The sequence below is a fragment of the Thamnophis elegans genome, chromosome 10 (assembly GCF_009769535.1).
Source record: "Thamnophis elegans isolate rThaEle1 chromosome 10, rThaEle1.pri, whole genome shotgun sequence".
Lineage (NCBI taxonomy): Eukaryota > Metazoa > Chordata > Lepidosauria > Squamata > Colubridae > Thamnophis > Thamnophis elegans.
In genome coordinates, this window is record NC_045550.1 from 26671164 (window position 1) to 26739526 (window position 68363).

Genomic DNA, 68363 nt, shown 5'->3' on the forward strand with positions numbered 1-68363 from the left:
AGGGAAAGTTATGGGCAAGCTTCACTTTCTAATCCCATGGAAGTTGGAGATTTGTCTCTCTTCTTCTACTCTCCCTGTCTTTTCTGCCACCCATGGGTTGGCAAGAGATGTTGGAGGGATGGCTCTTTGGCACAATGACAGAGCTCTGATCAAAAGGCAGTTCCTAAAATCAGTGGCTAAGGCCTGTGACATTCTTCAGACTCACCAAATGATTTGTACAAACTGACCATCTGCCATTGTTTGTAATAACAGAGGTGATAAAAACACACTTTTTGAAGGGCAGTGAAAAATAACAAAGTGAAGGTCACTTTGAAGTGGACAATGGGAAGCCTGAGGATGTCATTATGAATATATTCCTCAAAAAAAAAGATTAATGTGTTTCTTTTACTGGACTAGCAAGACATGCAAATGATTCCTCAGTTGTACAAAGCAAATTACAATAGAATGAACAGATTGCATTTTCTCTTTAATATTGCCAACATTATTTCAATGTACATTGACATTGTGGCTGGCATTGATCTATCTATCTATCTATCTATCTATCTATCTATCTATCTATCTATCTATCTATCTATCTATCTATCTCTATTGCTATCGCTATCGCTATCGCTATCGCTATCGCTATCGCTATCTCTATCTCTATCTCTATCTCTATCTCTATCTCTATCTCTATATCTCTATATCTCTATATCTATATCATCTTAGTGGTGGGTTTCAATTTTTTTTAGAACCTCATCTGTAGGTGTGGCTTTGTGGGAGTGGCTTGCTGGCCATGTGACCGGGTAGGAGTGGCTTGCCAGCCATGTGACCGGGTGGGAGTGGTCAAATGTTGGCTCAGAAACTCTGGCATTTGAAGCATGCAAGTCTTAAAGCTGTTAAGTTACAAGACCCTTGTACCCCTAACCCTTTAGGAAAAAAAAACCCCAGGGGTGTTCAAACTTGACAACTTTAAGACTTGTGGACTTCAGCTCCCAGAATTCCTCCTCCAGTCATGTTGGCTCAGGAACTCTGAGCTGGAACCGGTTATAAACGGCACTGTAGATTTGTGGAACCTCATATATATATATATATATATATATATATATATATATATATATATATATATATATATATATAATATATATATATATATATATGTATATATATATATATATATATATATATATATATATATATATATATATATATATATATATATATATATTTAAAGTCACAACCCCTGGTATGCTCAAATATGGGAGGAAGGTCACACTTCCATTCTCTGCCTTCGGCTCATCACAAGAGACCATCCAGACAGAAACCCAATATTTTTTACTGTCGCCTTTTTGTTATATTTGTTATATTTGTGCTGATAAATAAATAAAGGGAGACTAGTATAGATCTATTTCAAGCTATTTAGCTCTCATCAGCTAGCCATACCCTTGCTGGGAATCGAACCTGTGCTCTATTGCCTCTTAGGCAGATGTGTTAACCATTGAGCTACAGAGCTCGACTCCTTATCAGCCAGGCCAGGGTGAAAGGTATATATATGGGAGGAAGATCACACTTCCAGCACAAATAAAACATCTATCTATCTATCTATCTATCTATCTATCTATCTATCTATCTATCTATCTATCTATCTATCTATCTATCTTCTAACCTGACCAACCACTACCTACCCACCCATCATCACAAACTTATACATGGAACATTTTGAAACTAACGCCTTAGATAAATCTGAACACAAACACAAACTCTGGCTTAGATATGTTGATGACACTTTTGTGATTTGGCCACACAGGAACGAAAAACTGGACAACTTCCTCACACATCTCAACAACCTACACCCCAAAATACAATTCACTGTGGAAATAGAAGCAAACAACCAACTTCCTTTTCTGGATGTCCTAATCTACAAAAAACCCAATGGCTCCCTAGGACACCCCATCTACTGGAAAAAACACACACCAACCGCTACTTAAACGCACAATCCCATCACCACCCTGCAGAGATCAACTCCGTAGCCAAGACCCTCATCTCCAGAACCAAATGCCTGGTGGACAAAGACCACCTGAAAACTGAATTACACTCTCTCACAAATGTATTAATCTCCAACGGATTCCAAAGAAAAACAATTACCAACCTAATCCAAAGGTATGAAGTGAAGATACTCCCGCCTACCAGATATCTGGAAACCAGCCAATCTACCAATCATGATACAACCACACAACCAATCATTCCCCAAAAACCGAGACACAGAACAGGACAATGGCATCGCTCTCTTCCCTTACATCAAAGGCACCACAGATAAAATCAGCAAAATTGTCCACAAACAGAATATCAAGACAGCCTTCAACACTGACCCAAAAATAGCCAACATCTTAAGAAACCCCAAAGATAAAATCCAGCTAGAAAACCAAGGAGTCTATGAAGTACCATGCAAAATCTGCCCTGCAACATTCATAGGACAAACGAACAGGAGAATAAATGCATGCATCACAGAACACAAGAATGCAGTAAGAAAAAAAGAAAAAACTTCCTCCTTTTTCTAGCACCTTAAAGTTACAGGACATGAAATTAATTTTGAAGGAATCAGGTTAATCTCCAAAACTGAACACTTCAACAAGAGAATAATTATGAAAGCTATCGAAATAGAGAAACACCCCCACAACATGAATAAATGTGAAGATGCTCCCACCTACCAGATATCTGGAAACCAGCCAATCTACCAATCATGATACAACCACACAACCAATCATTCCACTTACTGAAACAAAGCCAGCACCCCACCCCCACCAAGATTTATAGAAAGACGGCACCTCCGACCACACTTTAAGCCCAAAACCCAGCCTGAAGATAGTGAGTGAGACCTCGCCAAAACGTTGCCAAGACAATCTCAATCTCACATGGGAAAAGACCCGAATATACAACAAGACCAGCATATATATATATATAATATATATATATATATATATATATATATATATATATATATATATATGATTTTTTTTGTATGTATATGTGTGTGTGTGTACACACACACACACACACACACACACACACACACACACATACATACGCACACACACACATTAATTACTAGGATGATCATTACTTTAAATTAAAAATGACTTTAGATGATTACCAATATATAAAATAAGTATGTATTGAAAAATCCAACTAATTAATATATATATAGATACACTTTTTATACTCTTATTAAAATTACAATTGAAAGATAGAAACTAATACAAACTAAAATATATATAAAAAGAAAATGCAGAAAAGAAAAAATAGGAAAGAATATAGTATAAAAAGAAAAAAAAGAAATGACTTCCCTTTTATTATTTTTTAAAGTAATTTATCAACCAACTTAAAAGTTAATATATAGATCTCCTGATTATGATACTGTTGACATTCATATGCTAATGAGAAACACCATCTCATTTCCGGTTATGTGAATTTAAAACACTGGTAAATACAAAGTTTACATTTCGTTATACATGTGGTCAAGTTTGATGTTTAAAAGGTTTAATATAGTATATCTGGACAATAAGTTTCAATCAACTGCAAAAAAATGTGAAAACAATTTTAATACTATTTGGTATAAATTATAGTCTTCTCATATTCAAAAGGCATATGAAAGCCATCTTTAGATGCATGAAAGTATACTTGTGGTATATAAGATTTAGAAAACAACTGACTTTGTTTGTGTTAACAGGATGAGAAAGTGCAAGGCTTCCTGTTATGTGAGTGTGACAGCTGTAGATAAGTGGGGAGGCCCTCACAGGAAATCCGTCTTACATCTGCAGCATGACTTGTCTAAGGCTGAGAGACTATCTCTAATTGAAGTATCAATGGCATGACATGGTGCTAAGTGATCAAACATGGGGGACATGGTGAAGAAGGACTTGGAGGATCAAACTGTATTGCCGTTGGAAAATGAATGTACCAGAAACATGGGAGAATTTGTGGACGTTTCTATGAATGAAAGGGTTAAATTTAATGACACAGGCTTATCCATGGTCCTACAGAATGGCTTGGAGAATCTCCGTCTAGAAAACTCTCTCACAGACGTTACCCTGCGTGTTGGCAGCATGCATTTTTCGTGCCACCGTGTGGTACTTGCAGCAGCAAGCAATTATTTTAGGTAAGGTAGATATTTAAAATAAGATCTCTTTACTGGATTTTACAAATCTCTATCAATTTAGCAAATAGGATGATAAAACTAAGTTTCCCCATCCTTGATTTAAATCTACCTGTATTCTGTATGTTTCCCAAAATTTTGTATTTGGGATGGTGCTAGAATACATTTATAGCAAATGTTCTATTGTATTTTTGCAACCCAGATTTGTGTGTGTTTGTGCCTTTGAATCAAACTCCTGGTGAGTGCCTGGACTAGTCTCTGTAGTTTAAATCTTTGGCCAGATATTTCAGAAGTGGTTTCCCATTGCCTCTTTCCTAGGGTTGAAAGAAAGTGATTGACACAAGTTATCCTGCTGACTTTGTACCTAAAATGGGACTAGAACACATAGTCTCCTGATTCGTACTCTGATCTCTTTAACTACAACATTAAACTAGCTCAGTATTAGATCTAACAAACAGAGGGTAAAGCCCTACGCGAGATTCAAATAGGAAAAGGAAATTAAAATTTTACAAGCTTTTCCAATATATAGAGTCATTATTATCCCTTTCCTAGTGATGAAATTATCTGTGGAGTTTTTATTTGTGTTAGGTGTAGTTACTCATTTTTATCATTTTAAAGCAGCAGTTACCAACTGGTGGTCCGTGAGATAATTTTGATGGTCCGCAGAAAAATTATTTCCATTTTTTATATTGCACTAAATACTATTATCTTTAAAAAAAATCATATTAGTGTTTTGTGGGATTTAAAATTATGAATTTAGTAGTCCCTGAGTTCCAAAAGTTTGATGACCTTTGTTTTAAAGCCTACCCTAATAAATATGCAGGCTGCAAATCCCTAGTGTATAATCACTGAGAGGAATGAATTGGCTGACTTTGTATTAGATGCTAACAATAATTATTCTCTGTTAATAAGTAAAGAGTTTCTAAGTATACATTCAATGAAATTCCGCTCAGAAAATTTGCTGGATTTCCCCCCCCCTCCTTATTTTATTTTTTAATCTAGAGAAAATAGCTCTGGTGTTATAGAGTCATGAAAATTTAAAGTGCTCTTGGAAATCATCTATGTATTCCAATTCCTTGTACTGTTTAGGGAAAAACTTCATTTGTGAATAAAAGATGTAATATTTTTGACATAACAAACATGAGAAAAACTGAAAAGTCTTGTATCATGTTCAATAAAATGCCAATAAAATGCAGAGTTAGACCGTAAAAAGATCTAAAAGCTGTAAAATGCAATCTGGGGAAGACTTATCCAAGGACTGCCTGTAAATATTTTCACTTTTCTTTTTTAAATTGAATTTCTCTGCTACAAAAGATAGATCACAAGTCAGCTTGGAAAGTAGGTATCTCTTCCTCCCAGACATTTTATAATTTCTCAAAATAACTTTTAAATCTTTGGACATGAACAAAAACAGGAACTCAATGTACTCAGTCATTTCTGCTTGAATATTTCTTGACTTCCATATAGAAATACTTTGGGGTGGGGGGGAAATCTTATCCAAATTTCACATTAAAGAATCTAGCATTCTTAGTTGACCTACCTGGATCCTTGAACATAAAGCTCTTGCTCCTTTTCATTGGAATAATATTTATTGGAATAATATTTATAATAAGAAACCTATTTTAAACTTGGTGTTAAAGTATAGCGTTGGGGTGTATTGCCATAAAACATTATTGTTAATATTATTATATAGTTATGGCATAGTGGCCCAAAAAGCAAGTTATGAATGTAATCTAAAATTTGGGCATTAGATAAAACTGTTTAACAAATAAAATAGTTGATATTACATGAAACAGTTATAATTCCACTGAAGTGTGGTTTAAAACCTTGTTTTTGTATACTTGATTAAAAAGTAGATAATTGCCTCTGTAATTTTAGGATTTTTATCTGCAGGTAACATTTTATCATACTAGTATTCCTGGGCTTAATTTTATAAATAGGTCAGATATCCTGGAAAAGATTCTCATGCAATTCACAGTACAATAACATATGTTTCACTGTTTCAAAATCAATCCATTACAGAGGCAAAATGGTTGAGAGTGGGGATTTTTTGAAATCTAACATGTAGCATATTCGATGGCAACACATATAATCTGGCTTTTGAAAAGACAATTCTGTATTTACCTAAATATAAATTAAGATATATAAGGAGCTGAATCTATATGTAATTAATTCCAAAAGTTACAGGTGAATATGGAAGTTTGTTTAGTCATTAATTTATGTATTTAATTATTCCATAATTTTTTGTTTAATATAATTATATGCTGATGGACCCCTGGAAAATAAATCATCAGGATCAGTGCCAATCTGACTCATCTTGTGGTCACCTGTTTAAACCACTATCTAATCATTTGGGATTTCATGAAGCAATCTTCCTTGTTTTTAAAAATATGTCTGTAATCAAAACTTAATGCTATAGGCTTAGCACAGGCTTTGTTCAATTGACACTACCCAGTTTCCAGAGAACAACAGAATCTCTAGAATTCTACTAGGAACAATTAAAGGAGATCTTAAAAGTTTTACTTGCTGTTGGGCTGTGTTATTATTGGTAAATGTAACTTAAACCACATAAAATTTGAGATATAATATTTTGCATTTCAGGAACAAATGTCCCACTTTTTGAATAAAACATTTAAGTAAGGCCATCACAGTAGATTTTGCTTTCAGAATATTTTTTCTTCCTAATGTTTCCTGCAGGTTCAGTTCCCCTTTTTTCAGATCTATTAGTTGCAACAGGTGAGCCTAAACTTGTGAGCTGAAAGAGAGTGACTGGCCCAATGTCGCCTAGTCAGCTTTCATTCGTACAATGGGACTAGAACTCACAGTCTCCTGGCTTTTAGCCTGGTGCCTTAACCACAAAACCAACCTGCCTCTGTATTTTGTTTTGCTATTTTGAAATAATGCCTTTCAATGATGTTGCTAGGATAGCGCATGATTAAATAAAATGTCCAAATGATTAAAATTCTCTATTATCATCTCATGATCTTGAATTTTCCATCTGTAGGTTTTTTTAAAAAATTAAACCCAAAGCGTTAATTTTATCGTGGTTAATTTAAATTGATTTTTCTGGCAAAATTTAATGAATGCCTCAAGTAGGCATTTCAGACCCAACGTGGTATGTGAAAGAACAGAATTATCTATTTATATAACAAAGCACAAACTTTCTTTTGACTAATAATGGGCATTGACCACCAACCCAAAGTAACATAGTTTCCAGATTATTGACAGAGATACAGTATTAAAAAAGAAACCTGTCTCATACACTTGTTCCTATTCTTTTAAGAAGAAATTGGATGACCATTTGCCTGAAATGGCATAGGGTTTTCTAACGGAGCAGAGATTTTGACTAGAAGATCTTCAAGATACCCTCCACCTCTCTTATTCTGTTATTCTGTTATTAATATATTGTTTATAATATAATTATTTTGTCAAACCAAAATGAAAAACCTCCTTACTCTGCTGTTGTAATGCTGTCTCCTTTGGGAACGTCATTATGAAAATCAAAATAAAATTACCTAGATTGATATAATTACTACTTTTTTGTTCAATCAAAATAAAATCATCTAGATTGATATAATTATTAATTTTTTGTTCAATCAAAATAAAAGCACAATCTCTTTGATCTAAGATATTAGAGAACCATTGCTTTGGTGAATTATTGGAATATTTGTTTGGACACACTGAAATTAAAATTCAATGTGTTCCACTGTAATATTGATGTCCTGCTCCAGTATAATAAGTGAAACAATTTAAGCAGCATTGCACACTTATTTCCAGAACTTTTTGCAGACCAACTGGATTTTCCAGATTTACTGAACTGTCTATTTTTATCCTTTAGGGCAATGTTTTGCAATGACTTAAAAGAAAAGTATGAAGAAAAAATCGTTATTAAGGGAGTTGATGCAGAAATAATGCAGATTCTTTTGGATTATACATATACCAGTAAAGTGCTGATTACCAAGGAAAATGTGCAGAAAGTTCTTGAAGCTGCCAGCCTTTTTCAGGTTAGTGAATGCGTGCAGTTAATGGAAAATATATATAGGGACAAAGCACATATTAAGATTAAGCTATGAGTTAATTTTATTTAACTGTTGCATTTAATCTGTAACCTTTATAAGCATAGCCAACTAATGGCTGTTTACTATATATTCTTTAAAATATTGCTACATGGGTAGTTGTTTATTGAATAAAACAGGGATTAACAATGTGTGAACCGGTTGTTGAATGAAACTGTGACTATGCTTATCAAAGGTATCATGGCTGCAGATAAGAACCAGGAGGAGCATGCATCAAGGCCATAAATGGCAAGCTGTCAGACTCCAAAACCAAGAAAGCCATGCAGAGTTATATATAAGCTATTTCCTTTATTGTTCTTCACCTATAGACAGAAATAGTTCACCTAAAGTAACTTGACCTCTTCCATCCAACCAAACTATCTAAATTCCACTATCTGTTATTCCTCTGCATTGCACTTCCTCCTCTTGGGAATTCGGTCTATATTCCGTCACATAAGGTCATACCAGAACACATTCTAAACTCTGATCAATAGATCAAAAATCATCCTAAATAACAGTCAAATTATTCCTAGGAAGAGTCACTTCTCTGTTGGATCAGAATAGCTTAGACAACAAAATGCTAAACACAATGATCTTAGCGCCTCCCTGTAAGGAACCTGTCACCTTGAACATATTATTAATTAACATGATACTCAGGCTGCTTTCACAAGTAAGGCAAATATATTTATAGAACCCTTGAGTGTTCACTGTCTAGTAACTATGTATAATATTGTATTTCTAAACTCTATTTTGCATTTCTAGTAGTCAATTTCAATTTTGAGATACTAGGGGTGGGGGAGGGTGAGATTCTCTGGAAAAAGTCCCTGGAAGCTGTCCTGTATACCTTTCCATTCCAGTTTCTTCCTGTGGTTTACTAGCTGGATTGCAGACTGGATGGTGACCTATGGTGAAGCTGACTAAAGTTTTCTCCTCTCAAACAGAATTAATTAGCACTAGTATTCTATTAATTTTACCTTTGGGATTAATACAAGTAAATCAGGGGTGGGTTGCTGCCTGTTTGGTGCGCACGTAGTTTTGTAAATTAACAAAAGCCTGGTAGAAGAGAGATGTTTTTACCAACTTCTCAAATACTGGGAATATTATTTTGAATATAAAATGCAGAGAAGAGCAATCAAGATGATTAGGAGGCTGGAGGCTAAAATGTATGATGAACGGATGCAGGAACTGGGCATGGCTTGTCTAGTGTAGAGAAGGATCAAGGGAGACATGATAGCAGTGCTCTAATATTTGAGGGAGTGCCACAGAGAGGAGGGGGTCAAGCTATTTTCCAAAGTACCTAAAAGTCAGACAAGGAATAATGGGAGGAATCTCAACAAGGAGAGATTCAATCTGGCGATAAGGAGAAATATTTCTGACAGAGCAATCAACCAATGAAACAGCTTGCCTTCAGAAGTTGTGGGAGCCTCATCACTGGAAGCTTTCAAGAAAGGACTGGACTGCCATCTGTCATAAATGATGTAGGGTCTCCTGCTTGGGTGGGAGGGGTTGGACTAGATCAAAGGTCACCAATCAGTGGTCCACAGACCACTGGTGGTCCACGAGAAAATTTTGGTGGTCCACAGGAAAAAATTTTTTGGACTTTTTATATTGCACTAAATACTATTTATCTTTTTAAAAATCATATTGGTGGTTTGTGGGATTTAAAATTATGAATTTAGTTGGCGACCCCCGGACTAGATGACCTAGAAGGTCCTCTCCAACTCTGTTAATCTGTTAATCTGTCATTTGGCATGTACTTATATCTGAGTGTAGTAGAAGATCTAGTTTTCCTCATAACAAATTGACCTATGGCAAAATAATTTACTCCAAATCATCCAGTGAACTTTTGAGTCTGATGCTGGACTTAAACCTGAAACTTTTAACTCCTAGTCCAACCCCTTAATGTCTCTCACCATATCAGAAAGTAAACACCAAGGATATCTCCTGGGAGTGGAGAATGGAACAGCCTTATGGAAAACCGCAAGCTGTGGAATCTCCCCGGGAAGTTCATTTTGTAGCCTTGGATCATGCAGAAATCTTCAAAAGGGGCCCTCCTGTTGATTTGAGTAACTGGGCACATTCATAGTGAGAGAGACATTCCTGTCCTAAGTCCTTTGGGGCTTTAAAGATCAGTACCAATTGTGTGATTTCTATACCTTGCATAGGTCATCAGCTTAACTGTTGAATTGTGTATTGTGCAATTGCATTGCACTTTCTGGAAGCTTTTCAAGCACATTGAAATGATGTTACAAGTTGCAATCCAAGTATAATTAAATGTTTCTAAGTCTGGATTACTGAGGAAGGGTCACAATAAACTCAGTAGCCATAATTGGGAGAACATTTTCATCATGCCTGAAAATCTAGTGATAGTGATAGATCAAAAAATATTTTTAATTGTGAAACTGTTCCTTCTGGAGGATGGGGATGGATCTCTTTATCTGCATATTATGTTCCAGTGTATAATTAGGGAAATTGTGGATAATGAGCCTGTGAGTCAGTGAATGGGGTGGGGGTAGTGGTAGGGGTGGGGGTTAGAGTTTGCAGAAATTTTGAAAATAATCCCCAAATAACTTTCTCCAAATAACCAAAATAGTAAAAATATAAGAAATAAGGGTACAGTATCTCCCACCTCAGATTTAACACTTTATACTGTATATTTCTTAGTTTATTTTCATTGTGGAAGAAACAACATGCAGGGACACAATAACATAAAAGACCAGAATGCTACTAATTTCTCGGATGGCTAGGAAATATTAGGGTGGAATCTGGATATGAATTGTGCATATGAAAAACGGGGGGATAGAACTGAACTTTGTTCCAAAATAAGTGAAACTGTTTATATAATGTATAAACAAATTATCCCCTTGCTGTATTTATTACCTGCGACTACATGAGATAACAGCAGATAGCAAGACCACAGGTAACATAGTCTGTTGTCATGATCATACCCAAACCAACAGTATCTAAATTCCAGTATCCACCTTTTTCTTTCCCAGTAGGACTTCTGCTTTGTTTGGGATGAATGTCAATTCTTCTCTCAGCCTATTAAGGCCTATTAAGCTTAGGCGTGTTCAAAGTCACTGATTGTTTCATAGAGTCAGCAGAGTACTAAACGGTACAGCTGAATGTTATCAGCATACTGAAAACACACTCCTCTGGAAATAGATTATAAGTGGTAGGTGTAAATGTTATAACGCATAGAAGACAGGCTAGAACCTTGTGAGGAAATAGATCAATGCCTTGTGGTGTGTGTGTGTGTGTGTGTGTGTGTGTGTGTGTGGCGTCTCAAGCATTAGATTCGAACCATTAACTTTTGTAGGTGCTCTGACTGGAAATCCATTCTCAGTCAGGGAAACTCATGACTGATTTTGGATCAGTCACATTCTCTGACCACAGTGTCTGGGCTTGTTGGGAGGAAAATTGGTGGAAAAAGTAATGTATGTACTATCTGGGAAGGAAGATATAAATTGAAGAATAAAAAGTGCATGAACTCTGTTTTGGCCTTCAACACACAAAACTAGCCAAACTAGGGAGAGACTCTTTGTATCACAGTACATATGAGGGCAGCCCTTCAAGTAGCAGGAGACACATACAGTATAACATTTTTATGGGAATAGTAAATGATGCCATAATGTAATATGGGCTGAGGCTACAGATTTTTCTGTTTTGGAGAACCACTTTGGGAAAGACATTTACACTTTTACTTGTTTTCAGATGCCAAATCTCTTTTAATAGGTCTCTTTCAGATTTTTAAAAATTCCCTAACTCACAATAGAAGAAAGTGCATCAGTAGTTTCTCTTGCAGTATTGAACAGAACAATTATCTGTAATTCTTGTCTCATTAAGTAACAGTCTAACTAAAATCATTACTATTTGTTTGAGAAATATATCTAATATGATGAATTATACAACATCAGATGGATAGTGATTAAATAAGCTTCATTGGAAATACTAAGTTAAATATTTCCATACATGTACCTAAAAAAACAGGAAACAAGTGGTTTATAGATCAGATCTGTTAATTTTCAGTTTTTGTAAGCAACATAAATGTGTCAACAGGACATGGTTCAGAACATAAGATTCTCCTGTGAATAATTTTAAAAATCTACATACACTATTAAACTGTGTCTGGTTTTTCACTTCTCTCTTTTACTTTTAATTACTTTTTAAAACCACGCTGGTTTTAAACATGTAATCAGTTTACGTACAGCAAACCAAAAACTATTTTGAGGTTTCATCAGCTGTTAGGGAGAAACTGATGTGGTATTACGAGGACTTGCTTAACATGTTTTGATGCCTAAAGCAAAGACAAGATGACACATTTTTTATTAAGCAGAATTAAACAGTTGCTTTATGAAGCACAACCTGAGAAAGAGGGGAAGTGGGAAGATATAACAGCTCTCTCCTTAATGGGCCACTGAAGGTAACTGTCCTCTCACCAGTTTTGCTTGCATGAAATGTGGAGAGCATCATCAACCACTTCAAAACCACTTGAACCACCACTAGACTCATTCTTTGCATACACGTTTACTACACTGATGGTTAATCTTACTATAATATTAGGAAGAAAACAGAATCATTCCTGATATCTGAGGTCTTGTCAATCAGAAAGGTCAGCAGTTTGGTAGTTCGAATCTAGGTTTATTCTAACCTCTTAAATGTGCATTTCAGTGTGTGAATGTTACTGAGGATTATCAGCAGAATATTTATTTGGAAAATAATTAAAGTAAATTACTCTCACTTTCTTAATTTCGGGAGTACAATAGAATGAGTGTCTTTTATAGCAACATAATTGTTGCCCTCATTAAACAACTGGGAGTCAAAACACTTGATGATCCACTTTTTCTAATTCAGAGGACTGTCAGTAGATCTTCATTTACCTTCAGCACAGTCATTTCTTGGAAAATCTTGTCTGTTGTGGTATTTTACTGAGATTAATTTGCATAATCATGCATTATAATATTAATATAAAATATTTTTTGTTGAAAAGTAGCAATTATCATTGAATACAAAAGTAGCAATTACCATTGAATACAAACGGGCATGCTATATATTACCTCAAAACGGTTAACACTTGCATATCACTCTGCTATGCAAGCGTTAACCATTTTGAGGTACTATATAACATGCCCAGAATCAAAGGTGCATCTAGGGAATAACTGTGGAAGAAGACCCTTGTCCTCTAGTGCTTGTTCATTAGAACTTGTGAAGTTCTAGGATACAGTATATCTAGTTGGCCATTACTTTACAAAGAATACCGTATATACTCGAGTATAAGCCGACCTGAATATAAGCCGAGGCACCTAATTTTACCCCAAAAAGCTGGAAAAGTTATTGACTCGAGTATAAGCCTAGGGTGGGAAATGCAGCAGCTACGGTAAATTTCAAAAATAAAAAATCAGTGTTATTTGAAACTCAAAGTTATGTTTATTCAAGGGACCCGCTTAATTAAAGTGTTCTATAATATCAGTATGACTTATAATACTGCAAGTCTGCAATATTAAAATACTTGTATAGGGGATCCCCGGGATCCCCCGAAGAGATCAAATCACAACCAGTATGCCACCTTCTTGGTATATTGTTTTTATTTTCACTGAGTTTTTAAAAATGAGCATTATTTCATCCTTTTTTTCTTTATGTTTGATTGGTATCTGCAATTTGTGTTAATTCTGTTCATACATATAATATAAATGAAAAACCCAGCTCTCTTAAAAAATATTTTAAGTTCTTTCTGGTGCTCCTTTTTAGAATTGGCCAACTAATATTTCTGTTCGCCCAACTAATGTCAGGCAGAGTTAACTGAAAAAGTAATTTTTCATGAAAGGACATTTTCCTAGGATTTTAATTGTTCTTACTGTCAGATTTCTCGTTATTTCCAGCTTGAGTCTCCTTCTGACAAGTTTCCATTGCTTCTTGTCCTGTCCTCAGGTGCTATTGCTGCCGCCGCCTCCTCCTCCTCCAACAGCACCAGCACATTTGCTGCCCAGCGCTGCGGCTGAGGTGAAGCCGCCAAAGCTCCCGCTGGCGCCCCCGCAGCGTTGGGCGGATATCCGGCAGTGCTGTTGGAGGAGGAGGAGGCGAACCAGCCTGCCATCGCCGGCCACCGCTAGCCCCGCCGCTCTTCCCACCCCCTTCCAAGCCCCACAGTCCAGCGGATGGAGCAGAAGCAGCTACGGGGCTTCGCTGCTGCTCCCCGCATTTTCTGCATGGGGATCCCTTGGAGAGGGGATTCCAGCCTGCCATCGCCGGCCACCGCTAGCCCCGCCGCTCTTCCCACCCCCTTCCAAGCCCCACAGTCCAGCGGACGGAGCAGAAGCAGCTCCGGGGCTTCGCTGCTCCGTCCGCTGGACTGTGGGGCTTGGAAGGGGTCGGGAAGAGCAGCGGGGCTAGCGGTGGCCGGCGATGGCAGGCTGGCTCGCCTCCTCCTCCTCCAACAGGCAACAGCACTGCCGGATCCAGTTGTAGACTCGAGTATAAGCCGAGGCGGCTTTTTTCAGCCCAAAAAGTGGGCTGAAAAACTCGGCTTATACTCGAGTATATACGGTAAGCTTTTGGCCTGATCCATGGGCACTCTTCATACATTCTGAGATATTCTGGACTCTGCTTCAGTGCTTCCAGATGGTTGTGAAGACTTGCCTGGCTGTTGATTTTCCTGTTCCCCTTGACTGTATCAAAATATTGTCAAGGTCAGCAGTGAGAAGAAAATGTTTCAGTCAGGGATTGCTACCACATAACTGAAACATGCACAAACTTGAACTACTGTACCTAACAAGAAACAATGGGCAGAAATTGTAAGATACGAATTTGGGCATTTTGTACATCAACCCATGTTGTTCCTCATGTTATTAGAGTTTTTCAAGAGCAGTGAAAAAAGACAGGAAAATAGGTCTATATGATGTTTTTCTCCTATGCTTTCAGTTTTTGCGCATGGTAGAAGCTTGTTCCAGTTTCCTTAAAGAAGCTTTACACCCAGAAAACTGTGTTGGGATTCTCAGGCTGGCCGATGCTCATTCCCTTGATACATTGAAGCAGCAAGTCGAGAATTATATTGTGCAGAATTTTACACAAGTGGTGAATTACGATGAGGTCTGTGAGTTGCCTGCAGACATTTTGAATAGCATGCTAAAAAGTGATGACCTCTGTGTCACTGAAGAAGCTCAAGTATTTCAGATAGTTATGAAGTGGGTGCGTTACAAAATAGCGGACAGGCTCCCACTCCTCCCATTTATCCTGGAGAGTGTGCGTTTACCTCTTCTGGATCCTTGGTATTTTGTAGACACTGTTGAAGCAGATCCACTCATCAGACAATGTCCTGATGTCTTTCCTCTGCTTCAGGAAGCCAGAATGTATCATCTATCAGGAAATGAGGTGAGTAATAATATTAAAGGAACTACAATACAAAGATTATCTAGATCTTATCTGTGGTAAGAAAGTTGACTGCTAAATGCAACTTTGAACAATTCCATGGATAATGGCTTCATGGCCTTCAACAACCTTTTTTGTTTGAAATCAGAGATATATTTATATATTCAGAAGCTCATAGCTCCTGGAACACAAAAATATTTTTGTGTAAACTTTTATAGACACACAATTTTATATTTCCCCTTAAAATTGTGCAACTGCCGACAGTAATCTGTTATTAAATTGTCGTAGGATTTTTTTGTTATTATTTGCAATTCTACCTGAAAAATCTGTTATTAATTATATTTATGAATTAATTCCTTATCACCTCTTTGATGTATGATGTGTGTAAAGCCTAGAATAATAGTGCCAGTCTGAGTGCTCCGAACATCCTCAAAAATTGCTACTGAGTTATATTTATTATACATCATAAAAGGGAAATTGTAAGTAAATTAACCCCACCCAGTTCTGCTACATTTGACTTCAGGACCAAATGTCACTTCTAGTCCCTACAAACATGTGCATCCATGACCTAATTACACATTTGTAGATGGAGAAAGTGATTGTTGGTTGCTAGATTTTAACAACAACAACAATAGTTACTTTTGTTTTCATTTAGATGATTTCAGGAAGAACAAAGCCCAGAATGCATGAATTCCAGTCCGAGGTTTTTATGATCATAGGTGGTTGCACAAAGGATGAAAAATTTGTATCAGAAGTAACTTGCCTTGATCCTTTGAGACGCAGTCGTTTGGAAGTGGCAAAACTGCCAAACACAGAACAAGAATTAGAAAGTGAGAATAAAAAGTGGGTGGAATTTGCTTGTATTACACTAGGAAATGAAGTCTACATATCAGGTAAGGAATGAAATAATTCGTTCTCTGTCCTCCTCCCCTGCCTTTTTTTCTGAAAAGAAGAGTAATAGAGCTAAATAGTGAACTAGCAAGTAAGCAAGCAAACAGATGCAAGGTGAACTCTCTGAATCACTTCCCCAGGGTAGAATCTCTAGGGAAGCCATCCGTGATTCCAAAGCAGTGTTTCTCAACCTTGGCAACTTGAAGATGTCCAGGACTTCAACTCCCAGAATTCCCCAGCCAGCGAATGCATTCGCTGGCTGGGGAATTCTGGGAGTTGAAGTCCTGGACATCTTCAAGTTGCCAAGGTTGAGAAACACTGTTCCAAAGGCTTTACTTCCGGAAGAAATCATGCTGTTTAATAGGAGTGCTGCTGACCTGTAAGGTGTCTTTTTGTAAATATTTTTGCTTTCAGTGTGTCAAGTCATGCCACATGGCAGCTGCAGTTTTCTGGTGCTTCATTCTCCTATATTCACAGTTGCATGAAGTTGTAACTGGAAGGGCTTCTTCCCACAACTTGGTGCCCTGTAACAGGCATTGGGCTGTCACCATTGTCATTTGGTGCAACTTTGTGCAATATATAACTGACATATCTGCTTGCAGAGGCTCTGCTGCTGAAGCAAGGCTGATTTTAAGCAGTTGGGGAGGACGTTGCAGCAGTTTTGGTGGCACCTCTCTCCTGCCTCCCTCCCTCCCTCTCTTCTTTGGTTCCTATTCAGACCTCCACATTTATTCAGGTTTATTAAAATGTGAGATGAAGAGTAAATAGCTAGGAGTCTTATTGATGACCTGGATCTATGTGGCATAGCTGTTGCCCTCCCTGTTTTTATTAAGTTTAGGCCAAAGGAAGGAAGGAAGGTAGGAAGGTAGATAGATAGATAGGTAGATAGATTAGATTGATAAATTAGATAGATTTAGATAGATAGAAAGATAAATAGATTAGATAGATAGATTAGATTGATAGATTAGATAGATTAGATAGATTTAGATAGATTTAGATAGATTAGATAGATAGAAAGATAAATAGATTAGATAGATAGATAGATAGATAGATAGATTAGATTGATAGATTAGATAGATTAGATAGATTTAGATAGATTAGATAGATTTAGATAGATTAGATAGATAGAAAGATAAATAGATTAGATAGATAGATAGATTAGATTGATAGATTAGATAGATTAGATAGATTTAGATAGATTAGATAGATAGAAAGATAAATAGATTAGATAGATAGATAGATGATAGATAGATAGATGATAGATAGATAGATAGATAGATGATAGATAGATGATAGATGATAGATGATAGATGATAGATGATAGATGATAGATGATAGATAGATAGATAGATAGATAGATAGATAGATAGATAGATAGATAGATAGATAGATAGATAGATGATAGCAGGGCTTTGCAGAGTTCTGAATTTGATCTCCAAAATGTGTTTTAGCACATGCAAGTATTTCATCTGGCCACTTTTATTTTGAAGTACACAGTAGCTACATTTGGGTTCCCATTAGTCCTAAGTATGTTTTGGAAATGAGATCCAAAACATTACATAGCATTAATAGATAAAGTTATAAGTGCAAGTATAAATCTTTTGCTTCTTATGCAGTATAGATTGTTGAGGTAATGGCGATGGATGGAGAACCTGTGGGTCATCAGCCACTTATGATTTCGTAGCCCCGTTTTTTGTGAAGTTTGAGTGCAAAATAGATGCATCGATGTAGCATCTTAAAGCTCCCAGATCATCTCCCACATCAAAAAGAAGGAACCAATATTGTGTCCTCCCTGGTTAGGTCACTTCTATGTCTCATCTGCACCTTTCAGATGTTGGAAAAAATATTTATATAGGACAGCACAGCATCCTGGATTGAACAGTTTGTCTATTTCCAAGTGTAGGCATGTAAAGAATATGACAAACTGGCATTGAAGTTTAAATCTCTTCTCTCCCACAAATGTTTTACTGGACATCTTTTAGTCAAACTCTTAACTAAGGGAAAAATACTTTTTGGTGGAAAAATATTGAGTGATTCAGTACTATACATACACTTGGGCTCTTGAAGAAATGGCAAGATATAAATCTAACAAACCAAATAGATAAAAAGGCTTCTGTTTTTCAAATGTGTTATCATTTAATTCCAATTAAAACATAAAGATGTATTTAAATTATGTGAATAAAAAAAAGTGTCAGATCTTTTTGAAATTAGTTCTGTTTATCTCTTAAACAATGAGGACTAAATCTTAGTGAACAAGAAAAACAGACAAGAACATAATGCTCAAGAGCCTAATGAGAATGTGTGAACAAAAACTATTGTTGAGGATATGTCCTGAATCTTGGAAGAAAGTGGAATTTTATTTTTATTTGCTGCAGGAGGAAAAGAAACACAACATGAAGTCTGGAAGTATAATTCATCTATCAACAAATGGATCCAAATTGAATATTTGAATGTTGGAAGATGGAGGCACAAAATGGCTGTTTTGGGTGGCAAAGTATATGTGCTTGGTGGTTTTGATGGCGTACAAAGACTTAACAGTGTGGAGGTTTATGATTCCTTTCACAACTGTTGGTCTGAGGTAAAGTACAGATGTACTTTCAGTATTAGTGAAACAGAAAACAGGACCAAAATAACACAATGTTGTTGCTATTTAATTTAAGTCAACAGACAGAGAGTGTTTTCACACACAACACCCAAAATGGTTTTTTTTAATCTGCATCTATAGTACAGTGTAGAACTAGCCAGCAGATTCACTGAGTATTAAAACAACATTTATTTTGTCCTCCATTATCAGCTGTGCAGTATGAATGTAGATTAGACAAGAGAGACATACAGAACTTAGCACATCTGTTTTTCACGCCCCATGTAGCAGCTCTTGCAGGTGAAGATCTTCAATGCAGATCAGAAATCCCAGGCTGTTTTTAGATGCAGCCTACACAGAGGGTGCACAAGTCTGAGGAAAGCACTGCTCATAGACAGTGTTGTAATGTTGTACCACTAATCTCAATTCCTGTTTCCCACTTTTACATTAGCATGAATTCACAAAACCGAAAAATAGATGTGTGTGTGTATTTTACTTCATGTGCCAATTTTCATGGGTCTAAATTAAAATGAACATGTATACATTTAGCTACATGTTTCCTAAGAAACACATTTTCCATTTATGAGCAAAAACTTTCTGTACTTTCTTTTCAAAATGGTATTTCCACTGTATGTAAGAAATATTTTCTAGAATTCTATGTTAGATTCCTCTTCCACCTTTATTTACAAGAATTCTTAATAGAATTCTTGTTATTCTAACTATTATAATAATATTGGTACATTGTTAATTACTTTATGTTGTTAATTACTTTATTTTACTCCTGTGGAAAAAATGGGTTCAGAAATGATGATTAGCCTAAAGCCACTCTATCATTCCATTGGCAAGCACAGACTTGAATCTCTCTTCCACAGATTCATATCAATGCCTCTTCCTTCCTTCTTTCAAACACAACTGAGTTGCCAAGTTTTGAGTCCTTATGAACACTGCAGCAAGTTTTGCATTATTTTTTTCTGACCCCCAAAGATTTTAAACCAACTTTTCATTTTCTTTCTCTGTTATTATAATATTCTCCTTCCTAATTACTGGTATCTAGCATGTAGAACTTTGGACTTTAATTCAATTTCATATTCCATTTCCCTAATATAATAAGACACATAAAATCAAAATTAATTTTAACACATTCCTAAATTACTTTATTTGTTTGATTTTAATAAAGGGAACTCCTCTCATGATCAGTGTGAGCTCATTTGGAGTAGCCAGTTACAAAAAGAAACTCTACGTGATTGGAGGAGGACCCAACGGAAAGTTGGCTACTGACAATACACAATGTTATGATCCAGCAACAAACAACTGGTGCTTAAAAACACCTATGCCTGTTGAAGCAAAGTGTATCAATGCTACAACTTTTCGTGACCACATCTATGTTGTGGGTAGGTTTAATATCTGCTTTCACATGCTTAATAATTTGCATATTTTCTTTAACTCAGAACTCTTATTATAGTTATACTTATTTTCGTTTACTGCAAACTGCAGACTTGTGATATTCTTTTTAATTAGATCATGCAGATACTTCTAGAGAGATAAAATGCATTTTAGTGTTAGCTAATGTACAATAGTAAAGTTAGTACTAATGATACCTTATGGTATTAATTGGACTATTGATTATTAGTAGGTTCTCCCATAGGAGAATGAACATATTTGTATTACTGAAATCATTTAAAAGTAATGCAATAGGATGATGCTTGCTTATATATGTATTACAGTGAATGTACAGCATGAGTGTGTGTGTTTGTGTGTGTTTACATACATAGAAAAATGCAGTTTTAGGTGAACCTTTGAATGTAAGAAAATAGAATATTTTGCTTTCTTTTCAGTGAGTCTGTGACATATATGTGTCTCCTCTCATTTCATATACAAACCAAGATTCTTTGACAATAATTTCATACACATTTTCACTAAGTCACAGATGAGGACATAATTGATGTACAGTCTAGTAGGATATACCCCAAAAGTTGTGCATTTAATATACTTCCAGATATCATTTTGATTTGAATAGATCAATCCAAGCAATTCTCAGTGTTTAAAAATCTTACACAAAAGATGACAAGGAGTTTTTGTATTCCATCTTATACCAGGATGTAGGTAGGGAGTTAAGCAATAGACATCCTGGAAACAGTATGCACTGTAATCATAAACCCTGTGTAGTATTACCTGTGTGCTCACAGGTAATACTACAGTCACTTACAGTCTATTGAGATACATTGATCTTGTAAGTTCCTCTTGTTTTCTGCCTGGATTTTCCATATCAGTGTGGGTAGAGAAGACAAGACACACATCCCTGGTCATCAACAGCCAGGAAATACTTAGGAAGAAACACACAAATCAGTTTCAATAGAACACTGAAGCATTTTAGGAATACATAGAGGCCCAATGATTATTGTCTACATTTGTTCTCTGTCTCTGTCTGTCACTCACTCACTCACTCACTCACTCACTCACTCACTCACGCACGCACACACCAAGTCTCTCTCTCTCTCTCTCTCTCTCTCTCTCTCACACACACACACACACACACACACACACACACACACACACACCCCTAAGCTTCTAGGCATTAGTTAGAGAGACTCAAGCGATATGTCTTGATTCAGGAGAACTCAGAGTTGGAGGGCTTCAGCATCACTTTTATCTGACCAGATCCTTGCTTTGTTCATTCATAGGTCCCAGCAACTACATTTGCTTGTTGATTTACAAATGTTCTTCTTCTTTCTTCTTTGATTTCATAATGATTTGTTCTGTCTCATCTGGAAAGAATCTTTGAGACAAGATTACTGGCTTTTGCCTTCTTGGCTTACTCAGAGACAAATTTGGTCTCGTGCATTCAAAGTTGATTAATGGCAGTCACTTCTTGAAAACCAGTCACTTCTTGAAAGGAATAATTTTCCATCTCTCCTTTCCAGGTGGGGCAATGAAAGCAGTCTATTCTTACAGTCCACTCACAGATATATGGTGCCTTGTGACTCAGTTAAACCATGAATGTGCTAGTTGTGGGATTGCTCCTTGCAACGACAAACTGTTCATTACTGGAGGACGGGATGAGAAGAATGATGTCATCGCCACAGTGCTGTGTTGGGATGCTGAGACCCAGAAATTGACAGAGGAGTGTATTCTCCCACGTGGGGTCTCGCATCATGGGAGTGTCACCCTGAGGAAATCATATACCTACATCCGTAAGGTAGTGCCTGGTGCAATCTCAGTCTAACTTTGAAGGAAGATTCAAGATAAATGAAGAATAAGTGCTCATGAAATACCTCATTTTCCCAAAAGTTATAAAGAGACTATTGGGATGGAACAATCATGCTGGTGTAGCATATTTTCTCAGTTTCATTCTATACATGCTAAATTGTCAAATGGGATATGGGAAAGACATACGCATTGGGGTATGAATTCATTTGTACTCCACAAAGTGATATGTGAACCACAGTATTACTATCCTTCAGTTATCACATTTCTCTGATTTTGCAGTGCAGTTCTCTGGTTTAAAAAGAATGTGCTCCACAGAGTAATATGTGCAAAGGGAAAAACACATTGCATATAAAAAGAGTGATGATGGGCCGGCTGATGCCTCTAGGCACCGATGCACTCATAGATGAACATGAAGAAAAAAGGGAAAAGCTGGCATGCTGCAAATTAATCCCAACAGGAATTCTTAGAACAGTGTTTCTCAACCTTGGCGACTTTAAGTCCTGTGGACTTCAACTCCCAGAATCCCCCAGCCAGCACAGCTGGCTGGGGGATTCTGGGAGTTGAAGTCCACAGGACTTAAAGTCGCCAAGGTTGAGAAACACTGTCTTAGAAGATAAAACGGGGGATGACTGGATTTAGATGGCAATTAATTTGTGAGAGTACTTCCCAAAAGTCCAATAGGTTGCAGCAAATCAAACATAACAATATGAAAACAAAAAAACACAAACTTGGGGAAATAGCTCAATGTAACTGTGGGAAGAAAGTGACTTCCATATTCTGTGTCACCTTTGCCATCCACAACACCCACTAGCCATGGCCACATCTGACCTCAGTAAACAGAAACAAAGTACTTCTTAAGCTTTTCTGCCGGTATTGACACTTGAGCTGAACTGATTAAGTGCTGTTCTGCACATTTTGCTGTTGAAATAAACTCTGCCTCTGCTCCAAGTAACTTACCCTGTGTGTCCTATGGAGGACCTGGCCTAGATTTGAACTCAGAACTTTCTACTAACATAACATTAGTGGAAAATATATATAAAGGCCACATATTAAATTTATTACAAAGAAAGATAACCTGGACGATCCCCCTGTCCTCCACTAATACAGTATAGATAGCAACAAATAAATAAATGCAGGCAAAAGTTTTGTGCAATGCCCAGTTTTCCTACTTGTTACCTAGGATTGCTAACTCCGGTTCAGATTCTCTCATACATTGAAATAGAGCCTGCTTTTATATTATGTGCATATATATCAGTGGCCTATACCTCCTAGAATCTCCCCCAAAGAATAGCTAATAAATTAATTGCCTGGTACTCCTTTTATATAAGTATCCAACACAAAGTGTCAACCAAAGTGCCATCACAGATACACTTGTATGCCAGGCTCTGCACTGTTTTCCTACCAATGCAGTTCAAATGCTGTTTTTGACTTTTAAACCCCTAGGCAGCCTAGTAAGGGGATCTTTCAATCAAACAATCAATCAGAATAGAGCTGGAAGGGACCCTAGAGTCTAATTCCCTGCTTAAGAAGGAGATCCTATATCATTTCAGACAGGTGGCTGTCCAGTCCTTTCTTAAAAACCTCCAGGGATGAAGCACCCACAACATCTGATGCCAAGCTCTTCTGACAGCAGATTTGCAGGACCACTTTGGCTAGCTAGTTTCAACAGCCTGACTTATGTGTCCCGACAGAACCTGCTTATAGAAACTTCCATGTGAAGAGGGAAGTAGGGGACACTGGTACTGTTTTTCTATTGCTGTATCTGTTCAGAGAACAGTCTCCTTCCAGAAATTCAGTCAGCCTCCACACGGTTGTGGAGGTTTCATAATTTACCAAAAATCAAGTTATTTCAGAGAGGAACATGAATTGATGCAATTGATTGGGAGTTGGTTTATTTTTGTAGTTATACTATAAATGTTTTATTATATTTTTATGGATCTATTGTAAATGGTGAAGAATCTCTTTAGATTATAATAAACATAAGTCAAACAAACAAACAATATGAAATTTACCTGCAATGCCCTTCCATAGGACAAAGCTGAACTCTATGAGTTGTGATTCCCAACTTTGGATATTTGTTTTAATTGTTCTTTTGTCAGCATCACTACTTTTTTTTTTTTGCTGAAAGATGTGATAATATTTCAAATGAATTGAAGTTAACATTTGCCATTTTAAGATGTTCCTGTCATTTGGTAATAGCCTAAAATTTAAATATCTTTTAAAGATTAAAACAAATTAAATAAACATACCTGCTTCTTTATCAGAAGATTAAAGGACAGAGGGACAGGAAGAATAAATGAAAAGGGGCAGTAATAAAGCGTTGCCAATTTATGATAGGAATTATATGGCCTCACTGGTTTACATCATAACTCCATCTGGAGCAACCCATGATTACACACACACACACACACACACACACACACACACACACACACACACGGTGGTGGGATTCAGCCAGTTCACACCACTTCGGGAGAACCGGTTGTTAAGTTTCTGAGCAGTTTGGTGAACTGATTGTTGGAAGAAATCATTAGGGCAGAGAATCAGTTGTTAAATTATTTGAATCCCACCACTGCCTCCTCCCCCAAATATTAAGGGCACTTCTAGACAACCAGCTTTTCCATTACTCAAGTATAAGTGGTCTTCCTGGGATACTCAAGTTATAGATTACCAAGCTGCCACTGGAATAGTATCCATATTTCTTTGTGAAACTATAGCTTTCCTAGAGAATGAACGGCCAGTCCTATCCCATTCTCTTTATGGGATGCCTGCCTCAGGAGAACACTGCATTATATTTTGTTCTAACATTGATATTTATTGCTTTTAAACACAGTTGTTTTTATTGTGATGGTTTAACTTGAGAATTTTATTTTTTATTCTTATCTTGTAAATTGCTCTGGGCTTTCCTGGAAGTAAGAAAAGTATAGAAATTAAGTCAAATTAAAAATTGCTGCAATATAAAAGGAAGCTATGTGTCCTTTTAATCTACTACCATTTCCCCCCTGCTAACAGTTTGCTTGAGACACTATCAGAGAAAGACGATAATAAATCTAAGAAAAAAATTACTATGCAGAAATGTCATTAAGACCATCAAGGTACATTCTACACTGTCAAAATTGCAAACTCTTTTCACTTGCAATTTCTACGGAAAGCTTGTGATCTTTATTCCATTTACCTGGATTAATGAAACCTTATTTTTATTCATTGGTATCATAAGCAAGATAGGATCTTATTTTTCAACACCCCCCCCCCACTTCATTAAACCAAATAAAATGTATTGATGAATTGTTTATGTCTGTGGCTCGCTTTGTCTTCACATACAAGACCATTTTCTTTTTGTTATTGCATATTCACATGAAGCTCAATAGGTGGCACTATTATACTATTTTTAGGTCAAATTTTTCTTTCCAGGAAGAAACATCCAAAACAATTCCTTGAATAATAACAAAACAAAACAAAAATCCTATTGCAACATCATTTCCAAGAAATATATTACAATTTCAACAAAATTATGAGCATGGCTCAAAATGTAATTACATTATGCAAGAGCTCTCTTTTTGTCTCTCAACACTGGGCCCCCTTTTCTTTTTTGTCCAACTTATATTTTGTCACAGATAATCACATTTTTTCCCAATATACAATGTTATTAAAATCTTTAAAAACAAGAATAATACAAATTAAAAGAAAAAAAGAAAAAAACTAATCATGCAAAAAGAAAAGAGCAACAGAAAATTTTGAAAAAAAGAGATAAAGTGGCTTCTGCTTTTTTTACAACAGCATAAACACCGTACAGTTATAAAGTGACCTTTCTAAAGTTACATCGTGATGCTCTCCTTTCTATAATCTATCCTACAAATCATTAAAACCATACATCTTAAGGGTTTTTTTCTTTTATGCAAGAATGAACAAGGTGTCTCCAGTCACCAATAAACTCTCGTCTTGCTAAGTTCAGCCCACCCCACTGATATTGGCAGAGAGGCCTACTGTGGATCCCATCAGTTAAAGAACTCTGGCTGTTGGGCTCCAGAAGAGCCTTCTCTGGCATGGCTCCCACCCTCTGGAGCAGTTGTTCTCAACCTGTGGTTTGCGACCCCTTTGGGGGTCAAATGTCCCTTTCACAGGGGTTGCCTAAGACCATCGGAAAACACATATTTTTGATGGTCTTAGGAACCAAGACACTGCTCCTCTATGGTTGGGGGTCACCACAACATGAGGAACTGTATTAAAAGGTCGTGGCATTGGGAAGGTTGAGAACCACTGCTCTGGAGCATCCTAACCCCCAGGGTCAGATATACTCCCACCCTTCTATCATCCCCAATATTTGCACAGCAAACTTTTTTGTTTTAATTTTCATTCATTTTTATTTCCATTTCTGTTAACATAGATAATTCTCACTGTTAATTTGTTGAGAAATACTTAATCTTCCCTGGAAAGTTAAATTGTTCTTCCTTTCTTTGTATCTCCTCCAAAATAGCTTATGTTTTCTCCTATGCCTTCTTTGGAGTTCACTATTATAGTGCATAAAGTAACCTCTCATGAAAGCTCTGCTTGAGACCCAAACCATTCTTCCATCTGTACTCTTATTAAGATTTTTATTTTAAATAAAACTTGTTTTAATTTATTTCTACAGTCCTCCATAATTGTTTGTTTTAGTAACAGGATTTTATTTAACCTTCATCTGAAAGAACTGGGACAAACAATCAAGCAGAAAACAATATCCTAATCAAGGAATTATCAGGGAGAAAAGCCTCACCCCTACCAACATTGGCAGGGCAAGTTAGTTAATGATTATTTTTTCTTTTAAAACCTATTAATTTCCTCTGGAAATTATTTATTCCTTGTTATTTCAGTTTACTAAGAACCACATATTCTTCGCCCAACATCCTCAGTTGGATGGAGAAATGGAGAAAATGAGTGCCACTTTGTAGAATTGATTTTGTTGCTATATAAATTACCATCCAATCTAGATTGGGTTTAGTTGTAAAAACCTGGATCATGGACCTCCAGTCTGATATGGATGTTCCTGACTATCTAAGACTTTTGAATAATGCCTGCTACTGAATGCTTCTAGTCTTCACCACCTGAGAGGTTTCCTTTTTTTCTCTAGAAGCTTCAACCAACTCAGCCCCTCTTTAAGAATCAACTGAATTGTTCCAAAATATTCTACAAGTGCTCTGCAGAACTATTTTTAGGAAGCATCCATACCCCATCACTTTTTGAGGTCTGGCTTCTTGCTAGATATCTCCACTCTACACAATTGTTTTAAAACAGAAAAAAAACCCTCTATGCTACCTCAATTAAGGAAGGGGAAGTCATAGGAACATCTTTTTTGTATATATATTTTATTAAAGATTTTTACAGAAGTAAAAGATATACCTGAAATGATATAAAGTAGGATTAAAAAAGGAAAAGTGTGAAATGTAGTACAGTATATATATGATTTCCTAATTTCTTCAGAACAGTTACAAATTTATTATCTCTAGCCCCCCTTTTGAAGTAAGATCATAGTTTCCTTCTTTTAAAAATCAACTCTTTCTAACAAGCAAATCCATAAACCACCAGTTTATTTTTTTCCAGTTTCAGCAAGAAGTCCACAAGAGGTTTCTAGTCTTTAATAAAAGTACTTGTCATATTCTCAATCAAACAAGTCAGTTTTGTCATTTCACACTTTCCATCATCTTCATAATCCATTTCTCTATTGTGAGTATTTCAATATTTTTCCATCTTTGTGCATATAATAGTCTCACTGCAGAGATCGTGTCCGAACCAATCTTCCATAGGTCTTTTCTAACTGGCTGTCCAGAAGTCCCAGAGAAGTAGGAACTTCTGAAATGGAAAATATTCTTGAGGGAAGAACTTCAGTAGAAGCCTGAGTGGGACAGTAATGCAGAGTGATGAAGGGAAGGCGAGCCAATACCATTGTTTTTACTCTTCCTTGGTTACTGCTCTGGATGGCTCAGTAGCAGCAACAGGAACTTTAAGAAGGGCGTTAGAGGTACTGGCAGATCAGTAGTGGGTTGCAGACGGTACACTCCGGTATGGGCATACTGGAGCCAGCCCGGAGCATCGGATCCCGTTCTGGTACTGTGCTCCGAAGGTCCCACCTGCCCGTCTGAACTCCTTACCAGAGTTTAAAGGCTTCTGTGCTTTTGGAGCATTGCGGAGGTGCGTGAATGCATGCACATTCAATGCATGAACGCATGCCCGGTTGGAACGGGATTTGAAAGCCACCATTGTGGCAGATGCATTGTTTCAAGCTACTCTCTTTCTCACTTCCTTCCTTCCTGCTCAGTTAAGGTACAAAGTAAGAATGAATGACATATTGGCTGCTAATACCTGGATCACCAGTACATGGCACCAAAAAGATGCAGAAAACTGTAACTCTTGTGTCCCATCTAAAAGATTTGCCTGTGTTTTCATTCTTCTTGCACTATAGGCGTCATTGAGGGAGGAGATTTGTTAGCTTAAAAATGTGATATAATATACTCAATAAGTAAAAGATAAGATTATTGAAAAGCTCATACTATATCAGTGGTGGGTTTCTGCCGGTTCGCACCAACTTGGGAGAACCAGTTGGTGAAATTTACCGATCTGGTAAATTTCCAGATTTACCAGATGGACACAGAAGTAACTTCCGGAATGCCTGCCCCAGCCCTGTCGCTCACTCGCCTTTGCCATCCCGTCGCAGCTCACTTGCTCCCCCACCCGTCCGCACTAAACTAGCCCAGCTTGCCGCTAACTGATTGGCAGTTCAGCCAATCAGTGAGCAGACTGGAGTTGACCTGCCCGCCTCTAACACCCGTTTAAAAGTGTAGCGGGTCCTCCCTTCATTTCATTTTGTTTCACTTTGCCTTCCAGCAGGTAGGTAACTAAGCGCAAGGAGGGGCGATTCAAAATCTGCGAGTTGGCATATGTCATGTGGCTGAAAGTGGGTGGGCAGCAATGGCAGCAGGCTAGCAAAAGCTGCAAGCAGGCGTATGCCACGTGGCCAAAAGTGGGTGGGTGGCGGTGGCGGCCTAGCTTTTGCAAGGGAAGGTCTTCAGGCCTTCCCTCGCGAAAGTGGTAGCTGGCATACATCACGCGGCTGAAAGCCCCCCTCCCTCCCTCCCTCTCCAGCCTCGCTTGGCTGGCTAAGCTAACCGACAACCTAGCTAACCAACAACCTTGTCCCTCCAGTCCAGTAAGTTTACCTGTCCTGCTGCCTTGCTGACTGCCTGCTCCCTGCTGCATCCATTGCATCGGATCCATCACATCGGACAGCTGCTGATTCTGCCTGCTGGTAAGTTTTTTTCTTTCATTTTTTAATGTTTTTTAAAAGAATATTTTATTTATTGTGCATAGAATTTTTTAAAATCATTTTACTTAAAAGTGTTTAGTATAGAATATTTTAAAATGGTTTACTTCAATTTATTGTGTGTGGATTCTTTTTTAAAATTGTCTTAGACTATTTAAAAAAAGATTCTATCCAAAATAAATTAAAATAAATCATTTAAAAAAATTCTATACTCCATACTTTAAAATTGTGTATAGAATTGTTCTAAATCGTTTTACTTAAAAGTATTGAGTATAGAATGTTTTTAAATGGTTAACTTCAATTTATTGTGTGTGCATTCTTTTTTTAAATTGTCTTAGACTATTTAAAAAAAGATATTCTATCCAAAATAAATTAAAATAAACCATTTTTAAAAATTCTATACTCAATACTTTAAAATGTATTGTGTAAAGAATTTTTAAAAATCATTTCATTGTAATTTTTTGTGTATGGAATATTTTTAATGGTTTCATTTTAAATTATTGTGGGTGGACTACTTTGAAATGGTTACAGTATAAATTATTGCTGGTGGAATGCTTAACAATGGTTTCTAAGCATTTTTTAATTTATAGAATATCTTTTTTAAAAATTATTTTTAGGGAAATTTTCTTTTTTAATTGTTTATAAAATATATTTACTACAAGAAATGTTATTCCTTTTTACAAATGTTTTCTTTGTGATGCAATATGTTCAGACCAGGTTTACGTGTCTCAAAGTGGCTGCTTTTCTATGGGCAGGCCAGGTTGTTGCAAGGCAGCTTTGCCAGATTTAGTGGTTGTTTAGGTAATTCTGAGGTGGTTGCTGGTTCTGTGAGCTTCCTGGCACTGTCCTTTATAATTTCCCACAATGCCTTGATGGTATTTATTCCAGTGGCTTTGTCTTTTCTGTCCTTAGGGTTAGGGAAAAAACTGGTTTCATTTGCAGTCTTTTTTGGGGGGAGGGATTCTTATTTTTTTGGTGTTTTCCTGGCACTGTCATAGTTTGTGTGGGTGTGGGTGTGTAATGTCCCGCAGTTATCTACGCATTAATAATGATCTAGTAATATTTCCTTATACATTTTAGTGACCTTTCCTTACATAATTGGTGTTTTTTTCATACTTTTGGATTTCTAATTTCTGTTTCTGTTAGTTAGCAATTGCTAAAACAAATTCCACGTGAAAAAGTATTCAAAGCCTCCTTGATTTTAATTGTCAGTTTATTTATTCCTGCACATTGTAATATTTATTCATTTTCATATCTCTGTTTTTCCATTGTTGTGCAAACACAATTCCAACAGCTGCTAACATGTGTAAAATTAAATATATATTGTACTCCTTTTCAAATAGCTAACAAAATATTTCTGGTTTTAATTCAATATCTTGCTTTACCATTGCACCACTAACTTCTGAATAGCTGCTTGGACCAACCTAAGTACTGAACCTAATTCATATATCCCTGTTTTTTGGAACTGAGAACTACATTTCAGAAAAAGGAAATCTGTATTGCTCTGGGAATCTACCTATGACATTCATTCTTGAACTAACTTCTTGGTAAGGTGATGGTGCAGAAGATGCAAAAAAGGACAGTAATTTTCCTTTTCTATTATTTTGTGTGCTTGTTTCATCCTAATGCAGTGCATGCAATTAAAAGCTTGCTTTCTGTGTCTCTCCTTTGTGCAAGTTATTGGAGCAAGGTGGTGAGGTGGTGGTGCAGAAGACCAGCAAGGCAGTAATCTTCCCTCTGTAAGTAGCTGTCTTTATTGTTTTGTGTGCTGGTTTCATCCCAATGCTGTGAATGCAATGAAAGAGTTCATTTCTGTGTGTCTTCTTTGTGCAGCCCATTCATTGGAGTCAGTGATACTGAAGACTGATAAGACAGTCATTTTCCTTCTGTAAGTAGCTCTTTTATTGATTTTGTACTTAATCTTATTGTCGTTCATCCATTGGGGCAAAGAATTCAGTGACATCATCTTGGCCACTCCCACCCAGTCACATGACTGCCAAGCCACTCCCACCCAGTCACATGGCCAGCAAGCCACTCCCACCCAGTCACATGGCCAGCAAGCCATTCCCACCTGGTCACATGGCTGGCAAGCCACTCCCACAAAGCAGGCCACATCCACAGAGTAGGTTCCAAAAAAATTTGAAACCCAGTAGAAAATTACCAAATAAGTATTGAGGATTGTATTAGATATATTGCTTAGCCGCTATTCTTCATTTCAAGGATGTCTTTTAAAGCTGTTCTTAAAATAAAAGCAAGTACATTGTCAGGGGGAAGGGTCTTTCCAATACATGTGCCTGGCAGGATCTGGTTTATATCCATACGTAAATAGTAAATTTGGCTACAACCTCCCTTTTATAGCAACAGAAATTATTGATGCACTCCTAAGTAGAAAATGTCTCCAAATGTTGCTGAGGCAACACAATTGTCTCATAAAGGATAGAAGGATGTACTGTTAAGTGTTTATTTTCTTGCCCACACAGTTTCATTATTGATTTGAGCCAGTGATGGAGGCATCAAAATTGTAATCTAGAGTTCTTCTCTCAAAGCAGAGATGATTAGATTGTTTTTCCAACCTGATGCTTCCAGTTGCCTTAGATTTCAACCTTTATATCTCCTGAACTGGAACTGTATGGAACAAATGTGTCTTTCCCCGTCTTTAACCATAAAACATCTACAGGCATAACCCACATTACTGGAAGGAACTAGGATTTGGAGAAAGGGGAACAACCTCAATTCAGGCTCTGCTGCTGGCTGGGTTAGCCTGACAGACTGGATTAATAAAGTCTCTGTTCCCTAAAGTGAAATGTGACAGAAAAACTGGAAAGAACAACACATTGCAGAAATCCATAACATGGATTCCTGAATAAGATTGAGATAGATGAATATATCTTTTCTCATGTATGTTTATAAAAAGAAATGGGACATATAAAATATAGAAAATTAATCTCATGCAGAAAAATGATCCTGCATTTGTTCTATTCTTATTGAATTGCTTCAAGATTTTCTATAAAAGAAGAGAACTTTACAGAAATCTTCTCAGGTCGACCATGGTATTCTTGAGCACACAGTTACAAGGAGCAGATGTTAATTCCTATTTTTCACTTCTCCAATGGTCTGGCTTCCTACACTTCCATGAAATCCCAGGGGAACAGGTCATAAGGGAACTGCTTTTACTAAGCAGTTTTTTTTTCCCCAGCCAGCAAAATGGAAAGATAAAACATAAAACAAATGGACCAGCTGTTACCCACCTTCAACAATAAAGAAACTCAGAAACATTGCCATGGAATGTAGATTTTTTTCCCCCAGGAAAGAAAAAAAAAACGGGAAAGGCAAAAAAAATTGTAGAATAGATTTTGGCTCTGCTGTATATTATACAAAACAAAGAGAAAACTTGGTTGGTACAAAACATTAGTGCTGAGCCCTTTTTAGTGAAAAAAAAATCATACTCCCGAATTTATGTCAAATGTACAAACATTCACTCTAAGAATGAGGTTGGTATGGTTGACATTTTAGCAGTTTAGGTGCTAATTTTCTTATCTGAAGAGTAAACCCATGCATCAGAACATTTCAACCAGAGCAATAAAATTATTAGCCAAAATATCATCTAGTATAACAACATCATGTTGATATTAGGAACAAATTAGGAAAAAATACAAACAACTTAGTCAACAGATCAATAAAATAATGAATAATTTCAGTTTATGAGATGCATAACACAGCTTTAGGTCACAGTTACACTAATGCCCTTGTTTTTGCTCAAATAAATGTAGTAGGAGCTACTACTGTAGAACGTTTCCATTTGATGTAGAACTTGAGGGATGATGATATTTCTCTGTATCGAAGCCCACACAGATAAGGCAACAAAGCCTTGGGCAAAATAATCAGGACATTACAAACTATCATAGACACCCAAATTCCTGTCTGTGGCCCAATTACATCATTGACATAAAGGAGTGACTCCACTACAACAGCCAGAAGAGGAGAGAAATGAAAGAATAGGATAATGTGATGCATTAGGAATGTCACACTGGCCCGGGAGAAAATGCTTCTCCATATTCCTGATTGCCTTGTTTTAAAATACAAGACCATGTAACCACAAAGAATGAGGGTCAGACAGATAAAAAGAGCAGACACGGAGAGTATGTAGCAGAATTTCATGGCATTGTTTCCTTGTAAAGTCATTGCCAGTATTATTGGAACAGAACAGTTTTCTACCGGACATTCCCCAGAGTCTTGAGTGATGTGTAGTATTAGGAAAACAATCCCAGGGAAAATCCCAGAGCATATCCATAGGAACAGAATCAGTTTTTTTGCTCGGGAATAAGGCAGAATGGAAATATAATGCAAAGGCCACAGTATGGCCAAAGAAGTGTCCAGCACCATTGCTGCAGATGTTAATAAGCCTCCACAGTAAGTCATTGCTAGCAAAAACAACAGCATGATACAACCATTTTTTGAGAGGTTGAAGGTGGACATACTGAAAACCGCAGACAGAGTATAGAGCAGCAAATACATCAAGTCACTAAGCAAAGCATTGCCCAACAAAAGGTACCTTGTTTCCTGACGTATGTTGACATGAGAAAAAATCACAAATAAGATGAAAGGAATGACCAGGATGGCTGCCAGAAGACAAATTATTGGTGGGATCAAAAACATCTTCAGATTGAAATATGGAGGGTAGACAATCCATTCTTGCAGACTTTTCAAAGAAGGGTTATCCTCAGAGAAGGAATCATTTAAGCGCAATTGTCTAAAGAAGGAGATGTTCTCGTGCAAAATCCTTGCTGATGCACATAGAGAATAGCTCATTTCTCCAATAAATTCAGAATGCCAACAAACTCAGGGTTCTTCAATAACAACAAAATGAGTTCTTTAATGTTGCACATTTGTGAAAGCAAGTAACAAACATTTTGTAGAAATGTTTGTTTTTAAAACTATTTGTAGCCAACTCCGAAACATCTGAAGACAAGCACATATTATTCTACGAGACTTCAAAAGTAAAACCTGAATATCCTTCTCTGAAAATAACGTATGTAATATATAAGAAATTTCCTCACAAGACTTAAAAAGTATGAACTAAGGAGCAAGCGCTTGAGGGAGGAAATAAATGGGTTGCTTCATCATTAAGCTTTTGTCTTCACAGAATCATCATCACACAGGAAAAGCAGATGGACCATTAGCATGATTAAACAGATGTGATGATATAAAAAAGTGTGTTCCAAATATGCCAGTGTAATCAAGTTGTAAATGATGCAGAAGACATGGTTGCTATGCTTAAGTGCAATAAATGTATTAAATCAATGTAATCGATAAGAACTGGGCTATTAGCTCATGAAATATAACTGCCTCATAATCCTTACGATATATGATTCTCTGAAGACTGCACTCGTACGTTTCCATTTAATCCTTAAGAATTGGGCAGAAGTATCCCAAAGTGGACTATCCAATGATGAAGCGCTCAAATAATTCTAATGCCAAGATGGCTAAAGCATTAAGAGGGCAGAAAAAGAGTTGTTTCCCATTGTACAACATGTACATGAGCTTTCTTTCTGTTGCATTTGAATGCATTTACTTTGGAGCTAGAGTTTCTCTCAACCAGCCATACTTTCTCAACGTTGGAACTTATGTGTGGCTTTTAATGCCCAGAAATTCCCGGCCAGAATTCTGGGAGTTGAAGTCTACTCATTTTAAAGTTGCCTAATTGGGGAACACTGCTCTAAACTATGCTTTGCACAGCTTCATTTTGGAATTTCTCAACTTGCATGTTTCCAGTGGCAATAAGTATCTAATCTTCAAATCAGACACACATATACATGCAAATAGATAAACTGTTTGAAGAAAGTACCCCAAATATAATTACAGCAGCAATGCGACATGTAGCAGCAATCTTCCTTCCTTCCTCCTTCCCTCCCTCCCTCCCTTCCTCCCTTCCTTCCCCCCCCACCTTTATTACTTTTACAAATATCTCAGAAGCAGCATATATCCAACACACCTTCCTCCTCCTGTTTTCCCCACAACAGTTCCTATTAGGTAAATTGGCCTGAGAGAAAGTGACGGGCCCAATGTCACCTCGCTGTCTTTATCTTAGGATAGGAATCTAAAAAAACCCTCAAATGTTCAGAGAAAAAAAGTAAAATAGTTTTAGAAATATATAGAAAAACTTTATTGTTGAAACAGTAGCAGTGGCTATTTAAACAATTCTTGGTCCGTACCACATGGCCTCATTGAAAAGATTAAATTCACCATTCTTTTATTTTTATTTCTATAATTCTGATTTAGAAATAATTCTGTACAATGCTTTGCTTAAAAACAAAGAAGAGAAAGAAAAAGAAGAGGGGGGGAGGAGGCGCCAACATCGCAACGATACAGACGTGCGGTCTCAATGCTCCGAGACCGCAGCCAAAACTTTTGCTGCTGGGTGGTCCAATCGGACCTAAACTGTCCCGAAGAGACAGTGAACAGGAAGAATATGTCTTGCTGACCTGAGGGACATTGCAAAGTCCCTGATCGATGCAAGAGAAGTTCTTCAAGTCGGCGACAAAAAATCCAGTCAAGGCTGATGAAGTCGGGGTGGGTCCAAAATGGAAGGATACGGAAAGAGAAAGTGTTTCCAGCTGGTGAGGAACTTTTACCATTTTAAAAAGAGACTGCCTATAAAAAACTTAAAATTAATTTAAATTAGAGAACAGAAGAAATAAGCGGCATAATTAATTTGGAATGGTTTTGGACAGGGGGTTATCTTACTTTTTAAATGCTATCTTTATGGATGGGATTTATGCAAGCCTTTTAAAATGAATGGATTAAGTTTTCTTCTATTTTTTTTTCTTTTATTATTCTCTGTAACCTATGGACTAAAATTTTTCTCTTTCATTATTGTGGGTGTTCTCCTAACTCATTTAGGAATTGGACTTTTTTAAAACTTGAAATACAAAAAAGATACAAAAAGAATCAAGGAAAATTGCAACATAACATTGCTACTCGGAGGCTGGAAGGTTTGTGTATTGGAAACAAAACACTCTTTTTTTCTCACTGATTATTTTGGCTTGGCAATACAAGGTCTCACTGCTTGGTTATAGAGAGTGATAAGAAGGAAAGCATACAGATATCCCTTTGAAGTATATCTTTAACTAGAGAAAAGTGAAAACAAAACTTTATTGTGAATCTATACTTAATTTTATTAACCTTCCAAGTCAGAGCAGCTGTGTTCATTAGCTGGAGATAATGGACAATTTCAACAGCAGAAAGAAACCTTAAGTCTGCAAAAGATATTCTCAGAAATATAGAAACTATCAATTACATATGAGAGGATAGAGAAGAAGCTGGAAGACTTAGAGCACCTAACAGCAAAATATGATGAAGAAGTTGAGGGTGTTTATCAAGTGGAAAACGTGGTGGTTAAAACCCAAAAAATTGAAGTGGAAAATGAATATAAAGAAATTAAATTTGCTGATATCTATGATGATTGGTTTGTCTCTGAAAATGGAAAGAGTGGAATACTGAAAGAGGAACTAAATGGAGGGGAAATTTATCCCAGATGGCAAGATGCAGAAGAAGAAAAAACAAAAGAATTTATGGAGTTAAAGAGAGAAATTTTATTAGCAATATCATTGATAATACTACTGACAATCAAAGATAAGCTGATTAAGGAAACAGGGCATTGAGATTACATGAGAGATTTTATAAGCAAGGAGTTGCTAAGAGGAGTCCATACAAAGTTGATTAAGGAGATGATTAGAGGACTGACACCACAAATGGCAGAAGATATGAGACTGTTTTGCTACTGGAAAGATACAGGTTGATGGGAGAGTATAATTTAAAACTAGTTAAACTTAGTGAATTTAGTGACAATAGATATAGTCAAATAAATAATTGATAATGTTACTATTGTATACAATGTATAGTGTCATGATGAGTAATAATTAGATATGAATATTGAATGGTACCCATGAAAGGAAGATTAGAAATCCCTTTGTATTATATATAAAGGTTAATAAAAAGAATTAAGTTAGATACAGTTAAAGCTTTGATTATTAGGGGGGAAATGTTATGATACAGGATATAGTTAAATAAAGGAGGAATAAGTATAACAATGTATATATAGATATGGGTATAACATAAGGAAACTGGATGTAAATTGTAAACAGTGATTTGGAAAGGAGGATTAGAAAATTTTGTTATTAAATATTATGGATGTTTAGCTAGAATAGCTAAACATAAGGATTCAGTGTCAATGGAGGATTTTAGAAATAGTAAATGAAAGGCCAGTATGTGGTTATTTATTAAATCTTGGTATATTTTATAATGAAGGACATTTAAATAATTATAGTCAAATGAAAATGGAGATATGATGATGGTAATATGAATAAATATCTGAGTTAAAATACTTGAGTTAATATGAATTATGTTTGTTGACTGTGGAAGAGATGCATGAAAGTCTTTTTGTAACCAACTGATACACTTTCTACAGCATGTAAAGAAGGATGTTTGTTTTGAAAATTAAAAATAAAAAAAAATAAAAAAATAAAAAGAAGAGGGGGAAATGTTTAGTTTTATTATGAAAAATATAACGAAATTTGCACCTATTCCTTATCTCTGCCAAATAAGTCCAAGGTGGGATAATTAGCTAGAGCTCATTGGAATTTGGGTCATTCTCACTTTAGTTTCTTTTGTAGAGTTTCATAAATTTTAAAACTTCATAGTGTTATTTCCCATTTTCCAAATTGCTCCTACATCACTTTTTCAACTGTTCTTCATTTGCTGATTTCTGGGTGCATTCCATTATTGTGAACTTTCAGCCATCTTTGAAAGCTGAACAACAAAGATTTTGCTTCCTTTTGAATGTATCTTATAGATTTTTGGTTCCTAATCATGAAAATAAGCAGGAATTTAACCAATGTACTGGTTTATAGAAATCTTCTGTTTTTACAGAATGGCAATGTACACTCTCCAGTATCTGTTGGCTATGCTGCACACATGAAAGAAACATACAAAAACATCCAGTACACCAAGTACAACTGGAATACTGTGGAGAACTCAAAAGTATTGAGTTCTGAAAAGTATCTTCTGCTTAGAATGCAGCTTGGATGTACCAAGTACTTTTGTTATATATGAGAATGGGACAGCCGTGCAAGAGAGTTACATTACATTGAAAAGAAATAACCACTCCAAAAGAATTTAATTCCAGGACAGAAAAATGTAGAACATGAAAGACTTGTTGACCCAATAAAGATATCTTTGCCTCTGCTTCATATAATACTTGGATTGATGAAAAATTTTGTGAAAGTGATGGACAAGGAAAGCGAAGGTTTTCATTATTTGAGACAGATGTATTCATGAATAATTGATGCCAACATTAAGGAAGGCATTTATGTTGGTCTTCGGGTCAGATACATATCAACAAGTGATTCGACGATCTATTAGTGGGGCCAGAGAAAATCACCAGGAAAGCATTCAAGGACACTGTTGAGACTTTTCTTGGCAACTACAGAGCACCAATAACAACAACCACAACTGGTTGACAAACGTCTTACAGCACACAAGGTCATAAAGTGCAACATGTCATTGAAGATGTATTTTCTGCATTCACACTTTTCCTCCCTGAAAATTTAGGTGCAATCAGTAACAAACATTGTGAAAAGTTTCACCAAGACATTACCACAATAGAAAAGTGGAATTAGGGCAATTGGAATCCATCAGTGCTGGCTATTATTGGACACTGCAGTGAGATGCATCAGAATCACTTTTAGCCCTGTTGAACATATGCATCATGTTGGAAACGTTATGCTATTAAATACATTATAAGTTAATTTCATATTTCTCAAGATACCTACCAGATGCAGTCATTCTGAAATTATATTTGTATTCAGTTTGAAGGGGTTTATCATAATCACCAAATGTTTTTCAGGAAGCAAAACTTTTTAAAAAGTTGTTGTTCAGTGAAACTATTGGAAATCATTGCTAATGTTTATCAGTCTGTGAAAGCATTATGGAAGGAGAAAGCATAGATAAATGGTTGAGAAGGATTGAACTGAATGGTGAGGAGGAGTATCAAGATGTATGAAGAAGAACATGGAAATGTTAATAAATAATTTCATGATAATTAACTTCTCAATAACTAACCACATGTTGTTATTTATTAACATACAAGGAATGTTATATTCATGATGTGCCAGATGGTGTGCTGGCTGTTCAACCTCTTCTGCTTGCTTAAACTTACCGAGTTCAGCTACAAATAAATGCAAACATTGTCAGTGCACACATGCACAGGAGGGAACTTTGAAGTATTTTCCCCCCTATATCTGATACACTGGAGACTCAGCTTAATAACCCTGTATTCAAGTTGCATATTTCTCAGAAATGAGCAAATATCTACTATTTATCCTTATGGAAACATAAGATGCTTTCATCAAATAGTTGCCTGTGAATCATTTTACATTTGTGAATTAGCATATTCTGTTTGAATGGGTCTAGGTGAAAGTGATTTGTAGCTGAACCTCCTTCCTGCAAAACAAGAATGCTTTGGAAGATTAAGGCTGAGGATGGGAGGGTTGTTTGCCAGGAGAACACTCCCTTTTTTCCTGAAAAGCAGCATCCCCTTACCCTATTCCTTCTCCTTCCCCTTCCCCCTTTCCTCCCTCCTTTCTTTCCTTCCTTCTTCTCCCCCTCCCGCCTATCCTATCTCCATTCAATTTTCTTTGGAATTCTCTTTCTTTTTCCTTCCCTTCCCAATGCAGCTATTCTTTCCTTTTATATCATCTTCATCCTATTTGTTACCTTGTTATTGCTTCTATTAGAAGGAAGAAGAATGTGCAGAGACTAGTTGTTCAGAGGGAGAAAGATTAGTTTGCAACTAATAAATTTTAATTAGTAGTTATTAATTCAATTAATATACATTTATTTTCTTATATGCCTTTCTGAAGTGTAGCTTCTGTATTTAAGATACTTAAATATAGACAGGAAAATGTACAGTATATGCAGATGCAATTTTATCACATGTCCATATTTTATTGGTGAGGAAGAAATATCCAGGATTGGATTTAGCAGGGGCTGGCAATCTTAGATTGATAAAGAGACTGGACAGCCACTTGTCTCAAATGGTTTAGGCTGGGTTTCCTGCTTAAGCAGAGGGTTGGACTAGAAGGCCCCCAAGGTCCCTTCAAACTTGGTTATTCTGTTATGTTCTGTTCAATTCAGTTCAGTAGTAAAGCTTGGCATTGCACACATTAGAAAGAATGTATAAACATGTACACACACCCAGGGCAATCTACTCTCCTTTTGGGGAGGGGAATAATCTTAAATTCAGAGTTATCTTTATTTCAAATGAATACAATATTCCAGATCTCCTTGATGTCTTGTGTAAATAATGAATGGATGCATTTGTGTTTCCATCAGGATGTGTGTAGTGTATGGGTAGGTGTGTATACAGAAATAGCAATTCAGTTTGTTCTTGCTTTCTTTGAGTTGCCCTCTCAATATATACAAAGTTTCCCATCCTTGAACTATTCCATATAGTGGATGATATATGGACAGTTATATAACTGTAATAAATATATCACTAACTACGGTATATCATGTGTTTTTTTAAAGTGCTTCTAATCTCAAAACTGAAGGCAATGCAATCTAAAATTTATGTAAAATAAATCTCTTCATATGGGTTCACTAAAATAGATCTACCTCTTTGTTTCTCCTCTCACAGTTAGCACTTCAGTTTTCCACTTTGGTATTTAACAGTATTTAAAGAGCAGTTTCTGTATCCCTGGCTCCCTGATTGTCTTCTGCTTGCTGAGTAGCAACTATGTCTGATTATTTGGTGCCATAATGTCTGCTGTATATTGTGGCATGATCCAGGCTATGGAAAAAGGCTCTATATATTTTCTTCTATTTGTTATCTCAAAATGATTAGATAATCTGTGTTAGCCAAAACTCCTTATTGTGGCCTACAGTTGGAATCTGCTGCAAAAAGCATCTGTGTTAATAATTTTGTACCTAGTTCTCTTCACTGCTTTATCAGATGAATAAGGATAAGCCTGCTCCATACTCTTGTTTGACCCTTCTACAGCTGGCACAATGCAGAGGATCATGTAATCAATGGTTCTACATATTATAACTGTTTCACAAACTACATTTGGAAGCTTTTGCTGCTATTGTTCATGCAATGTCCACAGTGATTTCTTTTTCACAGTGGCTGCCAGTTTTAGCTGCATCCTGAAATATCAAGAACTTAATCAAATGACAATACATGAAGAGGTGGGCTAAACTGAGGAGGCTGGATGTTTATGATTTATAATTGAGAAGCATTATGACAAGGAGCTTTCAGTGACTCAACAGGAAATTTGAAGAATAGCACTTACATAAAAAACAAATTAATTCAGGATCACATGTTGTCATCTGAAATGGCTTCCATATTGTGATTTGCAAAGCTGATGAGTCAGATTATCTCAGTCATTCTGACCAGCAGATGAGGAAACACAAAGGAGAAGGCTTCAGGGTTGTGATTTTGACTGAGATTTGTCACCAATCTTACAGATAGCTAATGCGTTTTCTAATAAGAAACACAATGAAATCTCTTTCACAAGAATAGGATAACAGAGTTGAAAGGGACCTTGGAGTTCTTCTAGTCCCCAACTAGCAGCTGACAAGTATGGGGCAAGTTATATTATAAAGCAGAAGAGGGGAAGTTGAGTCTTACTTTTCCATGCAATCTCCTACCACCATCCCAGCTGTTTTGGCTAATCAATGTCTTTAAGTTGGGGAGCAGCACAGAGAGTTAACACACACAGGAATTTGGAAGCACATCAAATTGCACCCATAGTAAAAGTGTTGTTACCTCTTTAGGAGAAAAACACTACTTTAACTACGAGGAATATCTGCAAGTTGCTTCAGCTTTGGATTGAATGTGGTAGAAAAAAGAGGTTACTGGCTCATATTTTATGGTGGGTAAGTGCAAGAGCTGTGTGACATGTGAGTCTTATTAGCCAGCATGAGATAGGATACTCATAAAATAGAAGTAGATGATTCCAACAGTTTTTCTAAGATGAGGACAACCCCATCAATATGGCCCATCCCCAAACTTTTATTGGATCATTTTTGTGTGTGTTGCTTAAGAGAAAATGAGAACACACTATTGATTTTGCAACAAAGGGAGATGGGGACCCCTCTCAGATTATAGTAACTATTGAATAGAAATGTTTTCAAATGAAAAATTTATTTGCAAGGATGCAGCTTGATTTTGACCACTACCCCATTGATTGTCCTCCTATAAATTGGCTTATAGCTGTTTTGGAACAATTATATTAGTAGAGAAAGAAGGTGTTCAGTACATTTTAAAAAATACTTTCTATCTTTCATTTTGCTGTCATTAGTCTGGCTATTTAATTAGAAAGACATTTTGCTTCCATAAGAGACTATGCTGACCTGGATGTATTTCTGAAGTGTTGTTGTTGTTAGTTGCAAAGTCGTGTCTAACCCATCGTGACCCCATGGAAAACATTCCTCTAGGCCTTCCTGTCCTCTACCATCCTCTGGAGTCCATTTAAGCTCATTCCTACTGCTTCGATGATTCCATCCAGCCACCTCATTCTCAGTCGTCTTTTGCCCTCAATCTTTCCCAGAATCACACTCTTCTCCAGTGAGTCCTTCCTTCTAATTAGGTGGCCAAAGTATTTGAGTGTTATCTTCAGGATCTGGCCTTCTAAAGAGCAGTCAGAGTTGATCTCCTTCAGGACTGACTGGTTTGATCGCCTTGCAGTTCAAGGGACTTGCAGGAGTCTTCTCCAGCACCATAGTTAAAGGCCTCAGTTCTCTGATGGTCAGCCTTTCTTATGGTCCAACTTTCACAGTCATACATTGCAACTGGAAAAACCATAGCCTTGACTATACCCGCTGTTGTTGGCAGGGTGATGTCTCTGCTTTTTAGTATGCTGTCTAGATTTGCCATAGCTTTCCTCCCCAGGAGCAAGCGTCTTTTAATTTTTTGGCTGCAGTCCCCATCTGCAGTGATATTGGAGCCCAGGAAAACAAAATCTGTCACCACCTCCATTTCTTCCCTAACTGTTTGTCAGGAATTGAGAGGACCAGATGCCATGCTCTTAGTTTTCTTAATGTTGAGTTTCAAGCCAATTTTGCACTCTCCTTCTTCACCCACATCAAGAGGCTCTTTAGTTCCTCTTCACTTCCTGCCATTAGAGAGGTACATTCTGCATATGTGAGATTGTTGATATTTCTCCCAGCAATCTTAATTCCAAGTTTTGATTCATCTAGCCCCACCTTTCTCATGATGCTTTCTCATCATGTGCTCTGCATATGTTAAATAGAGAGGGTGACAGTATACAGCCTTGCCGGACACCTTTACCAATTTTGAACCAATCAGTGGTTCCGTGCCCAGTTCTCATTGTTGCTCCTTGACTTGCATATAGGTTTCTCAAGAGACAAGTAAGATGGTCTGATACTCCCATCTCTTTAAGAACTTGCCACAATTTGTTGTGATCCACACAATCAAATGCTTTAGCATAGTCAATGAAGCAGAAGTAGATGTTTTTGAAGTAAATTGGTGCAAAATATATACAAAATGAAGGTTATTGTTCTATTTCCAGTTCCAAGTGCAAACACAAGTTAAAGACTAATACCCCCCTTCTCGTGCAAGTCTGTTCATATATTTAATTTATATTAAGCATTTTCATGAGTTCCTGATATTAAGAAATATTAAAATTTATATGTCCAATAGATTAGCGTCTTAGTGCTGGCCTGAAAACTCTATAAATCCTTCTTACCCATATGTGCCCAGTTTTTGAGCAATAGACCCTATATTTAAATATGTTTTTAGCTAGATGGTTTCTGTGGTCAAATCCCTTTTGTAATTCAAGCTGGAAAATCATTGTAATTAGTATTAGAAATAATTATTATAAAAAGTTGCATTTATGGTACTTGACTCCCTGTGAACGGAGCAACATTTATGCCTATACAGATTATGTATCAGGAAACAGTTTTGTGCATATTTGAACTATATTAGATTATTTAGAATAGTTTGTTTCAGGTTAATGATAATTCATTTGAATCTTATTAAATTAGCAAATATGCAGTTTTTTAAATATAGAAAAGTATGTCTACCCCCTCTTAAAGTTTTGGATTGACAAAAAAGACCCAATGCTATTGATAGTTGCATGATGTTTAGTCCATGTTAGGATTGATATTACATTTCTTGCATTATATACATTTTTTGTATAAACAATAGCAATTATTTTTTAAAAATCTCTAATCAGCAGATTGAAGCACATCTTAGCAAGGGACATAATAACCAGCTATTATCCGTAAAACACATAAGTTAATAATATATATTAGAAAACACTTTTAGTTATTGCCTTTGAAAATCAGTCTTACAATCTGTGTAAATGTGTGTGTGTGTATGTGTGTGTAATTATCAGAGAACAACAATATATTTTATTATAGCAGTCAGTATTCATCAGCTACTGCACAGATGGCTTGTAAAAACCTCACTGTTCTAAAATTGGCTACATGTAAAAATTTGAAATTCATGCAGAGAATGACATCTAATACCTGAAGAGACTGAAAGATTGGTTAAAAGAAGCAAGAAGGGGAGAGAGGGTGGGGAAAAAAGAGAGAGGGAGGAGCAAATCCCAGTAAAGAGAAGAAATCAGCTCTTACGAGTCTTGAATATATTTCATGAGCTTCTATATAAAGACACAACAGCCTCAGTAAAAAGGATGTAGTAATAAGGATTTCTGCAGCTGGCATAATAAGACATGGTGAGTGCGATCTTTTGTTGCCTTAACGGGTTGCTACATTTTGGTGCAGGGGTGTGGTGTATTTATTTTTCTTTGTCAGTGCTAGAGTGTTTAGGATTATTTTGAATGAATTGCTTGCCACTGTTTCTTTTTCATATTTTCAACACGCACACATTCTTTGTGTAGAAACTGAACAGCAAGATGATGAGATCTGGTAGGATAAATACTCTATGCCCTTGTACAACAGATTGCTATATGTAACCAGTAATGAAATGCTGATTTTCTCTCAGGTGAATGCAAACAAGTCACGGGGGGGGGGGGGGGGCTTTCTCTCTGGAGACAAGCTAGAGATTGGATGCTATATTATATGTCGCATGCCATGCAAGTTTCCTTAAGGTGTGAAGGAAAACAAGAGCAACACATCCCTCTGCTTTAGACATGAGGGAGGAGAGGCAGAGACATTTATAAATAATTGGTGCAGAATTTTCACACAAGAGACATCTTGATGTGAAATCAATTAATCCCTCCCCCACATTCCAGTGTACAGTTCCTTTCCAACTGCAGCAAATGAGTAATTTACTGCAACTCTTCTTTACATGGCTAGTCAGGGTACCAGATAAGGCACTATCCATTGTGCTGATCATCTAGAAATAGTGCCATGCATGTAAAGAAAGAAAAGGGGGAAAGAGCAATGTAGATGCTGCTATTGCGTATTCTACTTTTCAAGGAGAGAAATTAAGATGTTACAACAAAGGGTTTTTTCAAACTACACAATCACATTTATTTAATTAAACCATTGTTTAAATCTTTTTACATTTCTAAAAAGATTAATACTTGTGCAAACATGAAAGCTTAACAGTTTAAAGAATTGGTTTTTTTTAAAATGGGTATTCTGTTTGTTTGAAAAACAATCCAAAGGAGATTCAGATGTTTTGATCCATCTGTGAGAAAATCAGGGGCTGTCCTACAGCAGTTGAAATGAAAATGTTGTTTTACCAAAGAGAGAAAAATGATAAGAGGACCAATGAAATTAAAAAGAACTTCTGCTTCATGGAAGGAGGGTTGTTTTTAAATGTGTGGGAAGTTGTATTGACATAGTTTGTTTAGTAGATATGCACACATACCCAAACATACTATTCCTTTATTTGATTGAAAAAACTAAGAATGCAAAGCTAGTTGTAGAAATACAAACATTGCTTGATACAAAGCATCTCTGAGGGCCCTGTGCAGTGGTGGGTTGCCAATATTTTTACTACCAGTTTGGCACACTCCTGTGTGTGCTTCTGTGTATGCTCCTGTGTGCGCGTGACACTTCTGTGCATGCGCAGAATCATCCTGGTGGGTGGGCAGAGCCTCCCGCTGCCACTACTACCAGTTTGCCCTATCCGGGCCGAACCAGGAGCAACCCACCACTGGTCCTGTGGAAGTACCAAGGGTAGGGGTATCCATGCTTCAGAAAACAAGCTATTCCAGAGGAGTATTATATATGCTACAGAGAATATTATATCAAACTGTAATATGTATTAAACTTACAATAAATAACAATAACTAAGTATTCATTTGTTTAGTTGGAATCAATGGGAATAATTGGAATCGCAATTACAAACTCATAATTACTACTGTAATTTGAATTTGAATTTCAAATCACTTCTGATTTCAAAGAGCATTATCTAAGCATAAGCATGTCAGTTTGAATCCAATATTTACCTTTAGTCTAACACAGTGGTAGTCAACCTGGTCCCTACGCACAAGTGGGCATTCCAGCTTTCATGGTGGGCGGTAGGGGTTTGCTGTAACTCTGCTTTATAAATTTTATAAAGTAAAGTTACTTCCCTACTTTATAAATCACCATCACTGTGGAACCGGTGGGCGGTTAGAAAATTTTACTACTAACAGAGATACAAAAGCGGACAGTAGGTATAAAAAGCCCTGGTCTAACATATTCTGAATTAAGATGAAAATTGTGGACTTAATTATAATTTCCAAAATTGTTCATAAACAAGAGCTAATATGCATTTATACATGGGCCTAACTACTCTAAAAAAGCTAGTCTCAGAATAGTGCTATTCATAAGAACATATTTCAGCTAGAATAGCCATCTGTTTTTGAGAAAGTCATGCTGAAGTAGAAGGGATTTTGGATCATCAATGGGTGGCTGACATGAACTTTTAAAAAGGACACATTTTTAAGAGCTTAGTGACCTGATAGTCTTAGTTGAATCTAGCATGCTGATAGAAATGTATTGCACACAAAATGTAGTTGTTCTACAAAGCAACACTGAAATATTACAATCACAAATGTTAAAGTATGTAGTAAATATATCAGAAGAGACAAGAGATGAGGAGAAATGCTTGATCAATTCCACTTGATCCTGCCAATCCACTATCTGGATTGGATTTAGAAATAATGTATGGACAATTGTTCTTCCTAAACCCTTGACATTTTAGATGTGAGGACAAAGGAAATGGCATATTTTATTTTACTTAGTTCTACTTGAGATACTTAAGTATTTTGCTCCTTTACTTAAACAGGTTTGTTTTATAAATCTGAAATTCTCATTATAGATAAAATATCACAGATAAGTAATGTTGTTATGTTTCCACCAAAGGTAATGTGGTACATACCCTTTAAGTTTTATTCTATTTTTCTAATTATAGGGCCAGCTGTAATGGAGTTCAAAAGAGGAAAAACTTTCATAAAATCTAGCATGCATCTGACTCATGAGAAGCTACCATTAGTGCACATACATCCTAGAGAAAAGGATAATGTCAAAGCAGACATAAAAGAGAAGAGCCAGCTTGATGCTGAAATTCAAAAAGCAACTTTTTCTGCAGATAAAAATGGCAGTTTTCCCAACAGATTAACAAAAACTGGCTCTAGTGAGAGTATACTGTTGCTACCCCAATCTTTCTACAAGCCTGTTAAGAAAAGCAAAACCCATGACTGTGTTTTAGGAGGAATAAACAAAATTGAACCATGCAGCTACAATGATGAAAATTTGAAAGAGGAACATTTAGCTTCTGAAAAAAGCAAAGGAAGACTCATCAATAGTGCCAGCTTTTCTGGGCTTGAAAACACCCAACATTCTAGTGGCAAGAAAGAATCTGTGGTTAACTCAAGCCATTTTTTGAACAGCCCTCAACAGATGATTGATTACCGCAACTTTGTACCCCAAATGCCCTTTGTGCCAGCTGTTGCCAAAAGCATACCTAGGAAGAGAATTTCCCTGAAACGGTCCAAAAAAGGTTTCCGAGATATCTTTCATATTAAAAAAAACAAGCCTGAGAATATTGCCTTGTTTTCAGAAAAGCAAAAAAGGGCATTTCCAGGCTATAAGTCAGAATTGGCAGGAAAGTTTGGTAAATATTTATTCAAAGCTGGTGAAACCTTTTCTACTGACTGCTTGGCACAAGACTTATCTGATGGCGAGCTTCAGTCTGAGTCTTCATATGAATATTCAAGTACTTTGTGTGAAGATGTTGCTTCCTTGAAAAGCTTTGATTCTCTCACGGGATGTGGAGAAATCTTTGCAGATGAAAGTTCTGCTCATATGGAATTGGAGGTCAGCAAAGAAATTTTGTTTAGACAATCTCACCAAAAAGAGAATCCTGCCACGGGTTCCTTTCAAGGAGGAGTAGAGCAGCTTGCTTCCCCAGCTCAAAACGAAGCAGCTGATTTTTCCAAACTTTGGGACAACATCAATAAATCTGTGCAATTGCACCAGAAGACATTGTTTGATAGGAGTTTGCTGACTATACCTACCAGTGAGTTGGAAAAAGCAAAGAAGGAAGCCAAAGGCTCAGTGACTGACTTGCTTTCTTCTCCTGATTCTTCTAAAGAAAGCTCCATAGATACAGGGACCCCAAAGAGTGACAACCAGGAATCTATGTCCACTAGTGATGAAGGATACTATGATTCATTTACTCCTGGGCATGATGATGAAATAAGGGAGGTTCAATCCCCTGGAACCCCAACTCAGTTTCCAAGAGACAGTTACAGTGGAGATGCCCTGTATGAACTATTTTTTGATCCTAATGAAGATCAAATCAGTCCAGTTCTAGATGATGATTTATGCTTCTCTGAAAGCATTTCAGAAAAGGCAGTTGAGATACCTTTATCAATTTACAGCTTTCACGTAGGGTCAGAAGAAAATATGGCTTCCCAGCCAACCATTGACATAATCAGTCAGGGATTCCTTCATAGCACATGGAAGGGCAAAGAATGCTTGCTTAAGCTATGTGATACCGAGCTTTCCCTGACCATGGGGATTATCAATTGGCTGCGAAAAAAACCAGGACTGTTTTCCTCCCAAGACTTTCCTAATAATCCTCAGACACAGATGAGAAAAGATGATGAGTCAATGTCTCAATGCATCCCAGATCTTAAAGAAAATAAAAGCAATCCAGGGGCATCTTCAACTGATATCAAAAGTGGAATCCAGACATATTCAGTAAAAGGAATTGAACATGATCAAAATGATAGCCATGCATGTAGCTTTCTTGAAAGAGAAGAAAATGTGAATGTCATGTCTGAGCTCACAATTGACAATGGCACACCAGGTGACAGACAAAGACTAGAGGACAGTTGGGATGAACTATTGGTAAATTCATCTGAACTAAAGGTGTCTCTCTCAGAAGAATGTACAGATATTAGCATCGAATCTCTGCCACTAGAAGTCTCAAATGAAGATTCAGTTTGTGACATTGTTATGGATAATCATGATGCAGAATCATGTTCTTCTTACATGACTGCAGCAACTTCTCCAGATTCTCTAGAACCCGAAGATGACAGTGAATTAAAGAATCAATCCTGGTCTGTTGAATGTAAGGATCCAATGGAGCCATTGAGCTTTGATCATTCTCAAGGTCCTGTTAGTGAGACTTCAGAGGAGAATAATACTAACATAATGCAGCTTTTAGAACATTGTGTTACTCAAGCTGCTTCTTTAAAGATTGGTTATGATTCTAAAAGCAAGCCTTTCAAAGATAAAGGGACTGGCAATGAAATGAACAATGACATAGCAACAACAACTCAATTTAAAAAACAACCTCAGTTACAAAATGAACATACTGACATAACCCCAAGGCCAAAGTATGTTCTTGGCCATCATGCAAGTCAATATAATGTTCAAACAACAATTGATGCCAAGTCTTCATATCTTAGGAGTCAGAAAGAAAATATCATTTGTTCTGAAGATGAAAAAAACTTAAGTATCTTAGATCGTGTGGGTCAAATTACAAAGAATAAACTAATGTTTGAATATGCTCAACTGAATAGTCAAGCCTTGTCTTACATCAAAGATTTCAGAGTTGAACGTAATACTCAGAAGTCTTCTCCAATGTCAGACATTTGCAGACCTACATTTTTACCATTCTTCAGTTCCATTTGCTCAGATTCAGCCAATCAATTGTCACAATCTTTGTGCAAAAGGTTCCGTTCATTGGGGAAGGATTCATACAATCAAGGGATTATACAACCTGACCTGCCTTTTGATAGCTATTCAAAATTACAGTGTAAAGTATTACCACAGGTTGCTTCACTTTCACTTTCAAAGGATGATGTCAAAGACAGGACAATAATGGAGAAAAAACAGGAGTAACTGGCTGAAATAAGGTGAGTTTTTGAAGTAAAATCAATCTTGCATTGAGGAAAAAATACAAGGCTAGCCAAATATGTTTAGGAATTCTATGATTATTATTATGCCTTTATTCTTTACTCCCTTTCTGAAACTCCATGGTTAAAAAGAGAAAGAGAAATAAATCACAAGAAATGCATTTACGTATTTGCAAAAACAAGAAATCTGTTATCTAGGTGTTTGTAATGTCCATATTAGATATTTATGGCATATAAGAAAATTCATTCTTCTGTAATTATTTTTTGCTTACTCATGTGGAAATGACTTATGTTGACCATTTGTGGAGTAAATAAATCAGAAGTAATTTGACGCATGCAATTATATTTCTATAATTAATGTTGAAACTAAGAATCAACCCTGGCGATCAATGGGGTGACAGATGTCGCAGCCAGATCGCCCTCACATCCAGAAACTAAGATTGTATTGCACACAAACACACACAACTTCTCATATTTTAACCAGTTCCCATTTAGCTGGATAAAAATTAAATTGCTTTTTGATTTTTTTTTAAGAAAAGAATTTTGACTAAATTTATATGGGTAAAGTGTTATCTTAACTTTCTTTACATAAGAAAGTTTCTCCCAATGTGCAACTTCTCTGGTTTACTACACATCAATATCCCTAATCCAAAACATCATTGATGTCTAAAATGAAATAAGCATTTCATTTTCAAATGAAATTCAATGCATAATAAGCATAATTCAATGTTTACTAATAGAACTTCACAGCAAATATATCTTTTGTGAAAAACTATGGAAAAAGCAATTGTTATCACTTTTAATTACTAATTATTCAAACATGTAGAAAGGTACATATATAGCAAGTGTGCATATTATGACCTGACTTGCATATTATGTGAGATCAAATAAAGCGTGTCTCATGACTCACTACATCATAGATACACAACATGTGCAAAGGGAGGGAGGGAAAAGTGGGATGGTGATGGGAGGGTGGTGGTGGTTGTATGGCCAGATAAAGATTCTTTCTTGGCTATTTCCTGGTTTCTGTTTCCTGAATAAGAATACAGAATATTAAGGAGCATGCTCAGTGATCAACTAGCCAGCAACTTTCATAGAGAGTAGAGAAAAAGCAATTATTTCATAAGTAGGAAGGGTATTAATTAGTTTTAGAAATATTAATGTTTTATTTAATAAGTGACAATGGGAAATATACTATATTTGTTTTAAAGAAAAATAAATTCTCAATACAGATGGAAAGGGCATAAAATGTTGAACTAAATCATGATTGATTTAATTACACAACATTTTTTATTAACATCAATTAATTATTATTTTTTATTACACTTCTATATGCAGGCCACTGAAACAGTTATGAAGATCTCATTAATATATGACATCCTGATGCCATATTTTTATGAGATAAATATAAACATATATAAATATATCAGAGAGATTGGAGGAACTGAATATGTACAGCCTGGAGCACAGGAAGGAAAAGGGTGACATGATTGAAACCTATAGATATATTAAGGGTGTGAAAAACATTCTAGAAGGCAGTATTTTCAATATTAAGCAAAAACAAAGAACACAGGGGCATAACCTCAAACTGACGGGAGCAAAGGTCAAGAGTAATATTAGTAAGTATTACTTTACAGAAAGCATAATGGAAACTTGGAATCAACTTCCAGCAGAAGTAGAGAGTCAATCGGGAGTAATAGAGTTTAAACATGCTTGGAATAAACACATCCATCCTGCAACAACAATAAAAAAATGAAGTAAAATATTAAAATATTAGTTAATTAAAAAGAAAATAGAAACTCAAACTTGATGAACCACTCCCATTAGTTTTTTTTTATGTTTCTGTTTCTATTGCAGCCTGCAACAGTAGTTCATGAGATGTACTGCAAACAGACATTATAGAACTTGGGGCATTTTCTAATATGCTCTTTTCTAGCAGCTGTAGCATGGCACCAGTTGTCAATAAAATTGCCTGTCAGTTAGTGCAATCCTATAACAAGCTATGCAAAATTAAATGCCAGTGGGGCTTGTAACTGTGTATAGGACTGCAGTGTTAATGTTCCTTTCCCCTTCCCCACCTAGTTTTGCTGTCTGAGAAAGGATACTGTGTACATTAAGATTTATCATAAATGCTGATTTAAAATGTTGGTGTAATCTCTGGTTACATCAGCATTTAATCTATTAGTAATTTTAGCACATCTCTGACTAATTGCTTTTGATTACCTGCTAAACACTTATTACTTGAAATATTTCAAAGAAAGGACCTACCGGTCAACAAGAATGCTTGTGATATATCCAGATTTCAACTCACATAGAGATTACTTTTAGGATCACCTCATATATGGGTTTTTCATTTACCATATTTTGAATGTCTGTGCATGTTTACACCTTAAGTACATACATTAAGAGCGAGGGGATCCTTGACCTTTTACTTTACTTATTCATAGAGGTAGACTGAGAATAGAGAAAAGACTAGGAAGCAATCTTACCAATTTTCCTACTGGTAAATTTGAAAATTTTTGACTGACTACCAATTGATGCAACCATTTTGTGTATGAGGAAGTCCACCATAATGGCAATTATTTTGCGAAAAGATGTACAAGAGATTCCTAATTTGTTCACTAGCCAAGAAAAGTTTTTTTTTTCTAAACTGCACCAGGATGGTGCTATAGCATGAAATGTAGAAGCAAAGCAGATTGAAAGATAACTAATATTTAGAAATGAATGGCACATAACAGTTATGCTTTTTGTGAGCCACTATAGAAATGCTGTAATGCAGCTTTTAATCATCATCATCATCTTAGCTATTATCTACCCACTGCAGGATGAAGTCTTTTCTGCTTGTTTCCAACCTATATGGTCCTGAGCTTTCTTTGTCAAATTGGGCCGGCAATACTTGCTAATGTCATCAATCCATCTTGTTTTGGTCTCTTTTGTGGACACTTTTTATGAAGTGGGAATCCATTCTATGACTGCCTTGGTCCACCTGCCAATAATTCTTCTTGCTATGTGACCAGCCCATTTGAATTTCAATTATTTTACTCTCTTAATATAATATACTTTCATTTGTTCTGTAATCCATGTGCAGGTCTTTCTATCTTGTCTTGTAATGCCAAGTGTGTATCTTCCCATGGCTGTTTGCACCACTCACAGTTTTCATATCGATTGTAAGGTTAGGGTACATGTTTCACTGATATATATTAGGGCAAGTAGCACACATTGATCGAAAACTTTTCTCCTCAGGCATATAAAGAGGTTGTTCTTGAAAATTATGCTTAGCTTGCAAAATGCCTGCCAACCACATTTAACATGCTGTTCAATTCCCTTTATTGTTTCAGCTTCAATTGAGATCCATTGGCCAAGTTATATATAGTGGTCTACTACACCTACTTCTTCTCCAAATATATATATATTTTCTTTCCTTTGAGAATTTATTAAACACCTTTTAATTTAGCTTTTAATATAGTTTTAAAAATAAATTTTAATTTGAAATATAAGTTTTAATGTAGTTTTAATATATTTTTTCCTCTAAAATTTAGATTGAAATTGTAAATTTTGTTCTTAATTGCCAAGACGTGTACTATTTAAGAACCCAATAAAATTGTAATAAAAGTAGTAAAAATATATGGAAGAATTCTAGATACTTAGGAAACAAAAAACCCATTTATTTCTATAGTGTTGATGCTTCTTGGTCTTTATTAAAGCATTACTCCTGGTGGAAAAATTACAGCTTCCTGGTCAATAGGACAAGGCTTTTATCTTTTTTAGCTAATGTTGTATTTCTCAACTTTCACAACTTTAAGTTGTGTGGATTGTAAGTTGCTGGCTGGGGAATTCTGGGGGATGAACTCCCCACAACTTAAAGTTATTAAGTTTGAGAAACACTGAGGTAATGCCTATGTTTCAGGCAGCCGCTAAAACATAGGGACAAGGATCAGTTTTAAAAAATGGTACAGTAACTGAACTTTCTAATAGCATTTTCTGGAGAATATAGTTCAGTTCAGAGATGCATTGCTCCTGGATTGGCCCAGATCAAGTGAGCTGATAGTGGCGGCGGGAGGCTCTGCCCACTCGTCCAGATGCTTCTGCACATGCGCAGAAGTGTTGTGTGTGTGTGTGTGCAAGCAGGAGTGAACCAGTAGCGCTGGGATTTGCAACCCACCTCTGGTTCAGTTCATATATACAGAGACACATAAGATAGTCAGGTCCATCCACATAGGTCCCTTCAGGTAAGATTTGCTTCAAGGTAGGAAGTTTCTTGTAAACCAAAGTTCCTGATGATGCATCAAATTTTATTCATATCCAAATAGATGCACAGCTGCGGAAAGAGGGGTACAGCTGGTATTAAAAGCAATGCTGAGGGTGGGGATTCCGTATTTGAACATCTGACATCAAATGCTTTGCCCTGATAATGATTTGATACAGGATACACATCTCTGTTATAAGCCTCAGTTATTATCTTCTAACTATATTGATTAGTGGTAGGCCCAAGGCTCTGACAGTAGTTTGAGCGTCATCTAGCATCTGCCCAGACAGGGGGAAAAAAGATGCTAGATTAAACAATTTTATACTTCATTAAACATCACTCTTTCAGCCGTGGTTTTGACTCATCGTACTGCTAGCATCTAACCTGGTCACTGTTTGCCATTCCTGCAATATTTCCCCTCCCTGACCTGGCTAAAGGATGTTTATTATCCTTATATTTAGGTTTAAAATAGGATTTCCCCACAACTGGTTCAACTACATATTATGGAGATTATTATAGCCTCTTAACTGCCACCCAATCCTTATAGTGATCAAAGACAGAAAGAAAAAGAAATGCATTATTGCTGCCCTTTCTCAAAATAACTCCTTACATCTCTATGCAGAGGCAGGTTTCCATGGCGACAAGTTTAGAGAGCTGGCTTTGCAAACTCTGGCAGTAGTTCACCAAACGGTTGCCACGGACTTGAAGTCAGGATATGTTATACACACCTTTTCTTTCTCTTGGAAAATATGCGTTCAAAAGGGTATGTGGCAATTTTATTTAAGGGATGGGACACAGATAGCAGAAACAGAGTTATCTTTATATTAACATAAGTAAGAATTGAGCGAAAGAGTAGATCTTAGCCATAGACTGATACTGATACACATACTTTCTTTTCATTCAAATTAAACATTTTAAATAAATTACTGCCATAGCATTTACCTAAAGATTATTCAAAATAGGCTGCCATGGACTCAAGAACGATGTAAGGACAAATATGGAGAAGATTTAATGTTTTGTGGTTGATTGTACAATCCATGAAAATGGGAATGGTGAAAAAGGAAAATTGCCTGAGGCATATCTTCTAGTTTAATAGGAGATGCCAAATTCAACAAAAACATTATTACATTTTGCTATCGAGAGGTTTCTGAATTGTTTTAATTAATTTTTATTTTTTTTCTAGAAAATATAGGCATTTGAATTGAAGATAATTTATGTAAAAAATTCATTTTAGGAAGTTACTGGTAAATTGGAAAAGTATAAATAGTGGCAAATTATATACCAAAGTGTAAATGCTAAGACAAACGCACACAAAAATGGATACACATCTTTATGATAACTTTTAAGAAACTGTAGATTTTTATAGGAATAGGATTAAATAGATTCAATATATTTCTTGATTTAAAGAAAAGAATATATCTAATTTTTATTCCATTTGGGAACCACTTGTGGATTTTGTGCTTGTGATGGAAAAAAATGAAACTTTGATGTTGTTTTAATGATTAGATAGGTTCATTGTTATAGAAATGGCTAGTATTACCCCACACTCTCTTCTCTTCCCCTTTGTCTAGTTTCACATTATTTTTATTTTCTTTTGTATTTTATATTGTGATAAACCAATAAACATTTATAAAAAAGAAACAGGATTAAATAAACTTGAAAACAATTAAAACTGGAGTAAAAATTGCAATTGATTGGGTTGTTGGGATCTGGCTGGGGTAGGGAGTAATGTCAGGTTCATCTGTAGCAAGATAGAATGGCTTTGGTGATTTGATTCTCTTAGTTCCAGGACTTCGTTATTTTTAGGTTTAAATGGGTTAGTACTGTATTTGGAATCTGTGTGCAACCTGGGTGTTTTGCTGGACCCTCAGCTCCTGTTCAATGAACAGGTAACAGCTGTAGCCTTTGCACAGGTTCAGCTAGGAGCCCTGGTGGCATAGTAGTTAGAATGCAGTATTGCAGGTCAACTCTGCCCACAGTCTGGAGTTCGATCATGAGGGGATTCAAGGTTAACTCAACTTTCCATCCTTCCAATGTTGGTAAAATGAAGACCCAGATTGTTGGGGGAAATATGTTGAGGTTGTAAACTTGCCAGAGAATGCTATTGCTACTGCTCTTGGTGTGCCAGTTATGCTCTGTCCTGGAGTGAAAGAATCTCCTCAGAATCACTGTATGGAGATATTCTTGAAGACCATCCAGAAACAGCAGCTGTTCCACATGAACAATGAGGGGGAATGCCCTTGTGATATGCCCTGTTACATAAGCTGCACTGGTAAGCAATCTTTCCATATTAGAATTAAACCCCAAGGGATAAGAGAAAATTCTTGTCATGGGATTTTTCTGTTGTGTTGGTATTCTCATTACTAATGGAGAAAACATCTTTGAAAAAACAGTTTTTCCAGAAGACAGGGAGAATATAACATCATTATTTATGTATTTGACAGGAAGTCACATAGAAGAACAAGAAGACCTATTCTCTATTACTCTACAGCAGAGTTCCCTAACCTTTTCAGCTTTGCAGACTGGTGAGGGAGGGAGGGGAGACGAGATGGATGGTTCTGTGTTGGTGGCTGACAAGTGTACATGAACGCAGCTCCATTTGTGCAAGTGGTGGGCATGTGCACCTACCTATTCCCATGTATTTTTATATTGTAAATTCTTATGGACAACAAAGCAGTTACAACCTATTTATCAGCAGAGGGGCAGGATATCTCTAACATTATTTGAATCTAATTTATTTACTGGCAATTAAGTTATAATCAAAGCAAAGGAGTGGCAAAGAAAATAATAGAAAAAATAGCAGTAAATAACAAAAGCAACACCAACCAAACCTACAAACCTCTCCCTGTAGTTCTGCAATTTGCTGTGTAAAGCAGTGTTTTAGATTATTTTAACTTATTGACACTCTTCTTTAGTTACATACTTACATATAAATATACAATTTTAAGTGTAATACATTTAAATATTTATTTTAAAAATGTAATAAGGTTTACCTACATTTCCCCCAGTTTTTGATGCAGTTTTTAAAAACTTTTAACGGATAGGAAAACACTAGAACAAATAGCAACTCCTACATAACGACTTAAGAACAATTGTGAAACAAAGTATGTTCAAAAACAAAGTCAGCAGAAGAAAATTTAGAAACTAGCATTACTAGCAAAAAGCAAAAATTGAAAGGGAGGACTAAAAAAGGTTAACCATGATCAAGAACAAATGCACTAAATAATTTAATAATTATATAAGAAATAATTTTCCTCATTTAGTGACCACAGTTGGGACAGACAACTTGGTTGTTAAGCAAAGCTGTTAGTAAAGAAAATCATGACTGAGTTTATGATCTTACTTTGACTTCCTTTGTTTTGCAGACATGATCAATAATGCGTTCAACACCTGTCAAAGTATCCTAAAAGGAATTTGCTTTGTATATAAAATTTGCTTTATGTGAGCTAGAGCTTTATGGGATTGCTTCAGTCTAGCTGCTACAAGGACTGGTACCTTGTATATCATATATGAGCCTTATGTATCATATTTGTTTAGAAATTGGACTTAACATGAACCCAGTCATTTGGCTTATATATTACCTCTACCACTAGCTTATATATTACCTCTACCACTGAATAAATCAAGGTTAAGGCAGATCATGATTTAGTTATGGTGAACCCAGCCATTTTGTATGAAGGTTTTGCATATTACATTTTGTAGGCTAACTCGTGGAAGGGAGGCAAAGTCTTCTTGTCAATACTCTGAACAGTCTGGCTGGAGACTTTTTAAAATTTTAAATAAATATTTAAATTTGTTAATATATTCATCTGAATTTGATTTTCAAGCTCTTATGATCACAAACCCTGATTTTTTTATAAACAACTGCATGGAATTATTATTTATTTGAGGAAACATTGTCCAGTTTTGCATATGATAACCCACCTTTCATCTTTCCTGTCCTGCAATGCAGATGAGGGCTTGTATATAGTTAGTCATATTATAATTCAAACTATTTGAGCTGAGTATGTGTTGAAGCAATAACACAGTTTTAGAGGGCATGCCAAATTCATACAAAACTGATTTTCTTCCTTTTAATGTTAGAGAAAAGGTACCGAGAAATCAGAGGCATAATGAATTGCTTAGCTTCATTTCTCATTCTGGTTTCTAAATGTATAATATTTTATCTGTATTCAACAATATTAGAAATTGTGGAATGTAATGGCAGAAGTTGCTTGTCCCATTTTTTTTGAAAGGCTACAACTACATAAACAGGTATAAGTAGCTACTACTGCTATAGGTCAACTTGAGGAAGAAGCTGGTATTGTATGTTCTGTAGCATACAAGTGGGGTATATTTGTTAGAGAACAGACTTCCATCAGTTACACTATTGGACCATTTTTTTCAGTTCAGTTATTTATGTGGTAAACAATATATTCTGAATATACAATAAAATAGATTTTGATCAATGTAATATTCTTCCCTGAAACAATATAATTGTAGAACAGAATTTCTCTATCACTTGCCCTCATAATATAATAATCACAATACTCCTGACAAAGTCCAAGCTGTAAATGTGGTCTATTAAAACACTATATAATAAAGAAATATGTTCTTCATTTTCCAGGTATAACTCTAAAGAAAACTGCCCTTCCTCTCCATTCTATAAAAAATGAATTTCTTCTCAAGTGAGGTAAGAAACTGGTGCCACCAATGACAGAAAACTAATGAAGATACATCTGTGGATAATCGTGTTCCTCTTAATCTCCTACCAGAAGAATTTGGATTTAAATAATTTAAATAATAGAATATTCTTGTTATTTTATTCATTGAATGCATCTGACAAATGAAAGGAGAAACCTAGATTCAGGAACTGGTCCTGCTGAGTCAAATGTAAATGCCTTTTATTTTTAGAATACAGGTATATCCTTTCTTCATAATTCTATTTGATGTGGGCAATTTTGAGAAATTTCAGAACATGTAAGGATATATGCCACGATTCCTATTAAAAACACTACCCCAGCCCAGATAAGATTGTTGTTTGCATACAAAGGATGCAAATGAATGTATTCCTAAACATTTAAGGATTTCTGCATGCAAATGGGTGCTTCATAACTTTTAACATAGATGAAACCTTGCCAAGAAATGAGCTAATATGATGATAATCAGCAATGCATCTGCATCCAGCTTTCACTTTTCTTCTTTCCCATCCACCACAAATGGCTGATACAGTTCTTGGTTGTACTTCAGCTCACAAATAAGTCTTTTTTCAGATCAGGGAATGACTCCTAAAGAGCCATGGCGATATGTATGTAATACTAGATTAAAGACCATTTTCCATTGAAATACAGTTTAATATTATTGGTTATACCACGATTCACCATTGTGCCTGATTTTAATCATTTGAGCCCATGTGATTTCATCTACAATACAGCTGATTAGCCCTATTCAGGCCAAACTACTGTACACGTAATATCAGGCATTAGAGGTATTTAAAACCCATCTCCTGAATTTGATAGGAAAACTTAGATGGAAAATGAGATTCAAGCAGTAAATATTATATATGTGAGAACTTCCCTCCTATTTATGCTCTTGAAGTTTCTTTGTGTCAACCCCTGCCTAATTTTATTTCCATCTATTCACTTCCCATATCAGGATCTCTGTTGGGAAGAGTGGGGTTACTATAGTTGGATTTCAAAAACAAATGCCAGGGCACTATCTCATGTTATGGGAGCAAATGACAGAGCAATGAACATCAGGAGGATTGGAGGCACGTACAAAGCTGTTCTCTGTTCTTCTTTTAAAAGTGCATTGTAGTCAAAGTTTGGTCAGCTGAGCAAGAGCATGGTTTTCTTAATATTTTTCTTTGAAAATATAATTATTTGATTCCAGAACATGGTGCCTATTTCCAAGAGAAATAGTTAAAGTTGCATCTATTGCTGTCCAGAGGAGTTTATTGTTAAGAGTCTAAGATTATCTAGATGCCTCAGTGGCTGGGAAAAAAGTGTCTTCTGAGAGGTAAACTGTGAGTGAATTTAGTTTTGTGTTTCAGACTTGGCACTCTTTTTGTTCATCAGAACCCTCTTTGGATATGATCTGACTTGTTAAATATGATGAATTGTAAATAAAATCTCTGTTGCCATAAAGTCTTTCTTCAAGTGGAAGGAGAATGTTCTGCAAGAGATTTCATTTCCATCATGGATTTACAGTGTTGTATTAGTTCCAATCATACAGGATATAATTTTTCTTTCTATAATATCAGCCAATGCTAACACGATTGAAGAAATTACATGTGAAACAGCAGCAGTAAAAAGATATGTGCACAGACAAATGCTGCTTTCGCGCTCGGCAACAATGATGACCCTGTTCTAATTCATGTGCCAGATTTTCACTGGATATAAAAGAAAATTCATGCCAAGACTACAATATCTGAATGTTCACTTAATGTTGCAATATGTTTTGCACTGGAAGGAATGCATTCTCAGGACACTAATCTTTTTCTCTACTCTGTTAAATTAGTTTATGTCCAAACTAAAGTTTTTAAAGTTGCAAGTCAAAGCCTGAATAAATATTCTTCTGAGGCACAAACTTTTTCTCCTAGTGCTTGCATATATCTTTTTTAGTCTGCTTCTGCTTTTGCTTCATTTCATTTGATTAATTTTTACTGTACATATTATGTAGGAGCCTCTTTCCTAAACCAGGAATTTAGTACTTTTAGTTGGGTTTCTCCAGACTTAGAAAAATTAGAGCCAAAATAGAGATCATTTTTTCTGGGTATTTTACCTCATATTCCAGCATGGCTTCCTCAGTACAATAATTAATGGTGAGTTCTTAACAATATTTAGTCTGTACAGAATTTGAATTCTGTGGGTTAGTTGTTCATTGGATGCTTCTAGGAAAGTATCAGCTTATTGGTGATTGGGAATGGTGTTAGTTTTATTCTAATTGGTCTGTCTTATCAACTAGTGGTTGTGCATGGTTTGAATTACCTGAACAGAGTAAAGTGCATCCAGTTCCATCAATTTGTTGATGGCTCCTTTATTTCGATGCCAGCCTTCCATGAATTGTCTGACCTTTCTGCTGTTGGCATGCTTACTGGTCTCTCTCAGTCTGGATAACCCAACTAAAATATGAATAGAGTAACAAATCTGGGCTACCATCATCCCAAGAAATCACTAGTAACTTCTTCAGTAAAATTTCTTTGCATAGCATATTAAGAATAAGATTGATGTTTTGAAGTTAGCTGTGTATGTTATGCTTACTGAGTATCCCACTCTACAAAAATGTTATCAATTGGCTTAAGCACTATGTAAATAAATACAATTTTATCTCAGAACGTCTATATAACATTTGAACTATTCTCCTCATGTTGTATCAGATGTATAAAATTATACTTGCTGTATTACAGTGGTTATTTAATTGCATATCCACATTACTTTATGTTTATTTTAAGATGATTTTGATGTTTGCTTTGGATATTATTTATAATGTACCTTTGTCTCTGTCATTATTCAATAACTGCCAGTGCTACTAATTGATCTTACTATTATTATTTCATGAAGATATCCATTTTATATTGAAATAAATATTGGGCCTATTTATTTCTGCCATTATGACAAATGAAGAAACAAATTCTAAGTGAATGCAGTAACATGACTGCAAAGCAAAATATGGGAATAAATATAAATAGTGGCACTAGTGATAACTGTGCTTTTTCATGTAATAACATAGAGGAGGCAATTGAAGTTTCAGCACTATAGCTCCCATACAGAGTTGTAGAGTTTCTTCTTTCTGGCAGAGAATGTGTAGCAATAGCACTTAGACTTATATACCACTTCACAGTGCTTTACATACCTCTTAGAGTCAGTTTACAGAGTAAGCATATTGCCCCCAACAATCTGGGTCTTCATTTTACTGACCTTGGAAGGATGGAAAGCTGAATCAGCCTTGAGCCAGTGAGATTCGAACTGCTGAACTGCTGGCAATTGGCAGTCAGCAGGATTAGCCTGCATACTGCATTCTAATTCCAACCATTGCACCACCATGGCTCTTGAAGCTGATATCTTGAATATTACCTGGACAGTGGATATATCAGCCATCATCATCATCATCATCATCATCATCATCATCATCATCAGCCTGCTTATGTGCATGAATGAACAATTTCAGTTGGGAACCTTCATATTTGCTGGTTGTTGTATATAGTCCTTTTTTTAGAACTACAAACATTGTATCTGATACATTTTTTAAATGGTTGTCACAAATATCCATATTCCAAATTCCATTCATCAAGGAAACAATATTGTTTGAACGGTCCACAATATGAATGGAAGCAAACATACTTTCTTGCATTCATACACATTTATGAATCAACTTTCATTATCTGTACCATATTTATGTATGTAATCATATGTATATAATCAATCTTGAAAAATGTAGTAAGAAAGGAACAAAGTGATATTGTCTTCTTCAATTTTATCTCCAAAAAAGCCCATATGATCATGTAGGATAGGCTGAGTGATGTTTACTAAGTAGAGACTGGAATTTGAATCATGCTAATCCTAATCCACTCCTAACTATTATTCCAAACAACTTTGGCTATGACAGGATGGAATTAGTTTATATTAAAGTATTAAATAGTTTATGGTCAAAATCACTGAGAGGATGATAAGGCACCTACATTATATAATGTATATATTTATTCTTTAATAAAACATTTAAAATGTTAGAATAAATAGCTACATAAAAAATTAAGAAACATAATGAATAAAATATAAAATATCAATAAATACCTAAATAATTTACAATTATCATAAAATTTAAAATTTATTGTTTTATTCATTAATTAAATAAATATATAATTGTAAACATGATTTTAATATTGATATCATCACTATTCGTCATTGTGTTAAAAATAGATGCACATAATTATTTAAAGGGAAAAAAGTTGAACAAAAGAAAAAAGCAAGCTAGATAGTTTTAAATTTCTTTCATTGAACCTGATATATCAACATCTTTAGAAACACTGAAATTTTCCTAGTTACTGTTAGTTATTTCCCTTTTAAAAATCATATTCTAAGAAAGTTTTCCTTGAATGATATATGTTATTTCTTATTTAAATGTTAGCCAAAATTTAATTTCTACTATTTCTACCATTAATTTTGTCATTGATTTGTCTTTCCAAATTATTATTGAGAAGTTCTCCCTTATTTCAATACAATTTTTAACAATAGACTATTTTTGGGAACTTCCCTCCTTCCCTCTCTGTCTCACACAGAGATTTACACTTACTAGATTTGCTGTCAGGTTCACAATATTGCGACGTATGTTAATTTTTGGTACCATACATAAAAAAGGGCTGGATGTATGTCACAAAAGTCCAGTCCTTTTACTATGTCTATCACCAATAATTAACTAATTCTGTTTTTTTTTGTAATAGTATAATCTATATTTTGATAATATCAAAATTTGTACAGTTTCAAAAGTATAATGAGATATAGATAGGACAAACATAAAGATAGCATGGTAGTATTAGAATTGGGTTTTTGCCATTTCCATATGAAGAACAAAAGACATGATGCACACATACAAAGTCACACTCATATATGGGAAAGAATGAGAATTGTTGAGCTGTTGTTATTACCTTTTGAAGATATAGATTATACTATAATGTGTTCACATTTTCTGCATGAACTTGAATTTGTCAACAGATTTTCAAAGTCCATCATCATAGCCACAACTTTAGCCATGATAAAAGACAAAGGACTAAGAATGTGATAAGTTGTGTCCATCTTTCATCAAACAATATTCTTACATGTATGGATATTTATATAAAACATTAACAGTTATTTTAAGTATTGTTCATTAGTGGATACTTTATTCTAGCACACTTCTTGCTTCAATTGTTAGCAAATGCATAGAGCCAAGATGCTCATTAGTAAACTCTGATATATTGAGGTAATCTTTAAATCTTACATATTTTGCTTGCAAAAAACCTCTCCTGTAATAATTGTTAAATCTCTTATCATTAATTCAATAATAAGAATCAAATGATACAATTCAATAACTTTAGATTTTGGTTGTAATACTATATGTTTAGTTGGCAAACTGTATTACTTAACATGCTTCAAAATGTGACTAATCACGCCTGCAGTATTTAAGGAGTCTTCTGCTTTTTCTGTTAGGTGAAATACTTGACTTTTGGTTCCAAATTCTGCTCAGATGGCATGTGCTCAAATAAAAGATAACCAATTTTGCATTGCTTTGATTTAGCAAACTCACATTTTTGGAAATATTTAGTTCAAATGTCAGCAAAAATTAACATAGCCATAATTAATATCCAACAAAAGAAATACAACCACATTTAGCTTTAGAATGAACTGTGTTTCAAAAAAGGAGAGTTGATAGGGATGATGTGAATGTGTTTTGCTTTTAAGGTCAGACCAATGATAAAATAAATAAAGGATGGGCTGAATGTGTTTATTTGCATGAACCAGCATGATTATATATGCATGGTAGACATTATTCTATATTATCTCCCATCATAATCTTAACAAAACATTTTAGTTAAATGAACATTTGATGTATTTTAAATAATATCACTAATTAAATGCTTTACAGTTCCCTTTGGTATTAGATTTGCCTTGCATTTAATTAATTCAAACACAAAAAACCAAAACAAATATTTTGAAGACTCCATACTTGAATCTTTGTCTCTATATGTACTGTATTATGTATATACGTATCTACACAATAAATTCATTGGTACATTTGTAGCAATAATTTAAAGGCCTGTATTATTTTATAATTTTGAACTATGTTTGAATATGTTTTTTATGATATGTTTTTAAGAAATAAATAGATGATTCATTTCCTCAGTGCATCTGTAGCTTTTTTGTCACGCTTGCTTAGTACTACCTTTTTTCAGCACTGAATAGAATAACTTTTCTAATAAACTGATCCTCTTCAAGTTTGTTGGATTATGTTTCCCATCCTACCATTCCAGGCTGCTCATCTGGCTATGCTTATTTGGAATGTTGATAACATTTTGAGGACATGTTGGAGAAATAGGAAATGTAAGATGTCACATACAATGGCTGGGTTTACAACATACTAATTCTTGATTTCTTTTACAAATGGTTGTTTGTGTAAACCATTCATGAATGATTACTATTAAGCCATAAATCATGATTTACAAACTACAAAATTGTTTTTTGTGGTGAGACTGGTCTATAAGGGCAACCTTGTCTATTCAAATATGGGACGGAGCATACTGCTTCCCCTTTCACCTTTCAGCCCCAATCCAGGAGCCTTCGCAGGCAGTTGCTTTTGTTACAAACTATTTTGTGTTAAATTTAAATTTACCAACAAAGAAATAAAGGGAGACTAGTATAGCTATTTCAAGCTTTTTAGCTCTCATCAGCTAGCATACCCTTCTGGGTTTCAAGAAGGGTATGGCTAGCTGATCCAGAAAGATATGGCTTGCTGATAAGAGCTAAAAAGCTTGACGTAGCTATATTAGTCTCTCTTTATTTCTTTGTCAGTAAATTTAAATTTAATACAAACTACAAAGTTTCAACCAATCTTAATTCAAAAACAAGAACACCAAATAATGTGTTAACAAGATGTATGAACTTAAATTCCATAACTTTCCTTAAAATGTCTAAATTTGATGTCTAAATGTTACTTTTTGACTTTGAATTAGTATAATGTGTGAATCCAAAGGGTTTTTTTAATGATGTGGCTTAAGGTTAAGCATACTGTGTGAATCTAGATAACTATAGTTTATCCAACTAATTATGCTTTAGCACAAAGTGGGAATATAGTCTATGGTTCTAATAATACACTTATCTCTATTTATATCTGCCTATTCTTTGATTTGATTACACTATTCTTTGATTTGATTATCTTCATATGCTTCAGAATAATATATATATTAATAAATAGAAAAAACAAGCTACATGAAATTATTAGAGAAGCCGTCAGTATAGAAAAACATTCTTATGAGAATGCTATCATGGGAATTAAAATATCAAGAATTTGGAGCCTGTAACTACAACTCCTCCTTTGTGTTTTGTTTTTATATTCTCATCTAGCTTGATAATAATGGTTGCAGCAATTCTGTCCCACAATTCCATGCAATTGGCATGGAAGATAGCATTTACTTGAAAAGAAAATCACATTCAAACAATCAGTTGATGGTAACCAGTTGAAAGGAATGAGAGAGGAATGAAATCTATTATTTTGCATCATTATAACATTATCAAAAAAAAGAGGCATCACTGAAGAAGATAATAAATGGAACAAAGAAGAGTGTGCTTCTATAATTCAGTGCAGTGTGACAAATTTTCCACTGAAATGAAACAGTGAGTATTTGTTTAACCAAAAAGCTTGATAATGTATCAGAAAAAGGTACCTAATGAGAGAATCTGAAGCACTCAAATCTGAAGCAACCAAAACAAAGAAGAAAAGAGAAGAAGAAAAGTTTGCAGTCCTTATGGCATATCTGTATTTGTGTCCAAGAAGTACTGGCCATATATTTTCAAATATGTGCAAGCTTCTGGTATTCTTCAGAGAAAAAGTAAAGGATCACAGCAGCAAGAGATATATGATTTATCCCGTTTTTCCTGCGCATGTGCGAGAACGGAAGATGGCGCCCAGGCGTTTTGCTCCAGGCAATAAGGAGAGCAAACGCTGGAAAAACATCTGAAAAACCTGAAATTTATGAGCCCGAAGAAGGTCCCGGGGATGTCCGGAATCCAGGGGACCCGAGGAGCCCAAACCTTTGCGGGGGTCGCCGTTTCTGAGCGACCCCGGACAGTACGATCTCGAAGGTCTGTGAACTGCGAGCCGCCCGTGTTATCCGGCAGTAGGGGGGGCGGCGTCGCGTCAGCGTTTTTCGATCCAGGCGATTTCCTTTGGTTTATTGAGCCACAGCACTGGGGTTCTACGGGACTATTGCCGCCTTGGAAGGAGAGAGAATCTATAGGATCAGCCCAGTCTCTTGCAGGGGTCGCCGTTTCTGGACGCCCCCGGGCTCTACAACTTTGGGGTCTTGGGTTCCGTGAGCTGTTTGCATTACTTGGCGGTGGGAGGAGTAACATCACGCCGGCTGCAACGGCGGTGGCTTTTGGCTTCTCTACCTGGCTTATCCACCTGGCTTATCTAACTTTTTCTACCTGGCTTATCGAACTGCCTCATTGATGCCATCAATCATCTCGGAGGGAAAGAGAACGTATTGGAGCAGTGTGGGGACTGAGCAAA

At 35.9% G+C, this 68363-nt stretch overlaps 2 protein-coding genes across 2 annotated transcripts; one reads left to right on the top strand and one right to left on the bottom strand.

Annotated features, from left to right (window-relative positions):
* Nucleotides 1-3821: 3821 nt before the first annotated feature.
* On the top strand, nucleotides 3822-22712 carry KLHL6 (kelch like family member 6). Its single transcript, XM_032224875.1, has 7 exons — nucleotides 3822-4132; nucleotides 7968-8133; nucleotides 15103-15552; nucleotides 16205-16442; nucleotides 18816-19018; nucleotides 20199-20412; nucleotides 21943-22712. Exons 1-7 carry the CDS (start codon nucleotides 3870-3872, stop codon nucleotides 22242-22244), a joined length of 1836 nt encoding a protein of 611 aa, XP_032080766.1. The 5' UTR covers nucleotides 3822-3869; the 3' UTR covers nucleotides 22245-22712.
* A 10566-nt stretch (nucleotides 22713-33278) lies between these two features.
* On the bottom strand, nucleotides 33279-34331 carry GPR148 (G protein-coupled receptor 148). The gene has a single exon (XM_032225642.1). It carries the CDS (start codon nucleotides 34329-34331, stop codon nucleotides 33279-33281), a length of 1053 nt encoding a protein of 350 aa, XP_032081533.1.
* Between the last annotated feature and the right edge of the window lie 34032 nt (nucleotides 34332-68363).

Coding starts and splice junctions, on each gene's coding strand:
- GPR148 (XM_032225642.1), bottom strand. CDS start 34,331: ATGAGCTATTCTCTATGTGCATCAGCAAGGATTTTGCACGAGAACATC.
- KLHL6 (XM_032224875.1), top strand. CDS start 3,870: ATGGGGGACATGGTGAAGAAGGACTTGGAGGATCAAACTGTATTGCCG. Junction 19,019..20,198: donor TTCACAACTGTTGGTCTGAG/GTAAAGTACAGA, acceptor ATTTTAATAAAG/GGAACTCCTCTCATGATCAG. Junction 20,413..21,942: donor TGACCACATCTATGTTGTGG/GTAGGTTTAATA, acceptor TCTCCTTTCCAG/GTGGGGCAATGAAAGCAGTC.